Source organism: Zingiber officinale, chromosome 4A (assembly GCF_018446385.1).
Source record: "Zingiber officinale cultivar Zhangliang chromosome 4A, Zo_v1.1, whole genome shotgun sequence".
NCBI lineage: Eukaryota > Viridiplantae > Streptophyta > Magnoliopsida > Zingiberales > Zingiberaceae > Zingiber > Zingiber officinale.
Window position 1 is genome coordinate 150,904,865 of NC_055992.1, and position 72,089 is coordinate 150,976,953.

The 72,089-nt window shown below is 39.0% G+C and overlaps 2 protein-coding genes across 5 annotated transcripts; both read right to left on the reverse strand.

The window, feature by feature from the left end:
• Window positions 1-4,100: 4,100 nt before the first annotated feature.
• Window positions 4,101-12,648, reverse strand: LOC121971688. 4 transcript variants are annotated; one of them, XM_042523071.1, is made up of 13 exons: window positions 12,307-12,648; window positions 10,301-11,749; window positions 9,409-9,519; window positions 9,293-9,325; window positions 8,821-8,865; window positions 8,491-8,671; window positions 8,231-8,412; window positions 7,586-7,722; window positions 7,406-7,483; window positions 4,789-4,858; window positions 4,604-4,678; window positions 4,475-4,520; window positions 4,101-4,346 (listed from the first exon to the last, which is right to left on the reverse strand). In XM_042523071.1, the coding sequence occupies exons 2-13, from the start codon at window positions 11,702-11,704 to the stop codon at window positions 4,285-4,287; spliced, it is 2,424 nt and encodes an 807-aa protein (XP_042379005.1). In that variant the 5' UTR covers window positions 11,705-11,749; window positions 12,307-12,648; the 3' UTR covers window positions 4,101-4,284. The 4 variants fall into 4 exon arrangements, with proteins under 4 accessions (XP_042379005.1, XP_042379004.1, XP_042379007.1 ...); XM_042523070.1 differs by having other exon boundaries at window positions 7,406-7,501; XM_042523073.1 differs by lacking the exon at window positions 8,821-8,865.
• Window positions 12,649-24,147: 11,499 nt separating this feature from the next.
• Window positions 24,148-24,915, reverse strand: LOC121973793. Its single transcript, XM_042525146.1, has 3 exons — window positions 24,794-24,915; window positions 24,528-24,717; window positions 24,148-24,437 (listed from the first exon to the last, which is right to left on the reverse strand). Exons 1-3 carry the CDS (start codon window positions 24,843-24,845, stop codon window positions 24,335-24,337), a joined length of 345 nt encoding a protein of 114 aa, XP_042381080.1. The 5' UTR covers window positions 24,846-24,915; the 3' UTR covers window positions 24,148-24,334.
• Between the last annotated feature and the right edge of the window lie 47,174 nt (window positions 24,916-72,089).

Sequence of the window (72,089 nt, forward strand, 5' to 3'; positions counted from 1 at the left end):
AACTTCTTCTAACTTCTCACCATTTCTCTTCAGTTGATTGGAAATGGTAGAAACTCTAGGAAAATAATCTGATACTAATTCACCTTCCTTCACACCAAGAGCATCAAATTAACTTCTTAACGTTTAAAGGTGTACTTTTTTCACCTTTTCTTCTCCTTGATATGAGACTTGGATCTTTTCCCATACTTGCTTGGCCAAAATAGCACTTGAGATTTTCTCAAAATCATCCTCATCTAAAGCTTGATAAATGAGGAACATAGCCTTCTTGTCTCTCTTTCTTAAATTTCTCAGACTGTCTTTAGAGTCAAGTCATCACGCGGCTCAACATAGTCTTGTCCATAACCTGCCAAACATCATGAGCTCTAAGAAACACCTTCTTCTTAATACTCCAATCATCGTAATTATTCACCTTGAGCACCAAAACTTGGAAGGGAGTCATACCTATATTAGTCACGACTCTGATACCACTTTGTTGGAAGAAGAAGGGAAAGAATATTATGGAAGAAAAATTACACTTTTTGCGGAAGATGAAAATAAAGAAATGAGAGCTTCAAAAATCTTATTTTCTATCTCCCCACTAACTCCATTTACATATATACTATTACCACTAATACCTCATCTATCTACTTGCCACCTCATCACCCACTAACTCCATCTCTATAAAAAAAACAAAGTTTAATTTTCAACATAATGATGCTGATCAGATGAAGTTGATCATGGTCATCGAAGAAGATGCGATAATTAGGAGTAAATCTGGAAGCGGTGACAACGATGATGGCGACAGAGTGGAGAAGGAGGTGATGAGCCTCTTGCGAAGTCTCTGCCTCTCTCTAGCCTTGTGGTTTTGAAACCAACAGAAGACATTCTTACCCTCGTCCTGCCATAGCAGGAGAGGTGGATGGTGATCTACTGTATCTATTACACAATCTATCAGAGATATTTGAGAAATTAACTGAATTGAAAGTACAACTTCAACTTATCTATGAGAGTGACATGAGCGGATAATCTCATACTGCCTAGCAGAGTGCTGCTTGGGATGACTCGATTGTCTTGTATGGTTGACTATTGAGTCCAAGTGTAGAGCGGCCGAGTCCGAGGGTTGAGCGACCGAGTTCAAGGGTTGAGTGGCAGAGTGCAGAACAATAGAGTGGTCAAGTGCAGAGCAGCTGAGGGGCAAAGCGGCCGAGCGGCAAACCAACCGAGCGACAAAGCGGCAAAGCAGTCGAGCGGCAGAGTGCAGAACGACAGAGTGCAAAGCAGTAGAGGGGCAGAGCGGTCGAGGCCTGCTTTCTACCAGTGTCCTTAAAGTAGATTCGTCCTCCTCCAGCTGTGCTTCGAGGTTATGATGGACATCCGTTTCCCAGTATACAACGACAAAACCACAAATACAACTAAGCACTAGTTGTTTGTGACGAACCGAAAAAGTACCCCATTGTTTTCATTGACAACCCACTGAGCGAAAAATGCACAACGGAGAGAAAGTTTGAGGTATGAACGTAGATGGAGAGTTTTCACTTCTACGTTCTGTGTCACGTCCGCTAAAGATTATGGTCTCTCTTTATATAGTAACACTATTATCCGGGAGATTATGAAATCATCATTAATAATGATTAATGCTTCAATTATTTTCTTGAGCGGTAAGTAAAAAGAATTCATATGATAAAATATTGATTATTCTATTTAGACAAATTTTATCCCAACTGATTTGATATTCAATATATATAAATTGTGTTTGTACATAAGTCAATTGGTTCAATCGCATGGCTCAGACAGTGTGACGGGCACTGGAATGGAAAATTGGCATCTTCTCCGTTTGAAATTTAGGTTGACTTTTGACTTGTATTTTTGGATGTCTAAGTGTGATTTGACCGTTTGATTTCAGAATATTTATGTTTATTGAAATTCAAATTCTGATCATTTAGTGCTTTACTATGATATTATTTGTTGATGGAGAGTGCTCTTGCATATGTAAGTTTTTTTTTCAAAAAAAATAAAATAATGTCAACAGTGTTGAAACCTCAAGGTTATTTTGATATGATTAACAAGTTAAGTTAGGTCCTGTATGTTTTTAATCTTGTGTCTAAGTGTGCAGGAGCTTAGGAACATAGGTACTCGAGTGGAAGACGCAGCTAACGAGAAGAACGACACGCAGTGCGTCCGAGGGACGAGGCTCTGCGGAAGAGTACACCGGCGAACGAGAAGGAAACGTGCGGTGGTTCCGAGGGACGAAAGCCGGAGCGGAAGACTGCTCGAGGAGCAAGAGACGCAGCTAGCGAGAAGGACGACACACGGTGCGTCCGAGGGACGAAGACTGTGGATGAGTACGCTGGCGGACGAGAAGGAAACACGCGGCGATTCCGAGGGACGAGAAGCCGGAGGGAAGGCCACTCGAGAAGACCGGAAATTGGGTTCGGGTGAGTCCTTTTCCGGATGGCAGAGATCACCCAAGCAAGCGAAATCCGGAGTAGAAGACCCGAACCGAGACGAACTGAACCGGAGCAGTGGTCCTCGGATGAAAAAGTCAACACTGGTTGACTTTAGGGTCCAGGGCGCCCGGAATAGTCCGGGGCGCTCGGACCAGGCTAGGGTGCCCGTACCCTTCCGAACGCCCGGACCGTGAAGTTTGACCAGATCGAGCTTTGACTCGATCTGAACGTTGGGGGATAAAATTTATCCCCCCTAGGGCGCCCGGAACCCTCCAGGCGCCCCGACCAAGACTATAAATATAACCTTGGTCCAGAAGCTTTTCAATCAGTTCAGAAATTGTAACAACGCTTGTGCGCTTCTACTGTTTAGATTAGTTTCTTTCTTTCTGTGCCTACATTGCTGTAAAAGAGGCTTCTCCGCCTGAAAGAGATAGTAGTGCGATCACTTTCCTTAGATTAACAACCTCTCTGGTTGTAACCAAGACTATTCAACCCCCCTTCTAGCCGACCGTAACGGTCCTACAAAGAGTACATCAATAAAAATGCATTCTTAACTTTATTATTATTTTTTTAAATTAAGTTATTCAACTTAATAGATTATATAATTCTAGACATGATCGATCCGATCCTATAATTTTTTTTTATCAAATTATCAAAATAAATTTAAAAGTACGAATAACTTGTCGCTTTACACTACGAAAGAAATTAATTCCATAATACACTAGAGCTAGGAATTGACCCGCTTCTCAACTCTAATTTTAGTCATGTCCTATCCTATGAACATTTATTCAAGGCCAATTACTGCCAAATGTGAGTAGATGGTCAGGGCTTTAAAAATATAAATTTGTATCTTTTTGAACATTCCATCTATTATCTATATGTTCATTCTCAAAAAGATTTCTCGACATCCTTTTTGAATGAGCAAGTGCATTGAAGAGCAAAAATTGATACGAATGGATGATAATAAAATATCAAAAACTGTCTCATGAGTAGTGAAGAACTCTTCGATGGTGAAAGATGTAACACAATTTAAGGTTAAATAAAAGTTCTATTATGATAGGAGAGGGTGCTTAAGGATGTTTTTGTACATTTGGAAAGGTTGAATAAGACATTTTTTGCAACTTAGGTCATTGCCCCATCTAGAGCCATTGAGTAAAGGTGAAGATGAAAATAAACTCAAATTGCTTATGTATTATAATATTTTTAAATATTTACCAGGAGGCCAATGTAGTGATATACAGCGTCTAATTATTGTCAACTCTTTAGTCCTTCAAATTCTAAAATAATGTTAGCAGCCAGTGTATGTGTATGATTGGTTAGAATGTCAGAAACACAGTAGCAATAAAACAATAGAAAAAACACACAATCCTAACAGGAGAATTGGAATATAGGGTCAGACTAATAGAAGAATAATAAAAGGTTTATTTGTCTATGGAGTTCAATAATTTGTTTGTTAGCATTTTTATGATGCAAAAGATTAGGGAAATCCACAAAGCAGTATGACCCTTGCCTCCTTGGTACCAACCAGTCCTTAAAACAGCCCAACTTCTTGTTACTATAGTCACTGTTAAAAGAACAAAGCAGGGTTTCAAAACTTTCATTTGCTGATGTGATTAAGAAAGTGTCAGAATTCAGCAAAATCATAATGAAAAGTTTAGAGGGATTACTAATCCATTGTAACAAGTTATAGCTAGAAAGACATGCGAGATGAAAAGTAAAATCATACTAAATTTACAGGATTCTACTTAGAAGGATAATTCGGTCACAATATCATGATAAAAATATGGATTCTGGATATTGCTTTGGTAAAACAGGTGTTCAGAATTAAGTCTTGTACACAAATTGTTTATTCGAGATTTTATACTTCGAACTGTGTTGCTAAACTCTTCCTGTGAATGCTCATAAACTTGGCTACGAATTCTGCAACGACATGAAACAAGTATTGGTTGAGTGAAAATAAACCTTAAAGATAGATTGGATCAACTTCAAAGCTTATTTATCAACAAAGTTATGCAGTAATTAGATATTGCTTCAAATGACAAACTTACCGTCTAATTTCATCAGTGCACTTGTTCCAGCAGGCAACCTCTTGTTCTACAAATTATGATAAAAAGTTACTGAGGCCTTGCTTTCTCTTCCACTAAAATCTTGCATAATATAATTAATGAGGAACTCACGTAGTACGCATGCCAATAAAAGATCTCCCTTTTCCTACTGCGTTCTACTCCCTTGAGCAATTCTTCCACAAGTTTCTGCATGCATGTTGAAAATGATCTTTAATTTTGCATTTCCAGGTCAAAATTATCACTACAGATGGACATAAACTTTGTAACCAACTTCTAACAAGGGTAAATACACTTACTTGGAGAATCAACTTCGGGTGAACAAATTCCACAAGCAACTTCTGAAACTTCCCTCGAGCCAAAACTAACCTATACAAATAATCTATTGATCATTAACAAATATAACATTGAGCACTAAAGGTAGTGGCATTGCTATAGTTAATAACCTTAATATAAGTTTTTCTAGATCATCAATTTGTGCTATAAAAAGACTTGGCAACATTGGTCCATATATTTTGGTTTGCAAGGCTATCTTTTTTTCCCACCTCTTCACATACCAAAAAATCATGGGGTTTAAAACTTGAAACTCTTAATACCATTACTAATACAAGATGTAATGGATAATACTGGGTTTGAAAACTTGAACTCTCAATATGGCTACTAATGGAAGAAGTATTGGGCATGCAATTGTTTCAAGTAATATCACTTTGAATTTATAGCTAGAAAGCTAGAAAGCAAGAAAGCAAAAATAAAGTAATATTTAAGTAAAAGTTCCATTATAGATACAGTTCAAGATATTAATTCAATTTTTTTAAAATAAAGAATCTTCATCTGTAGGCCGAGTTTACTAAGATGGGTAACAAGTAGTTTTTTGTATAATATTTAATCTCTTGTTGTAGTATTTTAGACTAGTTAAGTTCCTCTGCTAAATATGAAGTGGGGAGAAAGAAGAGCCTTTATGGTAAGAATATACATAGAAGAATTAGAATCGAGTAATGCTCTCGCATTGTTTTCTTGGAGGAAAGAAAGAGAGAGATTTTGTAAAATTAATTTTAGCATCAATATAACAAATTAGTTTTTAATTTTAAAGAGACAACAACAACTGACTTTCAACCTTTCTACCCGATTTGAACAGAAGAGTTATAAGGGAAAGAATAAGAACCATTCTCTTCCTCAATTATCTTTTTTTCCCAAAGAAATGAAGGAAAAAATTTTCCCTCCTTACTTTTTCCTACTCTTATTTCTTTCTCTCACCTTGTCTCAAAGTAACACAACCTATGGGGCACAAAGAAAATCACAAATGACTCCAAAAGCTTCCCTCCATTTTAGTCATTTAGCCTTTAATTTATAATTAATGAAACTCCTAAAGTATGGCTTAGGAATGCTCTTGTTCAGTTCAAGGTGACAAAAGTGTTTTAGCTTGTTCAGCACTTCATGTTAGCTCTCCATTTAAGAAGATACCTCCTTCCTTTCTATGTCAATGCTAGTGATGATTCTATAGGAATCATAAAGTAAAAAGCCTACCTTCAATGGCAAAGAGAGATACATTTAAGTATGTAGAGTAGATTACTTAGATGCATTTTCACATGTGACTAAGATTTCTTGATTATTCCTTACCTTGACACTTTCATTTAAGTTTCATAGTCACATATCAAAAATGCTTTCCTCCATCGTGGTCTCACACGAGTACACACGCAGAGTGGTTCGTTGCTCAAGGGGAGAGTGGTTTAGTGTGCAAATACTTTGAAAGGTTTAAAGTAATCTTCTAAAGTACGGTTTAGAACTGCTCTTGTCAGTTCAAGTTGATCAAAAGTGTTTCAGTTCATTTAGCACTTCATGTTACCTCTCCATTTAAGAAGATATTCTCCTTACTTTCTATGTGGATGTCAGTGATGATTCTATATGAATCATAAGGTAAAAAACCTACTTCATTAGCATTCTCTAACCAAGGATATAAATTATTTAAGATATTTCCTTGGTATATAGATGGCATTGTAATTTGCAACAAAAATACATAGTTGATATGCTTAAAGAAGCTATTATAGTGGGGTTAATCCAGTCGATTGCCAAGATTGAAGAAGCGATTGTGTTATCCAAGAAAATATAGAAGCCTTGTTAGAGAACTCAACTAACTATAGTTAAAAGACTAGATATATCATTCCTAGTGAGTATGATCAGTTAGTTCCTTGAATCTAAATGTTATGATCATCTAGAGAGCACGGAGAATTCTATGCTATCTGAAAAAAGTACTAGGAAAAGACCTATCTAGATCACCGTTAGATTGCAAGCTATGTTGATGCTAACTGAATAACTTCCCCACGGACAGGAGATTTACATCAGGTTAGTATGTCTTTATGGGAGGTAATTTGATTTCTTAGAAAAGTAAGAAACAAAATATTGTAGCCAGATCAAGTAAAAAGATAGAGTTTATAGCTATGACACTAGCTATATGTGATTTATCTAGGTTAAGGAGTTAATGACTGAATTGAGATAATGCTCCTAATGAACCAATAATGTTGTATTGTGATACTCAAGTTGTGATGCATGCAGCACACCCCAAAATGTTAAGACAAAAATTGATACACAATGATGATTAACTATTGTTGAAAGATGAAGTTCTGTATAGGAAAGTGTTAAAAAAAAAATCAAATATATTGATAACAATATAACATTAATAATCATTTAACAAGTTTAAAATATGAAGAAGATTTGGCAATTATCAAGGTATGAAAGTAACTATATATATGTGCCTAACTCTTATGGAAAAATTGGCTCAAATGAATTTGCAGAGAGTAAAAGCAAGAAATAATAGCAATAAACAAATAAATTAACACTGCATAACATTATTTCTCTAAAATCTCTAACTTTCATAGTTATGATTAAAAAAAAACTATTAAGCCAGCATTATTGTTCAACCTTCTTGGTGATGGATCATCTAAAATCTCTGCTGCAATTTCAACTAAAATCTCCTCCCAGCTAGTATGTATTAGTTGCCTATCCATGAAGGGATAACTGTAATTATGATGCAAAATCAACATATCATTATAATGTTGTGTTTGAACAATTGTCTAAGCCATTGACAGAGTATATCCATACTTGTGTTCTTTACATGCTTCAAGGGCCATTATTGACTTCCTTATGTTGTGTTTGCATTTAGTTGCAATTCTGGCAGCAAATGTTGTTGACAACTCAAAGCTCTCCCTCACTGCAATCTGAGTTAAAACCTCCACTATCTGGGAAAAAAAGTTGAAATATAGTTTTAACCATTCATTAATATGCAATCCTCAAATGTGGTGCATCAAGAAAATGCTCAACATCAGTCTATTATTTCAATCATCTTAGAGAGGAGTGGAGGAGTATAAAAACTATTATTGCAGTCTCTCAGATAGACCATGGCATCTATAAATCTTAGTTAACAAGAGAACATCTCAAAAAAACAAAAAAACAAAAAGGGCAGCCCGATGCACGAAGCTCCTGTCACGCGGGATCCCAGAGAAGGATCCATTATACGCAACCTTACCCTGCTTTTTACAAGAGAACATCTCAAATTCAACAAAATTATATGCTACTTAACGATGACAAAAAAAACATGGTGAATAGTTACTAAAGGCAAAAACAGGAAATTTGATGATCAAACTAAGAACCCTTGTTACATTTCAGAATAAATATTGAAAAAGAGCTCAGATGGAAATTAATTGGAAGTTTTGATATCTATCATCAAAGTAGGAAGAACAAGCTTACCTCATGCGTAACTGGGGCATCAATGCTAATAATTTTGCATCTGCTCTTAATGGAATCAGTAATAGCAAAGTCATCTTGACAACATATGAAGATCTTGCATACATGAGCATAACAATCCATTATCCATTTTACTAAGTGCTGAACATTTTCTGTTACTTTGTCGACCTCATAAAGAACAATCACTGTAAAAAAGAAAAGACATGCATTAATACCATATGAGTATGGTATGTATCAAAAGAAAGCATGAGGAAGTTATGGACCTTTAATGTCCATCTTAAAACTTGCATCGCTAATTTCAGGTACAAGCACGTGATTTTCAGCTATCTCCTTCACAACAGCCATTAAAGCATGGTTAGCATTCTTCCCTAGCAACCTCAAATTAAGTTCCAAATGATGAGCACTTGATGCTAATGGGACTGTAATTTGCAATGGATTTGACTCCTGCAAAGAGGATTAGTAGATTACTTATTTGAGGGAATAGCAAAACCCTTTTTGCATTATGATTAGAAAAGTTTATTCCTTCCTGTGCAAATACTCCTAGTTACGAAATTAATTTGGAAAAAAACAAAGGTAAACAAATGTGTTCATACAAGAACAAGGAAGCTGACTTTCATGGCTTCAGCAATGGTATGCCACTGAAACAGACAACCAAATGATCCTCTGGTAAGTATATATCATGCAGAATATTGGGACAAGCAGAAAAGTTCACAATAGTATCATAGGTGCATCAGGGTGGAGCTTTTCATTAAGGCAGTGTTCTTCTTGCAATATGTAGCAGGTGGTTTAGCAATGTAGAAGGTGATATGAAGCCTGTAGATTGTGGTGATTGAAGATTATTGGATGATTATGAACTTCAGAGGGATCTCAATTTTCATGAACTGAAACAACAAATATGCAGAAGAAGAGGTCATATGTTTAGTAGTTGTCAGGTCAAGGACTTCATTTCTTCAGTAAGTGTATTCTAGGACTGAGGACTTGTTCATCTCTTTTTTTTTTTTTACTTGGAATGGCATTTTGAACCAATAAATTACTGAAATGTTATGGTACTATCAGAAAAGTTACCTGGACTTTGTAATGTTTTAACTCAAAAGTGACCTACAAAATTGATAAAGATTAGTCAGCAAGCTCAGTACAAGTCCCAAATGAGAATTTTCTGGTTATATACACTTGCTACATACTCTTGAAGATGAATCACCAAACAGTCCGTGTAGCAAAGCCAAACACACAGATTTCTTTCCAGAGCCAGTTGGTCCTTTGAGAAGAATATGAGGACAGTTGCTTGGAGAGACCTTACAAAAGGACAAGAACTTAATTACGTTAACATGGAAAGTGAAAACATATTATGAACTGGAACTGGTAAGATAAAAAGTGGAACATTTAAAATATTTCATATGATACTCTTACATGTGGTTAAAAAAGGACAGCTTTCTATTAATATTTTCCATCTTTAGAAAACAATACAGTAGTCTTGTATAAGAATGGTTCATAGATTCTCTACTAGTTAAAATGATCAAACAGACATTTATTTACTAGAAACCTAAAAAGGAAGCTTCATAAGACTGATTCAAGTGATTGAAAAGTACTATGTTTAAACTTTGAAATGGAAAACAAGGAATTTATGATGATGAGAATGAAGGATAGCACATGGATCAGCCAGAACATGATTTGTGTGTTTGTTAGCTCTTATGCAGTTCAAACTCAGTCAGTCTGTTAAGCAAGAAATAGTTGCGTGTATTTTTTTTTTATGCTACTCGAAAAGGACAGTTCGGCGCACAAAGTTCCCGCTATGTAGGATCCCGAGGAAGGATCCATTGTACACAGCCTTACCTGCTTTTTGCAAAAGGCTGTTTCCAGAATTCAAACCCATGACCTTTTGGTCACAAAGCAACAACACCGTTGCGCCAAGGCTCCCCTTCAACAACTTTTTTTATGCTACTCAATTCCAAATAATTTGCTTTATATAATTGCCCAAACAACTGTATGAAGGATTTCAGAGCTTTTTCATCAACCACTAATGAAGAGCACTTCAAGATCAAGAAAAGAAAAAGATGCAAATCAGATATAACGTACAAGTTGTTTAAGCTGCTGCACTTTCTGTCTATGACAGATGAACTCATCCAGTGATCTTGGACGATGCTTATCAGCCCAAAATTGCCTCAATTCTTCTACCACAATTGCCTTCTCAATGTAAGAAGCTTCATCAATTGTCCTATGTTTTGGTGACTTTGACTTCCCACATGAAGCTCCCTTAACACAGGAAAACCATAAATCTGTTTGGTTTTTCTGTCGGTTAATTGCAAACTTAATAAAACCTCCAGAAACTTTTCCACCATCATCACTAAACTTGGTACTTTCATTACTGACCCTGCTCTTGCTCAGCCGAGTATTAGAAGAGAAAAAATTAGTGCTTGTTCCACCATTACTACGCTGACTAATAGAACTGGAGTTATTGCTTGTTTGTGACACAACACCACGAACTGAAATGCTCTGAGAAGTTTGACCACAATAATTTGTCCCTCTAGAGAACTGATGGCTAGGTATATTACTTTCTGAAACCATCTGCGTTTTCTGACTAAAAGTTTGGTCTTTTTTGCCCACACCAGTATCAGAATTTTTCTGAGCCAAAGCTACTTGATCTAGTGAAAAGAAGATATCACCAGGTGAAATTGAGTCGATGCTCTTTAGATCATACGCATTGTATGAGGGAACTCGAGAGAGATTTTTATCAGCAATCACATCACTTCCTGTAGTAATTGGAGGATCTCTTGGGTATGCATGGCCTATCTGACCATGAATCGTGGTATTGACCAATGGTGAGCATCTTTGTCTTGTAGGTGCTGCAGGACCAGTGATAACCTGAAATTCTTCCATTCCCTTTGATTTTGGTGCAGATACTGACCTATTTGCATTGTAACTTGATCTGCCACTTGCCACTGAAAGTTCATGAAATTGTGTATGGGGATTAATATCACTCAACTTGTGAGACCTGGTTGGTGTTCTATGGCTCCTCTTTCCGACTGAGTGGTGAAGCCCATGATTTTGATGAATAGGTTCCTCATACCTGGACCTGTATGGAGAAATGTGTCTTTGATGATCTGAGGCCTTCAGGGGACTGGTATTCTTCCTTAAGCTGGAACCTACTGATGGAAAATTAAGTTCTTCACCGCCTTTGAGTGGATTATAAGGAAACCTATTTTGTCTTCTAGGGGTTGAACTGGTTCTAGGAACATATGTCGTCCTATTATTGTTGCCTTCATCAAAATATTTCTGATTATAATGTAAGGGACTAACGGTTATAGTGTGCTGATGATGTTGAGGAGCTATTTGCCTGCCTGAAGTCAAGAGCCCATCATGCCAGGGGCTTTCCTGCCATTCTGATTCAGTGTCAGATGGTTCATAACCACTTCTCACGAGTCCAAATGAAGACTGATGATGAGATTTGTTGATTCTTGAGACATTTTCCATTGCAAGCATCTGGGCAAACGTGAGCTTCTCGGTAATTTAAAACTCGAATGAGCTCTGTTCCAAGCACATATATCACCAAGTCAGTAATATGATTCCTTAAATAATCACTCCTTATCAAATTTAAACTTGACGAAAGTTTAAATTATGCTAAAATTTGAAGAGAAAAAAATAGTTCAGTATGCCATGGATCATCTTGAGCATAGTCTCATGCTCTCATAGTTAAGTGGAATTTCACTATGGTCAGAGCATTGGTTTTTTCAATTAAATGAGCTAGTATTATCATCTATTTACCTTTGCTAAGTTACAATGACCAAAGGAGATACGTCTACAGTCACCAAAATAATCTCAGTTTGTCAGCTAACAAAGAGCGTGGGGATTTCTTAAGCCTCTCCGTTATGTTACAAAGGAAAAAAAAGGTGTTTTACAACAAAACCTTGGAGCGTATTTTGATAAAACAAAACCTTGGTATATTATTCAAAATCCAACCTATGATCATTCACGACAAAGTTTACACATCCATCGAGACCTACAATCAGAAACCATTCAAGTCCGAAATTGCAATAAAAAATATATAGAATGTATGAACGCATCAATGGAGGAAAGGATCGCACCTCAACGACAGAAGACGCCTTGGTATCGTCTAGCTTTTCGCCTGAGCGGTGTTTAGTGGCCGCAAACCCAACGCTTTGCCAGAAAAGCATACCCAAATACCGGCGGGCGAGACGAGCACACGAGGGTGGGGGACTCGAGAAGGGATACGGAACAAGGTTTGCATTGCGGACCATCTCTGCAGACAGGGACGAACTATAAAAGATGGAGGGAGATCGGGTCGATGATGACGATAAAGATGAGACAAAAATTGATAAACAACAATTGAAACAAGGGAAGAAGATGCTTCGATTTCGTCCCCGCTCGCAAGCACATTCTGGTTCCAGTTTTTATTTTAAACGAATTGCTACACAGCGTAGAGGACACTCTTCCTGTAATCCCTAGGATTTGGTTCCGACGATATTTTCAATTTCAACCTTGTAAGTTTATCAAATTCTCAAAACTGAATTATTATTAAAACATTACCCAGGATAGTAAAAACGTGATTATGTTATGTGCCTATAAGTCTGTTTCCAAATTAGGAGATAAGAACATCCACATTAATTTAATAAAGTAGATAATTTACTTAGGGCTAGGGCTATAAATGAACTAAATATTCGTAAATAAATTTAGTATTCAGTTTGATAAGCTTATTTATGGTTATTCAATATAGATAAGATTAATTAAACAATCTTGAACAATTTGTTAAGCTAAACAAACAAGCTTGAGCACAGAACAACGTTCATGAACAATGTTCACGGATATTCATTAATAAAACTCTTTTCAATATGCTAAATAAATAATAAAATAAATTTAAATTTTCGAGCTCAATAACTAATCAAACAACTAAAAGTTTCAAACGATCTTAAATTGAGAGCTCGATAATATCTAAACGAATCAAACTCGAACCAAGTTCAAGTCAAGCTTGAACCAAGCTCAAGCCAAGCTTAAATTGAGAGCTCGATAACATCTAAATGAACCAAACTCAAGTCAAGCTTCAAACAAGCTCAAACTCATTAAAAATAAATCAAACCAAGTGTGAACAATCATTTCAGAAGCTTGATTCATTTTAAGTTCGGCTCGGCTTGGTTACCTTATCAAACAAGCTTGAACACTCCAAAGCTTGGCTCGACTCGACTTATTTACAGTCCTAAGTTTACCTTGAATTTAAGAGATATTATAGAAAAACTGATATGAATATTCTAAATAATGGGGTCAACTTATAATTGATCGTTGAATTAACTAAGGGTAAAAGGAATTTTTTTTCGCGTTCGTCGGAAAGGGATCCCTTGCGCTAATAAGTGAAGTCTAATCATGCTAGACGATATATATTTAACGTGTCCATAGGATTGATCAACGGTGCTACTTGCAATTTATTCCTAGGTTCATAAATTACACACAAAAAAATACGATTCTTATTTATCCATTATGAAATGTTCATAAATTATTTTTTGATCCTGTCTAGAAATGGGAGGGTGAAAAGTTGAAAATATAATTGCTATATTGACTAGCTATAGAACGCACTCTGCTTTGCAAAACAAGTAACGTTAGTTCCGAGCTAGGGAAAGGGTCCCCGGCGTTAGCCCTCTGACGTTCAAGTCAATCACCGGAAATGTAAAAGAAAGCGGAGCAACAATAATGCAAGCGCAAACAGTAATCACGCGTACCTCAACCGGTACTTAGACCCCCCCCCCCCCCCCCCATTTATATAGAGTCTGGTGGGCAACGTGCACGCTCCTCAAGGTATGGACATGTTCTCCAATGTGTCCTATGAAAGAACTTGTCAAGGAAGTGTCTCTGACATCATACCTTAACAAGCATGCATATCCTTGCCAAGACAGTAGAAGTTTTCGCCGTACGATTCGCCTGTTAACCATGCCTCATGTCAGCGGCACTGTCTCCCAAAAGGATACCGAGAGATATAAAGAGATATGACACTGGCCCCACTGGTTGCCCGAGCGGGTAGCCGCTCAGCCGGGACTCCTCCGCTCTGTCGGCCTCAACTGCTCTTCCTTGCGGTGACTGGGAGCAGTAGCTTGTCTCTCCCGATCGGGTAAGCTCTTCGGTCTCCTCCGTGTCCTGCCCTTCTGCACTAAGCGTATGGGTGTCTTGCCAATCGGACACTGATTACCCACTCAGACACTAATTGACCGATCGACCATTGTAGTCTCTTGCCAATCAGACACTGATTGCCCCAACCGACCGCTGTAGCCATCCTCCGCTCGACCACCATAGACGAGCCTTTTGACACCTTGGTGTTGACCACCTTAACTTTGACCACCACCTCAACAGTTGACCTGTGTCGGGTGGGCCCCCCCTCTATCGTCGCATCACAAGCCTTCCCGTCGAGTCTAGTCGAAGGAGACTGCAAGTCCGACTGACTAGACTAGTAGAGTCTTCGGTGGTTTCCACGTCTAATCGGACCATATACGCTCCCCAATTTCTGATCGGAGCAAATGTCTACTCCGTTCGACTTTATTTCGATGGTTGGGTTTGTAGCTGCCGTTCGGATCATACCGCCTAAGGTAGATGGTGTTTCGGCTGCTCAGCAGTGTGATCACCAACTCTCTGTGCTGATCGGGACGACACTTGGCAAAAATTTTCCTTTCCTTGCGCTCCCTTGGATAAGCGTCCTTTCATAGTAGCCGACGTCATTCAAATTTCTTGAAGACCATGTAAATCTCTGATCATTATGGCTGAGCATGTGGTCATACCTTTTAATTAAGCCTCATTAATGTCTCCCACTAGTTGAACGCCATGTGTCCCACTTTTTGCTACCGCACTTTTGACGTGACAGGCGGATATCCACTGGCGATGTGACAGACACCTTTTCAAATTCTACGGTCGGATCTTCTCTTGGTTTTTCGAACCTTGGATCAGATGGCTTAGGGTGATCGGCCGCGAGGTTTATAAACCTCTCTTGTGTCGTCGTCTTCTTCACTTTGTGTGCCTTCGTTTTTGAGCCTTCTGTGACGCTTCATCCTTTCTTCTTCTCCGGCGATCTTTTCTATAAGCTTCTTCACTTTTTCCTTATCTGAATCTGTTCGCTGCTCCTTCTTGCATCTTTTATTCTCGATTGCCAATTCTTCGCAACCCCTCGTTCCTGTCTCTGGTCTCTGGTATACTTCCACCGAGTCCAGGTTCGATGGGGACGACATTGAAGGGATGAAATCCGCCTACCACTTCCCATCTGACTACAAAGTTGTCATTCCATCTGCGTACGACCAGCCACATGAGCCACCAGCGGGCTTTCTGTGTTTCTTTAAGGACCAATTCACCGCCGGCCTTCGGTTCCCCGTTCATCCGTTCTTCTCCGCTGTTTGTAAATATTTTCATATTTCTCTTAACCAATTAGTGTCGAAATCCTTTAGACTGTTGTGCGGGGTCGTTGTGTTATTCCACCTGCACGGCATTCACTCAACTCCTCGGGATTTTCATTATTTTTATTATCCTAAATTGTCTGAGTCGGGGACCTTCTTGTTTCAAGCTCGAGTGTGCTCGATCGTTTTTGATAAAATGTCATCCTCCAATAAGCATTGGAGGGAACAATACTTCTATCTTCATTTTCCCGAGTAGCCAGACTTCCTGACCGACTAGCAAATGGAAGTGATGAATCTCCCATCGCTCGGGAAGTACAGAAGTTGATCGAACTTTCTCCAGGCAGCTTCCTGTTTGGCTAGTCAGAAATATCATATTCACTGGTTACTGTTGGAGGGCATCCTTTATGTGTTCGGAGCATGAAGTCCAGTAGCCATGTGCTAGAGGCTTGCATTTTTGGAGCATGAAGTCCAGCAGTTGTGCACTCCGAGCGGCCAGTCAGTGACTTCTGAGGCGCTCTTGGAGCAGCTGAGTGCCGAGGCCGCTCAACTAAAGGTCAATCTGCAAAAGAGCACCGAGCTGCTGGAGACAGAGAGGGGCAAAAGCACCGAGCAGGCTTTGCAACTAGCGAGGCTCAATAAGCAAGCCAGCTCCTTCGAGGCGAAGATCCTTTCGACCAATACCAGGAAGATTCGAGCCATTGACAACCTAGAGATCAAGAACAAGGAGGCTCGGATCCTAGCTCAAAACCTGAAGAAGGTGCTTGCAGCTCTGAATGACGAGCGGGAGAACCGAACGGTTGAGCAAGCAGAGACACAAGTACAGCTAGCCGCTAAGGATGCCGAGCTGTCTACTTTGACGGACGAGCTGGAGGCTTCCTGGACAGCCTTGGTGGAATATCAAGGCGGAGAGTCTAGCTGATTCGAGACTCTGAAGCGGGATTACCTCCGCTCGGACCCTTTCAACGACAGACTCACCTACCGGGTGCTCTGCCTCTTCAACCTCACCATTGATGGGACGCTCGACCAGCTAAAGGGTGGCGGCTATATCCCAACCGCATCGACCAACAAAGTCATCAGTCATGACAAGTTGACCGAGTCGTTGTCCGATGATGTGCTGGATTACCTTGAATGACCCTGCCCCCTGCGAAGCTCACCTTCTTTTGTACTTCCCCTTGCAAACTTGTAAAAATTTTCTAAGTCTTAAAGCATGATCACCCGTTCGGCGTATCTTTGTTTATTTGATTCTGTATTTCATCATACATCACCATTCGGTATTTCTTTGCTTTGTTGTTGTCACACTTGGCTCGGATCGAGTAGGACTACGAACCACTTACCATTTTATGAAAAATTTCTAAGTGTGGTGTTATGTCCTCCCGATCGTCCATATAACCAACCGCTGAGATGTCCGAGCGATCAATTCAACGTTGCCGAATGGCCTTATTTTAGTGAAAAATGCTTCTTGGAGCAGTACGCTTCCTAGTCAGCCTTACTCTCGGCTTATATATTAGTCGATCCTCTTCATTTATCGTAGACTTTATTTTTAGAGCTACCGCTCAGCCGTTATTCATTGTATACTCGAGTTTATAGTCTCCACTCGACTGTTAACGAATACTTGGGTTTAAAGTCACCGCTCGACTGTTGACGACCGTAGGGGTTTAAGGTCGCCGCTCAACTGTTGATGAAAACAAGGGTTTAAAGTTGTCGCTCGATCATTGACGACGATAGGGATTTAAGGTCGTCGCTCGATCGTTGACAACGATAGGGGTTTAAGGTCGTCGCTCGACTATTGACGACGACAAGGGTTTAAGGTCGCTGCTTCATCGTTGACAATGACAGGGATTTAAGGTACTGCTCGACCATTGACGATGACAGGGGTTTAAGGTTGTCGCTCGACCGTTGATGAAGACAAGGATTTAAGGTCGCCGCTTGATCGTTGATGACGATAAGGGTTTAAGGTCACCGCTCGACCGTTGGTGTAAACTAGAGTTTATAATCGTCGCTCAACTTTTAACTTTACGATCGGCATAAGAGTCTAGGATACTTGTGAATTTTATTCATCATTCACCTGTATTTGCAGGACATACTCTATTACAATATTAATCGTATTTAACCACTTACCTCTCAACCAACCCTATAGGTTGGAGATGGTTCGCGTTCCAATGTCGATCGATCTTTCTTCCTTCCTCGTCCTGCGGGTATTAGACTCCCGAGTGGAGCTTCTGTACGATCTTGTAAGGTCCCACCCACGGGGCTTTGAGCTTGGTGACGTCGCCGACCAACTTTATTCTTTTCCATACCAAATTGCGACCTGGAAGGACCTCAGGATCACCTTCCAGTTGTAGTTTTGCTTCATTCGCTGCCTGTACGTTGTGAGTCGGACAACCTTATCCCGAGCTTCATCCACTAAATCGAGCTCTATGAGTCTCTGCTCGACGTTCTCCTCATTATAGAGTTACACCTGGTCGGATTCTACCCCGGCCTCAACAGGGACCACCGCCTCACCGCCATACACCAGCTGGAATGGTGTGACACCAGTCGTCTCTTTTGGTGTCGTACGAAGAGCCCAAAGGGCACTGGGGTTTATCGACCCAGCTACCTCCTGTGTGGCCGAGCCGAGTCCGTAAGCCTCTGAAGATCTCCCAGTTGGTGACTTCTGCTTGGACGTTGCTCTAGGGGTAGGCTACTGAGGTGAAGGCTTAATGAATGTCATACCCTTCGCACCACTCCCTGAGCCTCTATCTGGTGAACTACCTCCCATTGTCTGAGACGAGCTGACGAGGGATGCCAAATCAGCACAAGATGTTCTGCCAGATAAACTTGATGACCATTTGTTTGATTATCATTGCTAACGGCTCGACCTCCACCAATTTTGAAAAATAATCCACCATGACAAGTAGGAATCTTCGCTGACTAATCGTCATTAGAAACGGTCTAACGATGTCCATGCCCCATTGGTCGAACGGGCAAGACACCGTGGATGTCTTTATCTCCTCGGTCGATTGATGTGGGATATTGTGATATTTTTGGCATGACAGACAGGTGACTACTGTCCAAATGGCATCATCTTGAAGCATGGGCCAGAAATATTCGGCGAGGAGGATCTTTTGAGCCAGCGATCGACCGTTCGAATGACTTTCACAGGAACCTTAGTGCACCTCCTGAAGAATGTATTCCGCATCCTCCGGTCCAACACACTTGAGCAGGGGCCTGAGAAGGCTCTTTTATACTGCTGATCCCCAATCAGGGTGAACCGTCCGACCTTCTTTTTCAGTAAGCGGCTTCCTCCTGACCGGTAGGTGTGATGCCCGATCGGAGGAACTCTATTAGAGTTGTCCTCCAATCGCTCGAGAAAGTTATTCCTTCCATCCTGTTAATGTGTGCCACCAATGAGACTTATTCGAACGGTTGCTTTACTACGACCGACGACAATGAACTGGCTAACTTAACCAATTCATCTGTAGTCTAATTTTCTAACCGAGGAGTCTTTTGAATCATCACCTCTTGAAAACCGATTTTCAACTTCTCAAAAGCTTGTACATACAACCTGAGTCGGGAGCTACTTATCTCAAATGCCCCTAATAGCTGCTGAGCGGCCAACTGAGAGTCCGTGTGGATGAAGACTCTTGTAGCTCTGACATGTCGAGCTGCCTGTAAGCCAACTATCAAGGCTTCATATTCAGTTTCATTATCCATTCAGCTTCATTATCCATCGCCCGATAATCCAACCGAACGGACAGTTGTATCCTGTCCTCCCGCGGCGAAACCAAAAGAATATCGATCCCGCTGCCTTGACAAGTGGAGGAGCCATCCACAAATACATTCCACGTTGTGACAGGCTTAGCGTTCTGGATCTCTGTGACTAAATCAGCTAAGGCCTAGGCATTGATTGCCATTTGGGGTTGATACTGTATGCCAAATTCGTTCAGCTTGATTGTCTATTTGATTAGCCGCCTGGATGCTTCTGAGTTGAGAAGGACCCTTCCCAAGGCGCTATTGGTCATCACAATAAAGGGATGCGAAAGAAAGTAAGGACGGAGTCTCCGAGCGGCAAGTACTAGTGCATAAGCCAACTTTTCCAGACAGGTGTAGCGGGACTCTGCATCTTTTAATATATGGCTTAGAAAATACACAGGTTATTGTTCATGGTCATTCTACCTTACCAATGATAAGTCAACCGCATACTCGGTGGACGACAAGTAGATCCAGAGTGATTCACCAGCGCTCGGCTTGGCCAATACATACAAAGTGTTAAGGTACTCCTTGAGCTCCTCCAGCGCCTTGTCGCACTCCACGTCCTATTGAAATTTTGTCGCTCTACGCAGCACCTTGAAGAACGGATAACTCCGATCGGATGACTTGGAGATGAATCTTGACAGCGCAGTGATCCACCCGGTCAGCCGTTGGGTCTCCTTCAAGTTGTGGGGCAAGGGGCGTGTCCTGTAGCACCTTCATCTTGTTCAGATTCGCCTCGATACCCTGTTCGGTGATGATGTATCCAAGGAAGCAGCCACTCCTTGCGCCAAACAAGTACTTATTCAGGTTCAGCTTTATTATGTAAGCCCTTAAGGTTCAGCAAGTTTCCTTGATGTCTGCATAAAGTTCAACAGCTCAGAGGGATTTTATTAATATGTCATCGACATGTGCCTCCATGTTGCGGTTGATCTTTCATAAGAACACCTTGTTCATTAGCCTCTGGTAGGTGGCGCCGATGTTCTTCAATCTGAACGGCATGACATTGCAGCAATAGGTTCCGTCGGCTATTATGAAGCTGACCTTCTCTTGATCCTTCCGGGCGAGCGACACTTGGTGGTATCCTTGGTATATGTCGAGCATGCAGATCAGCTCGCAGCCTGCCGTAGAATCCACCATCTGATCTATCCTTGGCAACGGAAAAAAATCCTTAGAGCACGCCTTATTCAGATCACAAAACTTGATGCAGACCCATCACTTATTGCCCTTCTTGGAGACCAGCACGACATTTACGAGTTAGCTCAGGAATTGAACTTCTCGGATATGACCTGCCTCCAATAATTTTTCTATCTCCGCCTGGATGATCTAATTTTGCTTAGTGCTGAAGTCTCTCTTCTTCTGCTTCACAGGCCGAGCGTCTAGTCGGACATGAAGCTCGTGCTGAGCCACTCTAGCGAGATGCCTGGGAGCTCGTGCGTCTACCAAGCGAACACATCATAATTTCGCCTAAGGCAGGCAACCAGCTCTGCCTTCTTCTCGCTTTCCAAGTTGGCGGCAATAAACGTAGTTGCCTCCGACTGTCTAGGGTGGATCTAGACCTCCTCCTTTTCTTCATAGACCAGTGAAGGAGGTTTCTCCCTGATAGCATTCACCTCTAGGCGTGGATTCTTCCGAGCGGCCCTTGCTTCGGACTTGACCATCTCGACGTAGCATCGCTGAGAGGCCAGTTGGTCTCCCTTGGCTTCACCCACCTCGTTGTCCACCGGAAACTTAATCTTCTAGCAGAAGGTGGACACCACCGGTCCGAACTCATTGAGGGTCGGTCGGCCCAGTATGAAGGTGTAGGCAGATGGTGAATCCACCACAATGAAGTTCATCGTCCTCATCCTCTTCAACGGCTCCTCTTCGAGCGAATGGCCAGTTGTGCCTGGCCGATCGGCAATACTTCATTGCCTGTGAAGCTGTAGAGTGGGGTCGTTATTGGCTGCAACTCGTTCCTGTCGATTTACAGCTGGTTAAACGCCTTCTTGAATATAATATTCACCGAGCTCCCTGTATCAACAAAGCTCTGGTGAATAGTATAATTAGCGATTACCGCTCGGATAATCAGAGTGTCGTCATGAGGGATCTTCACTCCCTCTAACTCTCGGGAGCTGAAGCTTATTTCAGATCCTTCGGCTTTCTCCTTGCTGCATCTAACAGTGTGGATCTCCAGTTGCCTAGCATGTGATTTTCTCACTTAGTTGGAATCACCTTCGATCTGCCCATAGGCGATCATTTCAATTTCTCCCCAAGCAACGTTGCTTTTGTTCTCCTCCTCTCGAGCCGAGGCTCTGTTTTGCTCGGCAGGAGCTCGAGTGGGGCTCGTGTTGTTCCTTTGCTAGGACTGACGATGTCGGCACTCGGACGCCCCTCTCTCTTCCACTCTCTGGCCAATTAACCGCGTCTATGATGTCGATCGGGTGATGGTGGCCGACGACGATATCCTCGTGGAACCGGTCGGCTTGCAATCGACGTCAAATCATAGTAGTCGCGCGTGTTATGCGTCATCGACTGATGGAAGGAGCAGAATAGTGGCATCCATGTCACCGACCACTACATGTTGCACGGCATGTGTCCTCAGCTCCTGGTGTTGCTAGGCTCCTCCTGATCGAGGCTCCTTTGGGGGTTGATGACTACTTGATAGTCACCGTTCGGGCGCTACTGGGGGCTCGGCAGGCACCTCCTTTCTTCTGGTCGCTTGGCCTTCTTCTACATTTATGTACTCCGTGGCCCTCCTGAGCAGATGGTCAAAGTCCCTTAGCGGCTTCCTAATGAGTGATCGGAAGAACTCCCCTTCGGTGAGGCCCTGTGCGAAGGTGTTTACCAATACTTCTACGGAGATCGAGGGAATGTCCATGGCCACCTGGTTGAAGCGCTGGATATGGGCCCTCAGTACCTCACTAGGCCCTTGCTTCAAGGAGAACAAATTGACGCTTATCTTCTGGTGGCGGTTACTACTGGCGAAGTGGTGTAGAAACGCCGCTCGGAAGTCCTTGAAGTTGAAGTTGTGGATTGATTCGTTCGACAATCTCTTAAACCAACGTTGTGCTAATCCGGAGAGGGTGGTGAGGAAGATCCGACACTTTACCCCATTAGTCTATTGATGAAGTGTGGTCGCGTTGTCAAACTTAGCCAAGTGGTTGTTCGGATCAGTAGTTTCATTGTATTCCTCTATCGCCAGCAGGGTGTAGTGCCTCGACAGAGGGTCGTCTAGAATCCCCTGCGAGAATTGTTGATTGATCCGCTCAGGCGAATCGTCGTCCCTTGGTGCCTTCCCTTTTCACTCATCTAGAACGGGTGCGTCATCTGAGGAATACCCCTGGTCCTTGTCCGCTCAGCCTCATTCCTCTAATGGAGTCCAGAACAACGCTCGATGAAAAGGGATCGACGCATTAGGTACCTTCCCATATGTGCTAGTCGGCTTCTTGTTTTGTCCTCGAACGGATACATGATCCGCTCGGTCTCCATATCCTGCTTGATGCCCCACCACTGATACCGCGAGCTCATGCGCTTGGCGCTCGCCCAACGCTTGTTGTTGTTATTGCTCCACTATCCTTGCCGCTCGGACTTGTATAAGCATATCGAGCTCCTCCTTTGTCAGCGTCACCGTGGTGAGTCATCTAACGTCTTCCATCTTCTCATTTCGGATGCAGGCTACATTCCCACAAACGACGCCAAAATGATTTTGTCCGAAAACGGGAGGGTGGAAAGCTGGGGATGTGGTTGCTGCATTGACTGGCTGTAGAACACGCTCTGCTCTACAAAACAAGTAACGCCAGCGCCAAATCAAGGAAGGAGTCTCCGATGTTGGCCTTCCGACGCTCAAGTCAGTCACCGAAAATGTAGAGGAAAGCGGAGCAACAGTAACGCAAGCGTAAATAGTAATCACGCGTACCTCCGCCCGATGCTTGGCCCCCCTTTTATATAGAACTCTGGTGGGCAACATGCACGGTCCTCGAGGTGTGGACACATTCTCCAATGTGCCCTATGAAAGGACATGTCAAAGAAAGTGCTTCTGACGCCATACCTTAATAGGGTATGCATATCCCTGATAAGACAGTAGAAGCTTCCGTCGTATGATTCGCCTGTTAACCATGCCTCGTGTCAGCGACACTGTCTCCCAACAGGATATCGAGAGATATGACACTGGTCCTGCTACTTGGTCTAGCGGGCTAGCTGCTCGATCGGGACTCCTCCGCTTTGTCGGCCTCAGCTGCTCTTCCTTGCGGTGACTAGGCGCAGTAGTTTGTCCCTCCTGATCGGACAAGCTCTTCGATCTCCTCCGCGCCCTGCCGTTCCACATTGAGCATCTGGCTATCTTACCGTATTATCCGAGCTAGATGATTGGCCCGCTCGAACACTGATTGCCTGATCGGCCATTGTAGTCTCTTGTCGATCGGATATTGATTGCCTCAATCGGTCATTCTAGCTATCCTCCGCTCGGCCACCGTAGACGAGCCTTTTGACACTTTGACGTTGATTATTTTAACTTTGACCTCCATCTTGACAGTTGATTCGTGTCGGATGAGCCTCCTCTATCATTACATCAATTTTTAAATACTTTTCATCCGTCGTAAACTAGAATGAACTTTTTTTTTTCTTTTATTAATGGTAAGGAGGAAACAAATTCTCGATTAAATCTAAATAATTGATTGAATGAAAAACAAGTTTGATTTAGTTAATTTAGGAATTTAATCAATTTTTTAAAATGATTATTTTTATTGGATCTCGATTTTAAAATTTTAAATTCGATTAAACTGATTAAATACAATTAATATCTGTCGATTATTATATTATGAGCAATTAAGTGTTATAAACAACCAGCATGGTCACTGAGCAACAACAGCATGATTACTATTACATACAAACACAAACCCAAGTTGTTCGACAACTACTTGCTCACACTTCTCTACTTGCACAGCAGATACGTTCTTCCCAGCCAAACCAACTAAACTACTGAAAAGCTTCTTAAACTGTGCCTCCATACAACTTAATAGCCTCATTTGGTCCTCTGAAGCCACTGCGCTGCATACTTGCAAGACGGTCCTTCCATGGCCGTGACTGGAGCCTCATTAAGGAACGCCGAAGCACTCCGCGTCCACCTTCGAAGAAGAAGAAGAAGAAGAAAATGAAGTTCTTGTGAATTTCCCAAGCTGTAAACTACATAAAGAGGAAGGTAATTAAAGTCATACCAGCAGAGAGGTCGATAACTACTTGATTCTCCCTTCCCCTGCACTCGCAACAGGTCAGCTAACGTCCCTAGATGCTGATTGTCGTTGGAAACATCATCACCAATCAGTCGTTCTTCCTCGTTCTTGCTCGTTGATCTCCAGTAGGCATCAATTTCCCCTCTGGTGAGCGACTTATTCCTCTGAAACTTAGCTGCGCTAACACAGATGACAAAGTGTTTGTAAAAATGCCGGACAGGCGGTATGAATGTAAAATAAGTCCGGCATACCATGCTCAGGATCTCGGAATGGAGAACTCCATCCTGCCATTAGAGAGCCCATGGTTCTGTAGTTTGCCTGAAGGCAGTGGGCAGTGAGCAGTGGATGAGGAACTTATAGCTGAGATTGGGAGGTTTGGTTGTCGTTCTTATCTGACGATGGAAGAGCTTTTTTAATTACTTCAGCAATGGAGGAGCGAGGTGGCGCGCGTTTGGTGTTTGACCTGATGCTCCATTTGTTGCTTCTGGTGGCTCGCAGCCACGCTACCTCTCGTAATTTGTGGCACTATTCAGTGGTTTTGCTGCTCTGAAATCGGGAAAGACAACGGGCTGAGTAGGTGGGGTCGAGGTTGACCACGAGAAGTTTTGGAACATGAGAGGTCTAGTGTCATGATAAGCATGCATGCCAAGGAGAAGAGCTGCGTATATAGGTGGAGATTCTTAATATATATATATTTTTTAATATAAATATCAAAATATTTTTAAAATAAGATCAATCAATCTATCACATTGTAGTTTTTCTTAAACGAGGCCCACCATCTCATCGTTTATAGGATGAAAATTTCTATCCTATAGATTACATAAAGAATATTTTTTTTATTGTCCGACAACGATTATATAAAATATTAAAAAAGAATATTAAGTTATTGGACTGAGAAGCTATTAATCATAACACTTCAATGGTAGGTTGGCCGAGTCTTATCTGTTGTCCAGTCAGACATTGCTCTTGGACAGGTTAGATCAGCTGAGGAAGATTGGCCATCTTGGGGACTCAACATCCGATTAGACAAGAGTCCGATCAGACCGTATGTCTAAAAGCTTCAATTAGGTTGAGAAGACTTGGCTCTCCATTGAGTCAGGAGGAGTTGGTTCTCTATCAAGTTAGGAGGAGTCAGGCATCAATCGAGCCAGGAGGACTGGGGATTCAATCAGGTCAGGCGTGTTGGAACTCTAAGGTTGTTTTTTGTGTGATCAACTAAGTTAGGTTAGGTCCTGTTATGTGTTTGATCCCTATATCTAAGTGTGCAGAAGCTTAGGAGCACAGAAAGTCGAGCGGAAGACGCAGCTAGCGAGAAGAACGACACGGGAGAGAGCCGACGGGCTCGGTGCGTCTGAGGGACGAGGTGCTGCAGAAGAGTACACCGGTGGACGAGAAGGGTGCGTGCAGCGGTCCAAGGGACGAGAAACCGAGGAGGAAGACTGCTCGAGGTGAAGGCCGAAATTGGGTTCGGGTGAGTCTTATTTCGATTGGCCGAAATCACCCAAGCAGAAGAGCGAGAGGAAGAGAAAGAAAAACTGAAGCCTTCTGCTGGAAGGCACCTTCAAGCCTTCATGGAAGACACCTTCAAGCCTTCATGGAAGACACCTTTAACTCATCATGCAAGGCGCCTTCGACCAGGCTAGTTCGAGTCGTTACAGTGGATAAAACTTTATCCACCGACGCCTTGCTGGAGGCGCCTTCCAACCCTATGGAAGGCGCCTTCAGCCTGCGGGTAAATTTTTCCAAGGGCTATTAAAAGACCCCTGGACCTAGGAAAGAAGTAAAAAACTTGAGTATTCATTTCCTAGCAATAGTCTGAGTTGTTAGTGTGTGTAAGAGACTTCTCCATCTTTATCGAAGGAGATTTATAGTGAGCTTTCATCTATATTGGATTGACAACCACCCAGGGTGTAACTAAGTAAATTCCGAGTCTCTTTCTTTTAGTTCCACATTGTTAATTTTTATGTTATTGCTGCTAATCTAAGTTGAAAGAGGAGAAAAGTGTTTTATTTTAGTGTTTCAGGCAACTCAACCCTCTCCAGCCGGTCTACCCGGACCAACAAGTGGTATCAGAGCCTAACAGCTTCAGAAGGACTAACCGCCGAATAAAGCACACGAGATGGCCTGACCGAGCATATGCTCACTAAAGTTCGAGGGGGAGTTCATGAGTTGGAAAAAGAGAATGGAGGTATTTTTCAAAACAGACTTCGATTTAATATTAATAATGGAATTTGGTTTTGAAGCACCCAAGGGCAAGGAAAAGTTTCAATGGACAAAGAAGGAACAAACCGACTTCGTGGCAAATGGCAAAGCAGAGTTTCATCTGCTGAGCGTTTTACCGTCACAAGGAATCAACCGGATCGGAGCCTACGAGTCCGCAAAATAACTCTGGGAGAAATTTCTGGAACTACACGAAGGAACCTTGAAGGCGAAACTTGCGAGACGGGACTTACTTCGCAACCAACTCACCAACCTTCGATTTGAAGAAGACGAAACCATTGCACACCTTCACTCTAGGGTTAACGAGCCCATCACCGAACTTTCAAATCTCGGAAAAAAGATAAGCAACTTAGATTCGCTAAGGTACACTCTTAATGCATTCCCTGGAAATACGAAATGGGCATTATTAGTAGATGTCTACTATATCTCTAAGGATTTAGAATCTGTTATCTTAGAAGAGTTATTTTCAACTTTTGAAGTCCATGAATCGAGATGTGCAGATACGAAGAAGGAGCTGAAGCACAACATTGCTCTTATGGCAAATATGGACGAACAAGATTAAGAGTCCTCTCTTGACGATGACAAAATGGTAATGATGGTAAGACAATTTAAAAAATTACTTAAATTTAGAAAATCTAACCATCCGCAGGGTAGAAAGAGAAAAATAATCAGATGCTACCACTGCAATGAAGAAGGGCACGTTAAGACAACTGCCCTAAGTTAAAGATCAACGAGAAGGATAAAGGCAAGAATAAGAAGCTCGTCCAAAAGAACAAATACAAGACCCTAAAGGCGACGTGGGACAAAACTTCGTCTGAATCAGAGGTCAAAGCTTTCTCCGGACTTGCGTTATTGGTAAGTCATCAAGAAGAAGAACACGAAGCAAACTCGTCTGAAATGAGCATCGATGAAGGGAGAGCGTTAACAGAAGAAAGCAATAGTTCAGGGGGAGCTACGGACAACGAGATCGACAAGGTAAGTCAGGTACGATCTCTTCCACCTGATAAGTTGTTTAAATTTGTTAAATTATTAACTAAAGTCTGTTGCAAACTTGAAAAAGAAAATAAAGAATTAAAAATAATTTTTGCCAAATCTTGTTTGTTAGAAGATTTTGAAAAATTAAAAATGATAAATTGAGGGCATAAGTAAAAAACTTAGAAAATCATACATGTTTAACTATTCAAGCTCAAAATTTTAAAAGACTAAGCTGATATCTTAGATTTCACAGGGGTCAAATTAGAAAAAATTTCTAAAAGTTATGTGCCCCCAACATTCTTGATTAATCCTATAGGAAGAAACCTATACTGGGTTCTAAAAATTTGTTTAAATTAAAGTAAAATTGGACTTAGGGCTTTCAGAGAGTAGATTAAATGTTTGATTTCCTTAAGAGACTTTGTTTAGAAAGTGGTTGTTGCTCTAATAACCAAGAAGATCTAGTGCTTCGTCACAGCTTGGAAATCGATTAATGAAATAAAATGTTTAATTGACTAACTGATAAAATATTTAATTCTAATTAATGGTTTAAATAGTTACTCAAACTTTTTTAACATTTTTTTTACTTAGAATTTTTAAAAAAAACTTAAAGTTTCTAAAAATATTGAAATTGTATTTTTTTTATTATTTTTTCAAAAACTTCAAAATTATTTTCAAAATTTTATCCAAAACTTGATAATTTTTTTTTAAAAAAGTTACCCTTAGATTTTTTTTGTACCCCAATTTTTTATGTAATCAAACAGGGAGAAGGGAAGATTACGTCTAGAGGGAGGTAGTAGTTCAATTCAAAATTTAAATTAAATTTAAATTTGAAAATCTTTTTATACTTTATTGCATAATTGTAATTTTATTATCTTTACTTGGTATTGCAATTTTATTATCTTTACTTTATGGTTAGTTATCCTAACTTAACTTAGATTGCTCACATAAAAAAAGAGGAAGATTGTTAGAACTCCAAGGTTATTTTTGGTGTGATCAACCAAGTTAGGTTAGATCTTGTTATGTTTTGATACTTGTATCTAAGTGTGCAGGAGCTTAGGAGCACAAGAAGTCGCGGAAGACGCAGCTAGCGAGAAGGACGACACGGGAGAGAGTCGACAAGCTCGGTGAGTTTGAGGGATGAGGTGTTACGAAAGAGTACACCGGTGGACGAGAAGAACACGCGTAGCGGTTCGAGGGATGAGAAGCCGGGGAGGAAGGTTGCTCGAGGAGAAGGCCAAAATTGGATTCGGGTGAGCCTTATTTTGGTTGGCCGAAATCACCCAAGTGGAAGAGCAAGAGGAAGAGAAAAAGAAGCTGAAGCCTTCTGCTGGAAGGTGCCTTCAAGCCTTCATGGAAGGCGCCTTCCTTACTCATAGAAGGCACCTTCAACTCATCATGGAAGGCACCTTCCATGGCTATGGAAGGCGCCTTTGACCAGGCTGGTTCAAACTGTTGTAGTGGATAAAACTTTATCCACCGGTGCCTTGCTGGAGGCGCCTTCTAGCCCTATGGAAGGCGCCTTCAGCCTGCGAATAAATTTTTTCATGGGCTATAAAAAGATCCCTGGACCTAGGAAAGAAGTAACAACTTGAGTATTCATTTCCTAACAATAGTCTGAGCTGTTAGTGTGTGTAAGAGGCTTCTCCGCCTTCACCGAAGGAGATTCTTAGTGAGCTTTCATCTGCCTTGGATTAACAACCACTCCGGTTGTAACCAAATAGATTCCAAGTCTCTTTCTTTTAGTTTCGTATTGTTTATTTTTATAGTATTGCTGCTAATCTAAGTTGAAAGAGGAGAAAAGTGTTTTATTTTAGTTTTTCAAGCAACTCAACCCTCTCCAGCCGACCTACCCGGACCAATAGGGAGGACTCAGAATTAGATCAGATAAAAGATTCGATCGGTTGGAGTGCTTGATTGGTCATATTAGCCCCGAGTGCCGACCCCTCTTTGACTTTGACTGCCACATCAGTGGCCTTCTTGACTTTGGCCCCAACATCGGGGGCCCTACCTTATGTTGGTAGTTTTGAGAGCATGAAACAGAAACAAAATAATGCGGTAACCACTCACAGTGCTTTCCCGAAGAAATAGCCGAAGAATCGTCGGAGACGTCGCTGCCGCTGTCGCTGAGAAGATCACCTCACGGAACCTCCTCGAACTCTTTCACGAACCAAATCTTGGCCTCTAAGTGTTCTCCTCTGCTCGCTGATCACCTCCCAAAACTCTCTGGTCACCTCCGCTTCACTCACACACCTCTTTTCATCCCGGATCTGTGCTTGGACGCACCTTAAATAGGAAGGCTGAGGAAGACGAAGGGGAAAGGGCACCCCTTCGTCTCCCTTGCGTTTGCAGCAAACTACCATTTGCAGCAGCGAAAGAGACGAAGCCTTTCATCTCTTGTAACGCCCAACATCTCCCACTCGTCCAAGTCAATCCACAAGGTTATATGGTCACATAGACCATGTCAGTCACATAGACTACAAGGTGATCATGTCACGAAGACTAGAGCGAAATTAGTCACAAAGACTAAATAAGTCACGTAGACTTTATGAGGATTAAGTCACGAAGAATAGAGCAAAATTTAGTCACAAAGACCAAATAAGTCACGAAGACCAGAGTAAAATTTAGTCACAAAGACCAAATAAGTCACGAAGACTTTATGAGGATCAAGTCACGAAGACCAGAGCAAAATTTAGTCACAAAGACCAAATAAGAACATCCAGGGAAAATGGTTCGTGAGATAACAAGCACAGTGAGCATTCAATTGCTAAGAAGATTGTCACACCTTACTTAGCTACTCCATATAATGAATCAGAGACATTAATGTCCATAGAACGAATCAAAGACATAAATGACTTGCTTTTACCCCAGATTAAATTATTTACATCATTATGAACATCTCTAATCCCTCATATTGACTATATGTCAAGAGCATGTTCAACATCTCCAATCAAACAAATTATTCACAATTACATTTTATATACTGAACTAAAAATGTAACTGGTACCAGTGAATAAATGTCACAGATGTAAATCAATTTTAATCTTCCTTTTTAGCTAGAATCTATTCATTCTAATCAGTCGCTTTCCTAGTTATGCTCCATAGACCGAATCATCCATAGCCAATAGGAAACATGCTAAAGTAGCAGACTCTGATCAGAACTTCAAATAGACATCTAAATAGTCACTTAGGGTAAAATCGAGATAAACTTATAATCTCAAGGGTCTCACATAGTAGAGAAGCAAGGATTCATTCTTCTACTACCCTTCTTGTCGCCATAGCACATGTGGTATGAATCACATGCTACGATGTTATTCTCTTTACCAAAAAGAGCGCATGTTTTTCCCAAAATTTAACATCGTATACATTTCAATCTAGACATTCCCAATGTCTAATCCTAAATTCAACATATGAATTCTAATATGGCCTCAAGCAGATTCAATAAATGGTGGGTGTATTTACTCCAATCATTACACAAATGATCTCATCTTGATACAAATATCAAGGCGACCTTAACTTGTGGGTATGTCTCTATTCACAGCTACATAAGCTGTCCCATAAGCAACGAGCTTACCTCTATTTGTACTTAACAAATAGAGATGATTGTCCATGTGAGTGGACCAATCTCAATCTGCCAACATGCTTATCGAGACTTTTATTCGAATGTAACAAAGACATATACACTGAATAAATCATGGTATTTTTCATTTATCACAATGTCTTTACAATTAGTTACATTCTTCGAAGTCCCAAAGACTTCACATGTCCATAAAATGACTCTTTAGTAAATGGATTAGTAAAAGGATCAGCAAGCATATTCCGTGTAGGGATGTACTCAAGAATAATCTTTTTCTTGTCAATAATATCTCTTACAAAATTATACTTAATTTCTATATGCTTGCCTTTGCTGTGATATTTGGGATCCTTGGAAAAAGATATCGCAACTTGGCTGTCACAATACACAGTAACAGGACTCCCATTATCCTCAGCAATCTTCATATGCTTCAGGAACCTTCTTAGCCAGACATCCTCTTGCACAGCCGCTGCACAAGCCACATACTCAGCTTCCATTGTCGACAAGGCTACACAAGCCTGCTTTTTGTTGTTCCATGAGATGGCACCACTATTTAGCAAGAAGACATAGCCGAATGTGGATTTTCTGTCATCAAGGTCCCCTGCCCAATCTGCATCTGAGTAGCCACTTAGGCTTATATATGATCCTTGGAAATAGAGGTAATAATTAGTTGTTCCTTTAAGATATCTGAATATCCTCTTCACTGCTTTCCAGTGTCTCGATCCTGGGTTTGACTGGAAACGACTAACTAAGCCAACATCATAGCTTATATGATGGGTACACAACATAGTGTACATCAAACTACCAATGACACTGACATATGGTTTCTTCTTCATTTCGACTATTTCCTCAGGAGTCTTGGGATATATACTTTTACTCAAGATAGTACCTTCGCTATAGGCATCTGTTTAATGTTGCAATCTAACATACTGAAGTGTTGTAGCATCTTAGTGATATAAACTTCTTGAGACAAACCCAAAATCTTCTTTGATCGGTCTCTAACGATCTTCACTCCTAAAATGTACTCTGTTTCTCCCATATCTATTATGTCAAATTGTGATGAAAGCTAACTTTTGACTTCTATCACACACTTTATGTTACTTCCATCTATTAACATATCATCAACATATAATGATAAAATGACAAACTTTCCTTTTTCCTTTCTTAGGTAAATACAATGATCCTCATTGACCATTTCGAAACCATAAGATAATATTACTTCATTAAATCTTATGTTCCATTGTCTTGACGCTTGCTTTAGCCCATATATAGACTTCCGAAGTCTACATACTCTTTTCTCTTGGCCTTCAGCAACATAACCTTCTGGTTGTACCATATAGATTTCTTCATCAAGATTACCATTAAGGAAAGCCGTTTTTACATCCATTTGATGTAATTCCATGTCATATTGTGCTACTAGCTAGGATGACATGTATTGACATAAACTTCATAACTGGGGAGAATATCTCTTCAAAGTCAATACCCTCCATTTGGGTATATCCTTTTGCAACTAATCGAGCTTTGTATCGATTAATCGATCCATCTGCTTTTCTCTTTACTTTGAGAATCCACTTATTCCCAATAGCCCTTCGGCCTGGAGGAAGATCGACTAAATCCCAAACTTGATTCTTTCTCATTGACTCCATTTTTTCATCCATTGCAATTTTTCATTCTTTTCTAACTGAGTTTCTCAAAGCTTCCTCAACTGTTCGAAGTTCCTCATCATCAACTGGGAGAACCATCAATGTCTCATTCTCAATATCAAACCTTCTCCGAGGAATAATCTGACGACTACTTCTTCGAAGGTTAGACTGTTGAGAAACTGACTCATTCAGTGGAAAATTACTCCCACTCGGTTGACTAGATTCAGGCATCTCCTGATCTGTTGATAAAGGAACATTATCCTCCTCCTCTATCTTATATAGAGGAATTGTCTTATCAACTTCACCTCGTGTTGAGAACTCAATTTCTAGAAAAGTACCATCTCTTGACTCTATTTCAAAGATGGTTCCATCTTGTCGCTCACCAATAAAAACACAACCCTTAGAAGTCTCAGAGTACCTTATAAAGATATACTTCTTACCTCTGGGTCATAATTTTTCATGTTCGTGAGTCTTATCATGAACGTAGGCAGCTGACCCCCAAGGTCTCAAATTACTTAAATCCAGCTTTCTGCCTGTCCAACGTTCATGTGGGGCAGATTGAACTGACTTTGAAGGTACTTTATTAAGTATATAGGTCGCAACTAATAATGCATCTCCCCAATAGGAGATTGACAAATTAGCCTGCGCCATCATAGACCTAACCATTTCAAGAAGAGTCCTATTTCTTCTTTCAGTAACCCCGTTTTGTTGTGGAGTTCCAAGGATAGTTAGCTGTCTAATAATCCCTTTCTCATTACACATTGTCTTGAACTAATCAGACAAATATTCTCCTCCACGGTCAGTGCGCAAGGTTTTAACTTTACGTTCCAATTGATTCTCAACTTCGTTCAAGTAACGAATAAAGCAATCCAATGCTTCATATTTGTGAGAAATCAAATACACATGACCAAAACGTGTGAAGTCATCGATAAATGTAATGAAATAAGAACTCTCATTTCTAGCCTTCATATTCATTGGACCACAAATATCCAAATGAATTAAATGCAATGGTGATTCAACCCTAATAGTCTTACCAAATGGTTTTCTAATCGTCTTTCCAGCAAGACAATACTCACATATAGACAAGTTAATCTTAGCATGAGTGTCTAATGTTAGAGTGTATACTAAAAGTCTAGCTTTTGTATAAATATTTATTTAGAAATAAAAGAATCACATTGGTCAAATGTCTACATTTATGATAAATGTAGTTGTTCAATTAATTTATATTGTAGATAACATGGTGTGTGGTGTCACACACAGAAGATCATGTTATCAGCACCTTATAAATTATAAACAGTAGCTCACGACCAAGATGGAAAGGAACAAACCATTGGAAGGTCGTAGTGTAATTAGCTATTAGTTTATCTTAACTATATAATTACACTAGTACACTTAGAGTGTATTGAGTATGAACATTTGAGGTCGTTTCTTTTATACTGACTTCATAAAGGAACAAAGACCTCAGTTATTATGGAAGTGTGTGCTCTTAATCCTAATATAATAACAAGCACATATATTTGATATTTATTTCTTTAATTTATCAATGGGTGAGATTTAGTTCGATAAATCAATAAGCCCGATAAGTTGGGAAATGATATCACTTATAGTGTGTGTTGTTGATTATAGAAGGAAACTGTGTCCTAGTGATCTAGGTTGATAATGTCCCCAAGAGGAGCTCATAAGGATTGTCATGTTAAACCCTGTAGGTGGACTTAGTCCGACATGACTATAAGGTTGAGTGGTACTACTCTTGGACTAAGATATTAATTAAATGAGTTGTCAGTAACTCACTTAATTAATGGACATTCGACATCTTAAACACAGGGAGACTAACACACTCATAATAAGAAGGAGCCCAAAAATGTAATTTCGGATTGGTGCGGTAGTTCAATAATAGTTCTCTAGTGGAATGAATTATTATTGATAAAATTAAGTTGCGTGTTCGGGGCGAACACGGGATGCTTAATTTTATCGGGAGACCAAAACCAATTCCTCCTCTCGGTCTTTATCGTAGCCTCTTAGTTATAGAGTACTATACCCACCTTCATACCCATGTTGTAGGGGTCGGCCAAGCTAGCTTGAGAACCAAACTAGGGCCGGCCAAGCCTTGGTCCATGGGTGGCCGGCCCTAGCTTGAACTCAAGCTTAGGTGGCCAACCCTATTAAAATAAAAAGGAATTTTAATTTTAAATTTTTCTTATGTGGATAACATGATTTAAAAGAGAGTTTAAAAATTTAAATCTTTCCTTTTATAAGATTCTACAAAAGATTAAGAGAAGAGTTAAATCTCTTTCCTTATTTGTAGATTAAAAGGTTGATTTTAATTTTGGTAAAAAATTTCCTTTTAATCATGTTCATGATTTAAAAGAAAGTTTAAAAAATTAAAAATTCTCTTAGTTTCTACAAAAGATTAAGAAAAGATTTAATATCTTTCCTTATTTGTAGATTGAAAGGAGTTTTTAATTTTTTAGAGATAACTTTCCTTTTTAGAAATTATCCACATGTTTAAAAGAAATATTTTAATTTATAAAATTTCCTTTTTATTAACCAATCATGAAGGGATAAAAATTATTGGAGAAATTTTTATAAATTTCCGGAAACAAATTAGGAAGTTTTAATTCTTGTTTTAATTAAAACTTTCCTTGATTTGGGGATTGTAGGTGGTCGGCTATTGATATTAAGAAAAGAAAATTATTTTAATTAAATAATTTTTTCTTTTTCATGGCAAAGGAATTAAGGAAGTTTTTATTAAAATTTTCTTATTTGCCAAGACCAAGGATTATAAAAGAGGGGGTAGAGGTGTCTTGATGGCTAACGACTCTTTTCTTTTTCTTCCTCTCTTTTCTTCCTAGGTGTGGCCGACCCCTATAGTTTTCCCTTCCCCTTCTCTCTTCTCCTTCTTGTGGCCAAGACTTCATCACCTCTTGGAGACATAGAAGTGGCCGGATCTAGCTTGGAGAAAAAGAGAGAAAGGAGGCTTGTTTCTTGCATCCCTTGGAGCTTGGTTGGTGGAAAAAGTTCTTCATCCTTTGGAAGTTTTTGCTTGGCCGAAACTTGAAGGAAAGAAGAAGAAGGTGCCTTGGTGGTTCTCATCTCGGAAGATCATTGCCCACACAATGTTCAAGGTTAGAAGAGGAATACGATAGAAGATCAAGAGGTCATTGAAAGTTCACAAAGAAAGGTATAACTAGTAATTATTTTCCACATCATACTAGTTTTATTTCTTTGTAAAAATACCAAATACAAGAGGCATGTGATTCTAGGTTTCGAATTAGTTTTTCGATGTTGTGTTCTTTTGTTTTCTTTTCGAACTTGTGCTTTGATTGTTCTTTTTGGTTAACCTAGAGTTATTTAAGGAAATTAAATATTAACTTTCCTTAAGAGGCTTTGTCTAGGCGGTGGTGGTTGCTCCCATATCCAAGAAGGCCATGTGCCTCGCCATGCAGTCCTGGAAGCCAAATTTAGAAATTAATATTTAATCAACTTTGTGACCTAGGTGATTTGGATCGAACGTGTTAAGTTCCGCAGGAGATCCAAATCTAAACCTAAAAGAACATATAAGTTAAACTTGGGATCAAACGTGTTAAGTTCCGCAGACGATCCAAGTTTAATTTAAAAGAACACATGGTATCTAGGAAAAGGTTCAGACCTTTGTACAAAATTTTTGTACAGTGGAACCGTTAGGCTTTCCGAGTAGCAACCAACAATTGGTATCAGAGCTAGGGTTTTGCCTCTGTGTATTTGGTATTAGTTTAATTATGCACATGTCATACATAATTTAGGCAGGATAATAGTAGGATGTGCTAACTTTGTGGATGTAGGATCCAACTATTATGGCTTATAGATATTGTGTGTGTGATTGGACCCTTGGACATGTCAAGGGCATTTTATTGTATGTGTATAAATGTATTATAAAATACAGCAGGAGCTGTATTTAGTTTTATTGGGATTTTATTTTTTGATCTAGTTACATGTACATTCCTTTTATGGAATATAGGATCGATGGATGTAAATTTTATTTTATGTTCGATCTAGTTTACATGTACATTCCTTCGAGGAATATAGGATCGAAAAATGTAAAATTCTATTTATGTCGCTGATCGAATCTTGCAAGGCGTGGAACCTTTTGAGGACCAGAGGCGCAGCGGAACAAGGAGCAAGATGGATGCAACAACTAGACCCGGTGGCGGTGGCCAAAGATGGCAGCAGCTAGGGTTGGCGACACATGGAGGACAGCAATAGATAAAAGCCATAATAGTTGAAAATTAATTTTTTTATTTACTGCTTTTTATGCTGTGTTGTGTGTGCTTATTAGTATGCATGTTAAGTAGGCTAGCATAGTCAAAATTCCTCACTTTAAATAACTAAGTGGGAGAGGGATTTATTTTAAATAAATTCCACGGTCTCCATTACTGGTTTATAAGTGATGCAACAAGCTTGCGCGTTGGCTCTGAGTGCCTTCCTCCTTATCGGATGAGCTTGTTTGCGGATCACTAGATTAAACTTCCATTTTGGATGACTATATGAAGTTAATTAAGTGCGTGTGATCTTCCCCATCGGAAGGGCACAATCTTATTAATGGACTTAGTGTCAAGTAATGGTATACACTTAGGCATGTCTAATAGTATCCTCTCCATCGGAGTCACTGCTATTATTTGTGTGACCGAAGAAAACCAACTATTAATTTATCAAATAAATAGGTTGACTAGATAATAAAATTAAAAACCCCTCTTACAAATGTTTGATTTTGTATACGTCCACACTATCGTGGCATACAAAATTCATGGTGTTTGAGGTAATTTTATTTGTCATAAAGATTTATTGACAAGATAATTAATGGGTAAACCCCTCCTCTTACAAATGTTTAATTTTGTATACGTCCATACTATCGTGGCATGCAAAATTCACGGTGTTTGAGGTGTTGGTGAATTTAAATAATATTGTTTGAGGAATCAATGTTATTTTAAATTCAAAAGTTTTGACCAAATATTTGATCAAAGATAGATCAACTATTAATTTTATTCGTCATAAAGTAAAGTTGACGAGATAATAAAATTAATGGATAAAATCTCCTCTTTGATTTTGTATACGTCCACACTATCATGGCATGGGGATTTTAAGAAGTTGATCTTGACCAAATATTTTTGTGATTCTTAGGATTTAAAATGTTTGTCAATTCCCTAGTTGTTATACTATAGAAAAGACTTAGTAGTCCCAATTGTAATGATTGGAAATAGGACTTGGACATTAAGGTAGACTGTCTTCTTAGAACTAAGAACAATATAGGTGTATTTAATTCATTAGTTGAAATATGTTTAGTGGTGTTATCTACCAGAACCTGGAGTGTAGATACAGATGCCATTAATCATGTCCGCAATTCATTGCAGGGTTCCAGGAAACCCGACAACTAAATGAAAATAAAAACACCGTCCACATGGGCACTGCTGTAAAAGTGGCAGCTGTTGCAGTGGGAGATGTTTATCCTTTGATAAGAATGAAATATGGATTTTAAGTAATTGTCTTTATGTACCAAGTTTAGAAAGAACTAGTTTTCAGTTTCTAAACTATTCAAAGAACTTGATATTCTGCCTCTTTTAATAACAAAGTTGTTATTAAGAAAAAGAGGGAAGTTATCTGTTCTGGTACGTTGGTTGACAATTTATAAATCCAATAACTCCCACGATGCAACAAATGAAAATTAGTAACACATCTTCTAACTTTAAGAGAAAGCAACCTTCAGAAATGAACCAATTATATCTTTGGCATCTAAGGCTAGGTTATAATAACTTGAGTAGGATTCATTGGTAGCTGATGAACTTTTGGGTTCATTAGTAGTGGAAATCTTTCCAACCTGTGAGTCTTACTTGGAAGGAAAAATAACCAAGAAACTTTTAAGTCTAAGGGGTATGGAGCCAAAGATATGTTGGAATTGGTTCATTCTGATTTGTGTGATCCTATGACTATCTAGAAAAAAGGTAGTATCGAATATTTCGTCTATTTTATAGACAACTATTCAAGATACAAATACATTTACTTGATGTGCCGCAAGACTAAGTGTTTTGATTAGTTCAAAGAGTACAAGGCTGATGCGGAGAAATGTTAAAGTAAAAGTATCAAGTCACTATGGTAAGATTGTAGTGGCAAGTACCTCTTGGGACAATTTAGGAGTCACTTATCAAAAGTAAGGATTCAATCCCAACTAACTGCACCTGGTACACCCTAACAGAATGGTGTAGTGGAAAGAAGGTATATGACTCTTATGGAAATAATTAGATGAGTTATTCAGAAAATTACCAAATTCGTTTAAGGATATACTTTGAAAATGGAAGTGAACATAGTACATTCCAAAGTCAGAACTCTCTACTCATATAGAATTGTTGAATAGGCGTAAGCCTATTTTAAAGCATATTCGAATTCGGGTAATCCAGCACATATGCTGAAGAGAGACAATGATAAGTTGGATAGGAATTCACTAGTTTGTGAGTTATCCTAGAGAAACGAAAGTGGGTTTATAGTCTTAAAAATCAAAAGGTCATTATTAGCATCAATGACTGTTTTTTAGAAGAGGACTATATAATGAACCACAAGCCCATAAGTAAATTTGTTCTTAATAAAGGACATGTCTAATCTAGTACCAACTGTACAAGATAAAATATCACAAGAAACTGCAGCACGTATCACAATTGATACACAATTATAGATAGTGCCTAATCGTAGTGGGAGGGTTGTCAAACAACCTAAAAGATTCATGTTTTGGGAGAGTCTTTTGGACTTAATCCCAAATGAACATGAGCCTGATCCCGGACATATGATGAAGCACTCCAAGATAGAGATGCAACATCTTGGCAAAGAGTAATGAATAATAGAATTAGAATATATGTATTCTAATAAAATCTGGAAGCTTGTAGAACCACCAGATGGTGTAAAAATCATTGGGGTGTAAAAAGGTCTATAATAGGAAAAGAGGGATAGACAGGAAGGTAGAAACTTTCAAAGCAAGGCTTGTTGAAAAAATGAAACCTTTTCACCGGTAGTCATGCTTAAGTCTATCTGAATTCTTTTATCTATTTGGCAAGTGGATGTCAAGACAACATTCCTTAATGGAAGTCTTGAAGAAAGCATCCATATAAAGCAACCAGAAGGGTTCATTGCAAAGGGCAAAGAGCATCTTGTGTGCAAGCTCAATCAGTCTATGGACTGAGGTAAAGCTTCAAGGTCTTGGAACATCCGGTTCATCAAAGTAATCCAGACCTATGGATTTATTTAGTAACCAGATAAGTCTTGTGTATACAAAAAGTGTGATGGAAACGTGGTGGTACTTCTTGTACTATACGTAGATAACATTTTTGGTAGTTGGAAACAATATCAAAGTGTTATCAGAAGTAAGGGTATGGTTGTCAAAATAATTTGATATGAAGGACTTGGGAGAATGTATATATTCTTGGGATCAAAGTAATAAGGGATTGCAAGAAAAGAATATTTTACTTATCCCAAGCTTCATATATCGAAAAAATCCTTGCGCGTTTTAAGCATGCAAAACTCCAAGAAAGGTTTCTTACCTTTTTAGCATGGAGTAACTTTATCTAAAGAAATGTCTCCGTAGACATCAAAGGAGATAAAGGAAATTAAGGCAGTTCTTTATGCTTCGATTGTCAGAAGCCTAATGTATACTATGCACGAGATCAGAAATCTGTTTTGCCAAGGGCATAATTAGCAAATATCAAAGTAACCCTGGACAAGGACATTGGACTGCAGTAAAGCATATATTGAAGTACCTTAGAGGCACTACAGATTATATGCTAGCCTACAAGGCAGTTAATTTGGTCCCTGTGGATTGCACAGATTTTGACTTCTAATCAGATAGGGACAATAATAAGTCAACCTCTGGGTTTTGTGTTTACTTTAGGAGGTAAAGTCATAACTATGGAAGAGTGATAAGCATAGATATTTTTCTAGACTCCACCATAGAAGCTGAGTATATGGCAAACCTCTGAGATAGTCATAAAAGTTGAATGACTCAATAACCTCAAGATGAACTTAGATATGATTTCTGGTTTGTCCAAAAGATTATTACAATTTATTGTAATAATAGTGGTGCAGTAGCAAACTCGAAGAAACCATGAGTCTATAAGGCAAGTAAACATAATAGAGTGCAAGTACCACCCAATACGAGAAATCGTATAAACGAGGAGAAGTTGTTGCCGCCTAGATTGCATCAGATGATGACCTATAGATTTGTTCACTAAGGCCCTTAAGGCAAGAGCTTTTGATGGGCATGTTGAAGGGTTGGGCATCAAATGTATGGCAGCAGATATGACAGCTTAGTCTTTTAGTATAAGTGGGAGATTGTTAGAGTGTATACTAAAAGTCTAGCTTTTGTATAAACATTTATTTAGAAATAAAAGAATCACATTGGTCAAATGTCTATATTTATGATAAATGTAGTTGTTCAATTAATTTATATTATAGATAACATGGTGTGTGGTGTCACACACAGAAGATCATGTTATCAGCACCTTATAAATTATAAACAATAGCTCACGACCAAGATGGAAAGGAACAAACCATTGGAAGGTCGTAGTGTAATTAGGTATTAGTTTATCTTAACTATATAATTACACTAGTACATTTAGAGTGTATTGAGTAGGACCATTTGAGGTCGTTTCTTTTATACTGACTTCATAAAGGAACAAAGATCTCAGTTATTATGGAAGTGTGTGCTCTTAATCCTAATATAATAACAAGCACATATATTTGATATTTATTTCTTTAATTTATCAATGGGTGAGATTTAGTTCGATAAATCAATAAGCCCGATAAGTTGGGAAATGATATCACTTATAGTGTGTGTTATTGATTATAGAAGGAAACTGTGTCCTAGTGATCTAGGTTGATAATGTCCCCAAGAGGAGCTCATAAGGATTGTCATGTTAAACTCTGTAGGTGGACTTAGTCCGACATGACGATAAGGTTGAGTGGTACTACTCTTGGACTAAGATATTAATTAAATGAGTTGTCAGTAACTCACTTAATTAGTGGACATTCGACATCTTAAACACAGGGAGACTAACACACTCATAATAAGAAGGAGCCCAAAAATATAATTTGGGATTGGTGCGGTAGTTCAATAATAGTTCTCTAGTGGAATGAATTATTATTGATAAAATTAAGTTGTGTGTTCGGGGCGAACACGGGATGCTTAATTTTATCGGGAGACCAAAACTAATTCCTCCTCTCGGTCCCTATCGTAGCCTCTTAGTTATAGAGTACTATACCCACCTTCATACCCATGTTGTAGGGGTCGGCCAAGCTAGCTTGAGAACCAAGCTAGGGCCGGCCAAGCCTTGGTCCATGGGTGGCCGGCCCTAGCTTGAACTCAAGCTTAGGTGGCCGACCCTATTAAAATAAAAAGGAATTTTAATTTTTAATTTTTCTTATGTGGATAACATGATTTAAAAGAGAGTTTAAAAATTTAAATCTTTCCTTTTATAAGATTCTACAAAAGATTAAGAGAAGAGCTAAATCCCTTTCCTTATTGTAGATTAAAAGGTTGATTTTAATTTTGGTACAAGCTTTCCTTTTAATCATGTTCATGATTTAAAAGAAAGTTTAAAAAATTAAAAATTCTCTTAGTTTCTACAAAAGATTAAGAAAAGATTTAATATTTTTTCTTATTTGTAAATTGAAAGGAGGTTTTAATTTTTTAAAGATAACTTTCCTTTTTAGAAATTATCCACATGTTTAAAAGAAATATTTTAATTTATAAAATTTCCTTTTTATTAACCAATCATGAAGGGATAAAAATTATTGGAGAAATTTTTATAAATTTCCGGAAACAAATTAGGAAGTTTTAATTCTTATTTTAATTAAAACTTTCCTTGATTTGGGGATTGTAGGTGCCCAGCCATTGATATTAAGCAAAGAAAATTATTTTAATTAAATAATTTTTTCTTTTTCATGGCAAAGGAATTAAGGAAGTTTTTATTAAAATTTCCTTATTTGCCAAGACCAAGGATTATAAAAGAGGGGGTAGAGGTGCCTTGATGGCTAACGACTCTATTCTTTTTCTTTCTCTCTTTTCTTCCTAGGTGTGGCCGGCCCCTAGAGTTTTCCCTTCCCCTTCTCTCTTCTCCTTCTTGTGGCCGAGACTTCATCACCTCTTGGAGACATAGAAGTGGCCGGATCTAGCTTGGAGAAAAAGAGAGAAAGGAGGCTTGTTTCTTGCATCCCTTGGAGCTTGGTTGGTGGAAAAAGTTCTTCATCCTTTAGAAGTTTTTGCTTGGCCGAAACTTGAAGGAAAGAAGAAGAAGATGCCTTGGTGGTTCTCATCTCGGAAGATCATTGCCCACACAATGTTCGAGGTTAGAAGAGGAATACGGTAGAAGATCAAGAGGTCATTGAAAGTTCACAAAGAAAGGTATAACTAGTAATTATTTTCCACATCATATTAGTTTTATTTCTTTGTAAAAATACCAAATACAAGAGGCATATGATTCTAGGTTTCGAATTAGTTTTTCGATGTTGTGTTCTTTTATTTTCTTTTCGAACTTGTGCTTCGATTGTTCTTTTTGGTTAACCTAGAGTTATTTAAGGAAATTAAATATTAACTTTCCTTAAGAGGCTTTGTCTAGGCGGTGGTGATTGCTCCCATATTCAAGAAGGTCATGTGCCTCGCCATGCAGTCCTGGAAGCCAAATTTGGAAATTAATATTTAATCAACTTTTTGACCTAGGTGATTTGGATCGAACGTGTTAAGTTCCGCAGGAGATCCAAATCTAAACCTAAAAGAATGTATAAGTTAAACTTGGGATCAAACGTGTTAAGTTCCACAGGCGATCCGAGTTTAATTTAAAAGAACACATGGTAGCTAGGAAAAGGTTCAGACCTTTGTACAAAATTTTTGTACAGTGGAATCGTTAGGCTTTCCAAGTAGCAACCAACACCTAATAGGCCCTCCTTAACTAATCTATTCATTCATTCTTGTCCTATATGTCCCAATCTAGCATGCCAAATTTTATCATTAACATCAGCATTACTAGTAAGAGCAATGTTTGAAAAACAACCATCATTATTATTTGGTTCTACATCAAGAACCATAAAACCATTTGTTACAAAACCATGCCCAATTAACACAGAGTTAGTTCGAAGTTCCACACAATGACTATAAAAATTTACATTGTAACCTAAATCAAGAAGACAAATAACGAAAATCAGATTCTGTCGAATCTCAAGAGCGTACATGACATCATGTAGAAACAAGGTGCCTTCACCACGTAGGTTGAGCTTGCAAGTGCTAATTCCTTTAACTTCAATTCTTGCATTGTTTCCTACATATATCCATTTGTTGCCAGCTGGTACCCGACGATACTCCACATATGTAGCTCGATCACAAGCTACGTGGTTCGTTGCTCCTGAATCTACAATCCATAAAGGATATGAATTAGCTAACAACACTGTACTTGCAACATATTGCTCATGGAAAGAAGACAAAAATGAATCTACCTTTTTAGGCTCAGTACAATCTCGAGCAAAATGACCCTTCTTGCCATAGTTGAAGCAAGTCAACTTGCTCCTAGGTTTTTGTCTATTTTTCTTTCCTTTCTTCTTGATTTGGTTTTTCGCAGCAACAACATTAGCCTCCTTTCCTTTCCCCTTTCCTTTCCTGAACCATTTGTTCTTATTCTTGGAACCAAAACCTTCAGCTACAAAAGCTTGACCAGAAATCCTTGCGGATTCAATCCTCTCCGCCTCAAGTTCCACATGGCATGAGACATCAGTGAAAGTCTTGATACTCTCACTATGAGTCAGATTCTATTTCATCGTTTCCCAAGAATCAGGAAGAGAACGAATAACTGCCTGAACCTGTTGTTCATCGGTCAACACATAACTTGCAGTCTTAAACTCTCGAATCATGTTACCCATCTCCCTGAGATGTTGGGCCATGGTAACATTCGAGCGCTTTTTACAGCTATCAAACTTGATAGTTAGCTGACGGAGCTTACTCAGACTGACTCCACTGTACTTCTCTCTAAGGGCTACCCAGACAACATGAGCCGATGGTAATGGCTCATATTCAAACACCAGGTCATCCACCATTGAACTAATCAATATGCCCTTAGCAATGGAGTCCTTCCTTTTCCATGTCTTATAGGCATCAAGGTCACGTCTGTGCTGTGCTGTAGAACCACCAATCGGTTCCTCCATGATTTGATTTACAGCTTCTAGAACTTTTTGTTCCTCAAGAACGTATTGTATCTTGAGGTGCCGGATTTTGTAGTTATCCCCATATAATTTCTCACCCTTATTAAGTTCAACTATGATGTTTTTAGTTACCATGATCTACATAAATAAACACATTATTTATTATTTCAGTGTAATTCATATATGTGTAATTATTTATTGACTCAATGTAAATTAGAGTTAGTTTACAAAATCAAGTGATAACAATGTTTCCACTCATCATTTGTATGTTCTAATCTAATCAACACTGATCAATCATATTACACATATCCCATCTAATGAACGAACCATTATTAAAATGAACTAATCATTTTTCATATGAACTAATCATATGGATATATGAACAAATCATATTCACATGAACTAATCATGTCATAAAATGAACTAATCATTTCCAAGTTTGTTAACATATAACATAACTTTTCATTATTTAATTCTGTTCATCCATAATGACAGAAATTATTACATGACTCAAAAACTAGATGAGCTTACACTGTTCGTACATAATGACAGTAAACAGAACACTAGTAAACTAGATAAACCAGCACTACTCCCACTAGGACAAACACTAGTATGGCAGCCAACATTATCCCTATTAACCTGGACTTATTTGGGATAATTTCAGATGGGGCAACTTCAGGATTCTTCATCAGATCCATTTCTGAATCTTCCTCGAGCATTTCCTGGTCCTCTTCGGACTCTTCAGGCTCTTCTTCACCCATATGGTGAAGTAGTTCCTCATATAGTACTGAATATGTGACTCGTCCTTCATGACACCCCCATACATAGTCTACTATTATCCTAGGATACTCTGGCAATAAATGCATCAATGCCCAGATCCTATAACTGTCCAGGACAGGAAACTCTTCTTGCTCAAGTTTCCAAAATAGTCTATCCAGTCGTCTAATATGTCCGTCGACTCCATAAGCAGACCTATACTCTATCTCCTGAATCTCCTCTCGGAGCTGGTTTCGTCGCACTTCGCGACGAGTCAATGTGGTAATTGTCCGTGCCATCTGAAAAATTACATTTAAATAAGTCAGTACAAAACCGACTAACCAGTACAAAACTAGTTTAATTCAATTTATACAAGCATACCATCATTATAAATCAAGAAAAACAAATCTTCTCAATTTTAAGGAGTTTAAGTCGACTGACCCATTAGACCGGTCAATCAGGAGTCCGAATGTTAAACTTAGTCTATTGTCCTCATTAGAACTAATATAATTGGACCTATGTTCTGTTATTGTTTAAGCTCATTTGAGTCAATCTCAAACTTATTGATCAAACTCAGGTTTGTTTGATTCGTCCAATTGTTCATTGGATTAAGTCTGACCCATTAGAACAAATCTAATCTTTTTGATCAAATCCGACACAACGGAACTAATCCGGTCATATTTGATTAGCCCAACTTCTGTAATCAAACTCACCCCGATTAGTTCAAATATAAACGAACTGGTTAAACTAACAAATAATTTAAACCAGATCTAGATATCATTGAATCAATTTGGTCTGCTTAAATCAATTAATAATTTAAACCAGACCTACGTTTGATCGACCAAGTTGGTCTGGTTCCATTTATAGTAAATTGAATCATAAATTAATTAAATATTTATTTATTAATTAATAATACATCTCAGTATGTATTTAATTAATTAATAAACATATTTAATTAAATTTGAACACATGCACTATTCAATGTGTGAAGAAAAAAATAAATAAAGCTTTTTTTTTTCTCTTCATTGTGCTTCGTCAAAATTACTGTGCATTTTCTCTCAATTGATTCAAGAATCAATTCAGTACTAAGAAAAAAGGTACTGTGCGCGATTTTTGAATCGATTGAAACTAAAATTCAACCGATTCAATTGAATAATGTTACTGTTCATCTTCTTCTTCGCGACAGAAGAAGAAAAACGCGAGCTTTTTCTCGTCGATTTCCATGATTTCAAAACCATGCATGCTCTGATATCATTGTTGGTAGTTTTGAGAGTATGAAACAGAAACAAAATAATGAGGCAACCACTCACAGTGCTTTCCCGAAGAAATCGCCGAAGAACCACTGGAGACGTCGCTGCTGCTGTCACCGAGAAGATCACCTTACGAAACCTCCTCGAACTCTTTCACGAACCAAATCCCGGCCTCTAGGTGTTCTCCTTTGCTCGCTGATCACCTCCCAAAACTCTTTGGTCACCTCCGCTTCACTCACACACCTCTTTTCATCCCGGATCTGTGCTTGGACGCACCTTAAATAGGAAGGCTGAGGAAGACGAAGGGGAAAGGACGCCCCTTCATCTCCCTGGCGTTTGCAGCAAACCGCCATTTGCATCAGCGAAAGAGACGAAGCCTTTCGTCTCCTGTAACGCCCAACACCTTATTCATTATATCATAAGCATCTCTTTAAAGTTTAATCGAAGGAGGTTGCAAGCTCGACTGACTAGACCCATGTGTTCCTCCCTGATCAAACGCTCGACCCAAACTGACATCATTTTTCCACCGCCATACTTGCCCCTTGAAAATACAGTACATCACTAATTAATGCTTAGTGCGATAAGTACGTCTTTTAACCATAATAATGATTGTCCATTCTCATCCCTAATAAATATGGGCTTTACTTTTATGCCACATGGCATATGTATGTAAAAAGAAATATGAAAAGACAGGTTACAATTGGGATATGATGTAATAGGCAGTCATTCGAATTCAACGGTCTTAATTCTCCCTCTCTCTCCTACTCCCATGATCAGATAATCCCCATAAGGTTTTATTAGGGGTTTTAAGATTTGTAACGCTAGATGCAAATCCTATTTTTTTTTCTCATTCTCGCCTTCGTCTTCTTCCTCGACTTTCATTGTCGTTGCCTTCACGCCTTTTGGGTTTTCATCTTCTCTTGTAAGTTCCATTCTCCCTCACCTCCTTTGCTCCCCCTTCACCTCCATCATGGCCAATGTTCCTCTTGCTACCATCCTCGGACTGTGGCACACTTCCATCGCCTTGGATTTTAACGGCGGGGAAGTGGACCAAATTCATCTTGCCTACGTTCTCCCCAACGACCACCACATCATCATACCCTCAGTCCACGATCGTCCTAACCTTCCTCTGACGGGCTACATTACTCTTTTCAAAGACCAATTTTTGGTCTACCATTTTCGGTTGCACCCCTTCTTCTCCGATGTTTGTAGATATTTTCATATTCCCCTCTAACAACTAGCTCTCAACTCCATTAGATTACTATACGGAGTCATTATCCTTTTTCATTTGTATCGTGTCCCCTTACATTCCCATGTCTTCCATTATTTTTATTACCCTAAGAAGTTTGACTTGGGCATTTTTCTCCTCCAGCCCGAACGGGCTCTGTCTTCTTTGATAAAATATCCTTTCCAACAAAAATTGGGAATGTCACTACTTTTATCTCCATTTCATTCCTTCTCCATCTTTTCTGATTGGCTGGCAGATAGAACTGCCCCTTGTGCTCGCACTGGGTGACTTTCCACTACAACAAATTTGTTAAAAGACAACACTATAAAGACAACGGTTTTTGAGGGAACTATTATTAATTTGACAAAAGACAACGATTTTTGACAAAACTGTTGTCTTTTAGCTCTAAAGAAAAACAAAAGACAACGATTTTTGTAAAAACCGTTGTCGTTGAGCGAATTGTTTTCTAATCAACAACGCATTTTACAACGGTTTTCTAAAACCGTTGTTTTTAAGCGCATTTTTTAGAGGATACGACTACAGTTTTGTAAACCGTTGTAAACCTAATTCTTTTGTTCCATTGCCCTGGTTTAATGTCTTCCCCTCTCCGAAATATATTTTGGCGCGTGTTTTCCCTCCCCTTAGTCTTCGGGAACCCTAGGCAACTGTGTCTTTCTCCTCTCCTCATCCCGCGATCTCTTCACGTTCCCTCTCCTCACACAATCTCCTCTTTCCGATCTCCTCACACAATCTTCTCCACTCCTCACACGTTTTTGCCTTCCACCCCTTTGCACCAACCCCTCTCCTCAAAACTCCTCTCTAGCTAAACATCTCTCGCTGAACATCTCCGACGAACCCCTCTCCTTGAACCTCTCCTTCAAACTCCTCTCAGACTAACCCTCTTCCGCTGAACATCTGAACAAGCCGCCTTCGTTCCCTTTCCAAATGGGGTGAATCCACAGTTACACTGATATAACTCAGGTATGGCTGGAAAAACTCTTTCATCTTTTTAGAAGGGTTTATAGTATTTTTTTCATCTTCTTAGAAGGGTTTAGAAAAAGGCCATTGTGATGCATTGTTATATGGAGTTTGTAAACAACATACCAAAAAGGTTTTTTCCCCCTACTTTGGTAAAGTATATCATAGTAGTTGTTTCACTTATGTGAATTGAACAAATTATCTTGATACCAATCAATGGAGATGGACCTTGTAAAGTCTCCATGAATGTCTTCAAAATTTTATAGGCAAGTCTGCATTTTCAGTTTCAGGGGCAGATCAGGAACTCCTGTGAGTCCCTTGATTTGGTTAGCTGTGGACCATGTGCAGCAACTAAAACAGGGAGACATTTGGTACCTGTAGTGATAATGGAAATTAAAAGCTAAAAGACACAATTTGGAAATCAAAATATATCAGAAACATCATGCTACCAGGAGCAATATTGGAACACAAGTTATTTTTTTTAAAACAAGAGAAGCTCAATTAAAAAGGAGATGAGGAAAACGAATATACTAGTGATGCATTTAAACACGCTACTTCTGGTTTTAAATTTCCCAATTTAAAACAAGAGCTTGCACTACTTCTTGTTCAAGTTTTCCTTAGGTAAGAAGTTGTCCGACAATTAATAAGAAATCACAATACGTTTGATATGATGCCAATAAAGAAGGAAAACATGGTTCCATATAACTTGTCAATCCATACAAGCATGATCTACAACTAGAAGTTTTTTTTGCTAAATCATGTTATCCTGGTCTCTTCTTTTACAATTCTTCTAGCTTGTCTCTCTTCAAAGTATACTTCTCTTATCTCTACTACATGCTTAATGTTTAAAATAATTGATTCATAGTTGTCACATTTAATATTAATTTAGCTGTATTTACCTTAATAATTAAATGAAATTTAATATATATATTCCAGCATAATTCACTAGATTAATTTTGTGTTGTTTGTAGCATTGCTAATTTAATGTTATTCTTACAATTGTTTTGAAGGATTTGACTCATTATTAGCTGCTTAGTTGTACGAGTAATGGATAAAGATTGGATGTCAAAGAATAGGCTATCACATGAATATGAGGTTGGGGTAGAGTCTTTCTTGCACTTTGAAACGCAAAACGCTATAGATTCGAATGCAATACCTTGCCCATGTGCAAGATGTGGTAATCTAAAGACGAAAGATGTTGACACTATAAGAGCACATTTGTGTTGTAATGGTATGGATTTAACATATCATACATGGATTTGGCATGGGGAAAGATCTAAGATCGGGAACTCAATGAATGATCCAGTAGGCCAAGATGAACACAAATCTTTTGCCGAGGAACCTATTGATATGGTACATGCTGCATATGATAGTTATGCTGAGAATCCAAAACAATTCCATAAGCTACTTGAAGATGCTGAGAAACCTTTATATCCAGGATGTACTAAATTTACAAAGTTATCTTCACTTGTCAAATTATATAACTTGAAGGCAAAATATAGTTGGAGTGATAAAACTTTCACTGACATACTTAGTTTGATCAGGGAAATGCTTCCAGATAACAATGAATTACCTTTATCTTTGTATGATGCAAAGAAAAGCTTATTTGCATTAGGGATGGATTACGTGAAAATTCATGCTTGCCCTAATGATTATATCTTATACCGAAAGGAGTATGAGGATTTTACCAGTTGCCCTATTTACGGGATGTCAAGGTGGAAGTTGGGAAAAAACATACAATAAATGAAGGAGTTCCAGCAAAAGTCCATTGGTACTTCCCACCTATTCCAAGATTTCAAAGATGGTTTAAGAACAAGGAGATATCTAAGGAGTTAACTTGGCATGCTGATAAAAGAATTCGTGATGGATACTTGCGTCATCTGGCTGATTCACCCTCTTGGAAATTGGTGGATCACAACTGGCCTGATTTTGCTTCTGAGCCAAGAAATCTAAGATTGGTCATATCAGCAGATGGGATTAATCCCCATAGTACGATGAGTTCTGCATATAGTTGTTGGCCAATTGTTATGATCACTTACAACTTTCCTCCAATGTTATGTATGAAGAGAAAATTTATGATGCTCACTATGATGATTTCTGGTCCCAAATAACCGGGGAATGATATTGATATCTACTTAGCATCTTTAATTGATGACCTAAAATGCTTATAGGATATAGGTGTTGATACATATGATGCATATCGAGAGGAAAATTTCTTGCTTAGAGCTGTTTTACTATGGACAATCAATGATTTTCCTGCATATGGGAACATGTCAGGTTGTGTTGTGAAAGGATATCATGCATGCCCAATATGCGATGAAGAAACATATTCAACAAGGTTAAAGCATAGTAAAAAAATGTCATATACTGGCCATAGAAGGTTTCTTCCTAGAAGTCATCCTTATCGAAGGCAAAAGAAAGCATTTAACGGGAATCAAGAGTTTAACCTTGCACTAAAACCATTAACTGGCTATGAAGTATTAAAAAGAGTTGAAATTATTAATTATTGTTTGGGAAAAATGAGTGGGAAGCTTCAGTTAAAGGATGTTGATGAAAAATCATGCTGGAAAAAGAAATCTATATTCTCTGAACTTGAGTATTGGAAACATCTACATGTCCGACATGTTCTTGATGTGATGCACATTGAAAAAAATGTTTATGAAAGTCTCATTGGTACGTTACTTGACATTCCAGGAAAAACAAAGGATGGAGTAGCAGCAAGACTAGACCTTATGGAGATGAATGTAAGAACTGATTTGGCACCAAAGATGGGGGAGAATAAAACATATTTGCCAGTAGCGTGTTTTACACTAAGTAAGACTGAGAAAAAAAAATTTGCAATTCTTTGTTAGGAATAAAGGTCCCAACAGGTTACTCATCCAATGTTAAAAACCTTGTGTCAATGAAGGACTTGAAACTTGTTGGCCTTAAGTCACATGACTATCACACTTTGATGCAACAATTGCTTCCAGTGGCTATCTGTGGTGTCTTGCCTAAACATGTTAGAGATACTATCATTCGGTTGTGTGGATTTTTCAATGTGGTATATAATAAAGTGATAGATGTCTCAAAGTTGGATGATTTGCAAAGAGAGATTGTGATGCTATTGTGTTTACTTGAAAAATATTTTCCCCCATCTTTTTTTGATATAATGATTCATTTAACTGTCCATCTTGTGCGGGAGGTGAAATTATGTGGACTGGTATGGTATAGGCATATGTACCCATTTGAAAGATTCATGAAGATCTTGAAAGGCTATGTGCGAAATCGCAATCGACCTGAAGGGTGTATAGCCGAAAGTTATATTGCTGAAGAGGCTGTGGAATTTTGCTCAGACTACTTATCTAGTGTGCATACAATTGGGATCCCATCAAGGCATCGAAGAGTACAACTCATAAAGCCTCTATCTGGTTCAGTAATTCACTCCCCTAGTCATGATGAGTTGCATCAAGCACATCGTTATATATTAGAAAATGATGATGATGTTGATCCTTATATCGAGTAATTTCTCTAACTTATTAATACTTTCTTGAACTTTTCTTATATTCAAATGGTTAACTTATCCCTAATCATTTCATCAGGGAGCACATGACATTTTTGAATGCAAAATTTCCTCATAAGGCTAAGTCCAAAAGGTGGCTACAAGATGAGCATAACCGATCATTTATTAACTGGTTACGTGATCGTGTAAGTTTCATAAGTTTTGAAATATAGGTTTTTTCAAAGCTAAGTTCAAATTTTATCACATTGTGAAATATAGGTTGCAAGTGCAGTTTGCCATTCCACTAGTCAAATATCATAAAGATTGAAGTGGATAGCACGCGGACCTAGCAATCAAGTGTTAAAGTACTCTAGTTATTTGATTGATGGGGTTACTTATCATACAAAAGAGCGTGATGATATACGAGTTGTTCAAAACTCCGGAGTAAGCTTAATTGCAAAGACAATGCAAGTTGCTAGTTCAAAGGACAAAAATCCAGTTGTGTCAGACGTGATTTTTTATGGAGTCATTCAAGAAATATGGGAACTTGATTATCAAAAGTTTCAAGTTCCAATGTTTAAATGTAATTGGGTTGAGAATAATAATGGTATTAAATTTGATGATCTTGGTTTCACGCTGGTAAATCTCAAGAGAATTGGATTCAAATATGACCCTTTTATATTGGCCAGTCAAGCAAAGCAAGTATTTTACATTGAAGATCCTCAAGAGCCTACATGGCATGTTGTACTTGCAACACCTACTAGGGAGAACATTGAATATATAAATGATGATGAGTTGGAAAATGATGTAATCCACTACCAATGTTTTACAAGAGGGTTTCTATCAATGGATGTTGATGGAATAGATGAGAAAGAACCACCATGTAGCCGTGAAGATTGTGATGGGACTTGGGTTATCAATAAATAAGTGATGGAACATATTCCTTTTTTTTATTATGGTTCTTGTATGAGTAGCATTTTGAATGACATTGATGTATGATGCTAATGGAAAACTACTGTACTTTATTTACCAATGCATTGCATAGTGTAATTTTATGAATGGCTAACAAGTTGTCAATGCATAATGTAGGAATTGCATCATTGAAGAACTTAACAAGATTCTGGAATTGTATCTCTTCATTGCTTTGTGGAAACTATGACATCTCGTGGAAAAAAGAGTACAAGAAAGGGAATTCAGGTAGACGGAAATATTGTAGGAACCAAAGAAGGTAATATGGCAAATTCTGCAAATTCTGAAAATTCTGGAAATTTTTGTACAGTAATGGAATCTCAAGAGACTGAAACAACAAGAACTTCAAGAGGTCGCACTCGTTTGGATAACCTGGTTAGGCAAAGGGTCCACGGAATTAGAAAGGATATAAAATTCAATAAATTTGGACAGCCAATAGGAGACTTTGCTAGTGAAATGCCAAGTTATATCGGCATTCTCACTCGGGAAAAGGTTAGGATAAGTTACAAGTCATGGAAGCAAGTTCCAAGTGGTGTTAAGGATTTAATATGGGAATCAATTAATGTAAGTTAAATTTCTTTTGAAAATTTTAATTACCTTATATATGTTTATGATCTATTTAATGTAATGGGTTAATATTTTTTATAGTTGAGTTACAATGTTGACCCCAGCTGGAAAAAGGGGTGTTTGAATTTGGCAAATAGTAAGTGGCGGCAATATAAAGCTCTCCTCACTCATAAGTTTATTTTTAGCAAGCTTGCTAAACCGGAAGAGTTGAAAGAACCACCAATTGGGTATGGTATTACACGAGATGATTGGAGTGCGTTTGTAATTAGTCGCATGTCGGACGACTTCAAGGTAAGGATTAAATTTGCTATTTTCAATTAAGTTGATCACAAGCCACTGTTTTAGTTTTAAAGCTAGTATATATGAGGAATGTTCAATTAACTAGAAAGTAAGTGATGAGCAAAAGAAGAGAAGAAAGCAGAATGTATACCCACATCGGCTTGCCCGTAAAGGTTATGCACGTTTTGCTGACGAAATAGTAAGTATTTCTGCTTAATTCGGTAAATATGATCTAGAATCTGCCTATATTTTATTCTTACTAAATCTATTAATGTGATTTATAAAGTTGTATATATTATACATTTTGATTGTAGGGAAATGAATTATGTGATGATGAAGAGATTAATCGAGCGATTATTTGGAAGAAAGGACGGATGAATAAGAAGGGGCAATTTGAAGGCGATGATTTGAAAATGGCAATAGAAATGATTGTAAGCAAGCTCATTATGTGTCTTTCCTACTAAATCTATTATGCCTTTATGGTTTTTATTATGCCTCTGTCCTTTATTGTCGCAACAATAATATATTGTTATATTTATGTACACTACAGCATTACAGAAAAAAATCAAAATCTGCATCCAAATCTGCATCTGCTTCTGCATCAAAATCTTCCTCTGCATCAAAATTGTTTCATCAAAATCTGCATCTGCTTCTGCATCTGCATCTGCATCAAAATCATTTCATCAAAATCTGCATCTGTGCTACAGAATAAGGTGTGGCAGTAGTGTTCTCATGCTGATCATCTGTGCTTTCCCCTTTTCTTTTTCAGAAAACTCTACATAATCAGTAAAATTGTATTTGTATGCATACACAACCAGTTAAATAATTAGCAAATCACCATTGGCAATTTTAAAACAAATGTATATCCATATTAGTGTTAGTACTTAATAGGGAGTTATTTACCAGTAATTAATTTTGTACCAGTAATTATTTTGTTTTCTTTTGCATGACAGGATGATTATGTGCAACAAAAACGGGAGGGTAAGTTGCACTTAGAAGAGGTAAACACGGATATCCTTTCAAAAGCACTTTCATCTGAGGAGCATTCTAGGCGTGTGAGGGGTGTTGGAGGCCATGTCACTCCAACATTCTATTTTAATGTTGGCAGCATAGTGCAGAAACACCTTGTTGATGAGCAGTTTATCCTTCAACAAAAGGAGTTAATGGAGGCAAAGATATTAATCTCACAACAAAATGCACGCATATAAAATCAAGATGAACGCATACATAAACTTGAAGCAATGTTCAGAAAGGGTGCATGCGACTTAGATACGGATGAAAAAGGTAGTTGCTCAGTAAAGTTGCATCCCATGAGTGACGAAAATATCAAAATTGAAAAGTGTGTCCCAAATATTAAAACTTTGGATGATGATGACATGCAAATTTTGAACAATGATGATTTCTTCCAGGTATATATTTAGTTGTCATTATATTACTTAGTATTATTGAAACTATGAGTTGCATCAATTTATTACATGATTACTTATCTTCTAGGGTAAACAGGTTGCATTGACATTGAGTTCTAAGAGCAATATTGTTGCCTATGGTACAATTGTTCATGTCAATGCGGTTGGTAAATTACTTCATGGTGTTCCATTACCCATTAATTGTATGCGTGTCTCCATTGATAAGGCTGTGGATGAATTAGCACAATTGCCATGCCCAATTCCAAATCAATGTGATACAATTGGTGATGCTATTGGAACACATGTGGGATGGTCGCCTAACTTGGTAGTTATGCAAGATGAGGTAAATGTCATATTATATTTATAGTTAAATTGTCCAACAAAGATTAGTGTTGCACCTAACATGTGTACATTTGTAATTTTTAGAATCCTCAAAGGAAAAGAAGTGTTGTCCAAAGAAATAACCCAATTATTTCATCAAGTGTGCCAAGGTCATTGCATCTACTGTATTGTTATTGTAACCATGCTCTAAATGATGAAACAAATATATCAATGATTTGTGAGGAGGGTTTCTTTGACGATCAATATGAAATCCTTGTGCACCTTGAAGATATCATTCCTTTTTATCATTTGGATCTCATAACTGCAAATTGTATAGTAATTTACATGTGGTAAGTCTTCTTATTCTATTTGTTTACCATATAAATTGTATAAACTTTATTAATTTAGCATTGTAACATTCTTCATTTTGAAATGGTAGGCATCTTTATAAAAAGCTGAAAACATATAACAATGTCCACAAAATCAGATTTGTGAATCCACACATTATCCCATATGTGCCATGTGTGACTCGACTGGACAAAAACAGCAAAATCAAGCACTTGAATGAAAGAGCTAGTGTTTTGGTAGATAAGCTGAGTCAAGCATCAAGAAATCAACTTGTTTTGGTGCCACATAATGTTGGGTAAGTAAGACTTATAATATTAGTTTTAATTTATTGTTTCGAGAAATATGCATGCAATAATTATGTGATTTGTGCATAGTTATCATTGGATTCTCACTGTCATTGATCCATATAAGGAGACAGTCTATTTGTTGGATTCGCTTAGTCATCGCATTTGTGACGAGGATTGGAAATACGTAGTAGATATGTGAGTACATTTTTTAATTTTATTAAACATTTTTTTAATCAGTAAAACTCTCATATGTCCATTCTTATTGATGTAAAAGGAGCATAAGATTGTTTAATTCAAACAAGGCAAAAAAAGGGAAAAAACATGTTACATGGAAAGTAGTAAAGGTATGCATGTCTACTTATGATTAAATTATAAACAATTAAACATGTATATTAGACATTTACAATTTATTTTTAACATAGGGTCCTCACCAACCAGATGCGAAACAGTGTGGTTATGTGATGAGATATATGAGAGATATTATTGAAGAATTGAAAACTATCGAGAGAGATTCACTTCGATCAATAGTAATATTTGGCATTCAATTCTCAATCTTCTCAAATATTTGTGTGTTTATCATTTTGCACTTATCATATTTTGATTATTTTTTACTAATCTAATCTATGTCTTTGTTCACATTTCATCAAACCCCAGTACTCTAGAGAAGAAATTGATGAAGTGTGTTCCGAGTGGGCAGAATGCATACAAGACTATATTTATGATTAGGTATTTAAAATCATACAATGACTTGATCTATTCGGAAAGTATTTGCATATAATGCAAATTACATAATCTGATCCTAACAGATATGCCCCTGAAAACATCATGATTATTAAAACTTTAGTGTGTAGGACATCCAGGTAGAACATCTCTATTTTATTATTATTCTTATACTGGAATGCATGAAATGTTTTTCAGCATCTTAAGATTTTGAGATGTTCAAACATATATATCATTTGCTGGTAAACACATTTCTGTAGGACTAACACACTTGTCAAATTATGATGAACTGATTAACTTTGAGCATCATGAATTGTTTCCTTTCTTAATGGACAGTTTTCTGCAGACTAGGATTTACACGTAAAGGAGGTGAGCTAGATAAATATTTTGAGCAGTTACCTAATTTACGAACATGATAATACATGGGGAAAATGCAGGAGCAAGACCAATTTAATTAATAGTATTGAGATTCTTGTTTTCTTTGGGAATGAAAATGGTTTCTCAATCAAACAAAATTGAAAATATTTGGAATTTACAATTTGTTGGATATGATGAATGGTCGGAATGGGTTAAAGTTGGATGGAAATAACTTACACTTTGTTGAGAATCACAATGACCAAGTTCATTCACATAGTTGTTTGGACTTACTTATGGCAAACCAAACCAAACCAATTTAGCAATCACTATATGCAAGATACACCAACTATCTAGACTTACCTAGAGTTTCTCTGATCTGACTGTTTTTTGCTTCCCAATGTATTATGCCCTCCTTTATTTGTTGTTACTAGCTACAGGGATTGTTGGTTTATTCCGTGTAAGGCTTCACCTTGACTTAAGCAGGGTGGTGTTATCATATTAGATTATGTATAGCTCATGCGTACTTGGTATGTGTTGGATTCAACTTCATCTGCTTGCTAAAACGTTTTTGCCAATCCTGGTTTCAGTCCTTGTCCACTGCACACTTTTGCTCTATTTCATGCACAGGACGATTTAATTCAATTACCTTATTTCTTTAACTTATCTGCTGTACTATTTGTCCAACTTTGTACAATTAACCTTGAACTAACAAAAGAAATGAATTTGAAGGGTTGGAACAACCATGTGAACCAGTTTCATAAACTTTTTTCGTGCTCACTTGCTTGACTACTCATGAAATTGTGAAGCGGCAACGTTTCTCGTGCTTATTTGGCCATTCTTTTTTTCTATGGCTTTAACTATATTTTATTTTCATAACAGGGAGAAATTGCTGGGTTTGCAAGCTGGGTATGTAGAAAAAGAACCAGTACGTGAAGATTGTTGCACATCCAATCCTGACTTGATTTATTCAGAAAAAGGACAAATTAATTTGCATGGTTGTGGTCTTATAAACTTAATTTTGTGGTTTCATCTTTTGTGGTTGTCATGATTGGATACTACTTGTGGTCATGTTTGGATAGCTTGTAGTAATTGTATAGAATTGTTTATAAACTTAAGTGAATGTACACATGTACCGGTTTTTGGTTGAGACAGGATGTATATATAAATTAAAGACAACTGATCGAATGTATATATGTTGAAAACTATTTTTGTGAATGTATAAATGTTGTACCAGTTTGTGTGCAATGGCCATGGTTTTAACCGTTGTGAAAAGTACATATATATATAGACATGCAACTGAATGTACAAAGACAACGATTTTTTAACCGTTGTGAAAAGTATTCTAAGACAATGGTTTTAAACTAAATTTTGAAGAAAGACAACAGTGTAGATGTTGTTAAAAGTATATCTGCGATCAAATTTTTGCAAAACTGGCAATTACAACGGTTTTATACTGTTGCAGAACTGTTGTCTTTGGTATTAAAAGACAACACTTTAAATCCGTTGCATGACTGTTGTCTAATGTGGTGAAAGACAACGGTTTTAAACCATTGTCTTTTACCGCACATTTAACAACAGTGTCAATTACAACGGGTTTAAAGGGCCTATGACAATGGTTTTTAACCGTTGTCTTTTAATGTTTTTATTGTAGTGTTCATTGGGAATCACTGCATCCAATCTCCTGTCTGGCCTGAAATTCAATATCCACAAGCTACTCTTGGAAGGCGTCTTGTACATTTTGGGACTTAGCCCCATTCGAGTCAAACTGCCATACAATTTTGGTAAGAAATTCAACACCCTTCTAATGCTATATCTAACTGATTTCCCTTTCTTGTCTTACAGCCACAACCATGTGGAAAGCTTACGTGACTGAGTCTACCAAATTGGACGATAAAGAAATGAACCAGCATGCTGAAGCTGAGCTGGCCAGCCATGAGTTTTTGTCGATCGACTCGAATGGAGGACAGCCTGGCAAGGAGGATGCTAGTAGGGTCACAGGAGCGATGCAACATCTAACACTAAAGAGTTGTCATCTCCTTGGTCCTCCATGGTGTTTGTCTCAATTCCTTCCCATTCTTCCACCTCCAATGAAAACGCCTGCTCCCCCTGAACATAATGTCAATCCTCAGGACCTCACCCCCTTCAATCGGACATTGACAAATCCTCCAACGCTGATCGACCCCATGCAGCGTTGTCAATCTCCTCTCTACCTCCTCCACCAACAGAGCCAATCGAGCCTCATGAGAAGATCCCCTACTCCAAAATCAAATCTACCCCTAAATCAAAATCCAAGTCAATCTCGCAAGGGTTTGAGCCTGTTAAAGTCAATGTTATACTCAGGTTGCTTTCTCACAAATGGATCTACACCGATCCTTCTGAACCACCCCTCCCTCCCAGCACATGAAAAGATGAAGGCCCCTTGGCCCAGACTTAGTCAACTACGTGGCATGCATAGCCGAGCACTCTTCAGAGGAGTTGGTCGATTGCTTCTTTCAGGATGTCACCGGGGTAAGCTCTTTCTATTAGTAAATTTTTTTTCCTTTTTTTTACTTTGCCTTAACCTTCTCTTTTCTTCAATTTTGGGGTGGCCAGGTTAGCCCTATTCCAAAAAGTGGCAGAGATGAGTCACGCCTATCGGACCCAGGGCATCCACTTGATAGAGGCTGGGACTTCCTCTACCTCCCTTGATCAACTTTGCGTAGAGCTGGCCCATGGATCTAGAGGTCCAGGGCGGACTACTACTAAGGGTCAAGAAGGTCCTCACTAAAGAGAAGAAGAGAGGACTCAAGCAGGATGCCAAATGGAGAAGCTCCAGAGACAAGTACATACCACCAAGTCCCGCCTTAAGTTCGAGATCGCCCGTAAAATAAAGGTCATATCCGATCTGGATGAGAAGACTGTTGAGGCCAGGGCAGACTATTACTAAGAGCTGAGAAGGTCCAAGGCAAACTACTACTAACGACCAAGAAGGTCCTCACTGAGGAGAAGGAGAGAGGACTCGCAGGTGGCCAAAATGGAGAAGCTCTAGAAAAACAAGTACAGACCGCCAAGTCTCGCCTTAAGTTAGAGACTACTCATAAAATAAGGGCCATATCTGATTTAGACAAGAAGAATGCCGAGGTTAGGGCACTTGCCGAGAAGCTAGAAAAAATAGTGACCACTCACGCTTCTAAACTGGTCGACAAGGCAACCAAACTGACTGCAAAGGAGTTGCAATAGCAAGGACGTTAAGCTAGAGGTATTGAAGGCCGAGTTGGCCAACTATAAGTCAAGAGAAGTCGATCGGCTCAAAGCCCATAGAGTAGGCTATCTCCGTTCCCGTGAATTTAATCTCCTCCTCAACAAATAGACTTCAAACATATTCACCTTCGGCGTAGAAGGCGAATTAAAGTAGCTCAGGGAGGCTGGCCACCTTACAGTGAACCTCCCAGTCAACTTCAGCAGCTGAAAAAAGATCTTAGAAGATGTTCTGGATGATGCCTTCCCAGACTTTGATTAAGGCTCTGCTTAGTGCTTTTTTAGAAGAACTTTGCCTCTCGGGGTTGTATCCCCCAAGCATTGTAAACATATATGCTATTCTGTCGTAAATATTCTCTTACTACCTTTTAACCCCTACATTCGTTCTTTTATGTTATGTCAAGTTGTGTGTATGAATTTGTGCTAGTAGGGCTCAAACAAATGTCACATGATTAAGCATCGTCCCCACCGATCAACAAACTTTTGCTTTAGCTAGCAAGTGCAACCCTTGGCTAGGCGGCCTTTTGAGCGGCAAGACTTTTACGAGGGCTTATCTTGAAAACACTGAATAAGTGAACAAAAAGCAGCTAACACTTGGTCGCCTCCACTTCATCATAAATGTGAGGTGCTCGACCCCTTAGGCAATTTTCAAGGAGCAAGAGACAATAGGATTTTAGGATAAACCCTTAGCCACAACTCGACTTCCCTCCCACTGAGTGAGTGGCAATGTGTCGTTAAGCATACAATTAAGCAATGGAGAAGCTATGCTAGTAATCTACCTCTTTAATGGGTGAGCTTCTGGTGTAGTTGAACCTCCAATCAAATGGTCGAAGGGTATAGAGAAATCATCTTATAACTCAGAACAGAGCCACGAGAGTCTAGTAATTTAACCTCCGACCGGATGGTCGAAGGGCATGAGGAAACCTGCTTATAACTCGACACTAAGGCAGAAGAGTCTGGAATTGAACCTCCGATCGGATGGTCGAAAGGTATGGGAAAATCCACTTATAACTCGACACTAAGACTCGAAAGTCTAGAATTGAACGTCCGACCAGATAGTCGAAGGGCACAGGAAAACCTTCTTATAACTCAACACGAAGGCACCAGCATCTAGAATTAAATCTCAGACTAGATGGTCGAAGGGTATGAGGAAACTCACTTATAACTCCGTGTTAAGGCTTAAGAGTCTAGAATTGAATCTCCAACCAGATGGTCAAAGGCACAGGGAAAGCCGCTTATAACTCGACATGGAGGCACGATAATTTGGAATTAAACCTTCGACCAGATGGTCAAAGGGAACGGGGAAACCCACTTATAACTCAGTACAGAGGCATGAGAGTCTAGAATTAAATCTCTAACCGGATAGTCAAAGGACACGGGGAACCCCGCTTACAACTCGGCACGGAGGCATGAGAGTTTGAAATTGAACCTCCACGGATGGTCGAAGGGCACGGGACAACCCGCTTATAAATCAGCACAGAGGCACGAGAGTCTGGAATTAAACCTTCAATTGGATGGTGGAAGGGTACGAGGAACCCCGCTTATAACTTGGTGCTAAGGCACGAAAGTATGGAATTGAACCTCCGACCGGATGGTCGAAGGGCACGGGGAAATATATTATAATTCGACACTAAAGCTCGAGAGTCTGGAATTAAACCTCTGATCGGATGGTTGAAGGGCATGAGGAAATCCACTTATAACTCAACGATAAGGCACGAGAGTCTAGAATTGAATCTTCGACGGAATAGTTGAAAGGAACGGGGAAACCCACTTACAACTTGGCGCTAAGGCTCGAGTGTCAGGAATTAAACATCTAACCGGATGGTTGAAGGGCAGGAGGAACCCGCGTATATCTTTGCACTAAGGCGCAAGAGTCTGGAATTGAACCTCTGACCGGATGGTCGAAGGGCACGAGGAAACTCGCTAATAACTCAGTACTAAGGCTCTCGAGTCTGGAATTAAACCTCTGCCCAGATGGTCGAAGGGTATGGAGAAATCCGCTTATAACTCGACATGGAGACACGAGAGTCTAGAATTAAACCTCCTACCAGATGGTCGAAGGGCACGGGGAAACCCGCTTATAATTCTATACGGAAGCATGAGAGTCTAGAATTAAACTTCTGACCGGATGGTCGAAGGACACGGGAAAACCAACTTATAACTCGATGCTAAGACTCAAGAGTCTGGAATTTTTATCTTTTGAACTGAGTTTACCTGCATTTTCATTAAGCGTGAATACTCAAAAGGGATATATAAACATGTTACAAGCACATGCTTGAGCTAGATAGGGTTGCAGATAATTTGTGCTGCACGACCTATCTAAATTCCTTCCTTCGACATCTTAGAGATAGTATGAACATGAGACGAGCTTTTGTACCACCTTGTAAGGTCCACCACATTGCGGCTCTAGATTACAAATGTCTCCCACTGGCTTGATCCACTTCCAAACTAGGTCGCCCATCTGAAAACATCTTAGAATGACCCTCCCTCCTATTGTAATTTTGCTTCATCCGTTGACTGCACGTCATCAGCTGAGTGGCTGCTTTGTCTCTAACCTCGTCCACCAGATCGAGCTCCATGAGGTGTTGACTAAAATTTTCTTCGTCATACAATTATCTCTGATCAGACTCCCAGCTGTAGGTCCAGGTAGGCCACAGCTAGAGGAGAGGTGAATAACCCTGAAAAGAAGGTTAGAATTTCTCTTGCTTTTTGAACTAGCAAGGATAGACAATTAATTAAAATAAATAAACAACATAAAAGAAAATAGACACAGTAGTTTACTCGGTTACAACCTAGGTAGTTGTTAATTCAAGGTAATGAAAAACTCAATAAAAACTCCTTCGTTGAAGATGAAGAAGTCTCTTACTAAGTTTGACAGCTCAGAAAGAAATATAGAATGTGAATACAATTGTTGTACTTAATTCCTAGCTCCAGGAGGCTTTTTATAGCCTCCTTAGAGAATGTTACTGTTGGTTCATGTCGATTGGAGGTGCCTCCAAGAGGAGAAGAGATTATCATCTTCTCGATGATAGCTTAATGACTACTGTTCATTGGAGACGCCTCTATGGAAGCTCTAGAGTGCCTCCAAGAGAGGTGTGAGGATGCCTCCAGCCTCCATCAGGGTGCCTCCATCAAGAGGCGCGGGGGCGCTCCAACCATCTTAGAGGCGTGAGGGTGCCTCCAACCATCTTAGAGGTGCATGGAGTCCTTGCTTGGCAACATCAATAGATGATCATCTGAGACACCTCAAAACAGCTGAGTCAACCTTTGAGTTGGCCTTTTTCGCACTCCAGCTCGATTGGGTGATGTTCCGATCGACTAGAGTTAAGCTCACCTAAACTCAACTCCTTTCTTCTCCTCGAGTAGGCTTCCTCCCGGCTTCTCATCCCTCGAACGCTTCATGCGAGTCCTTTTCGTCCAACGATATACTCTTCCGCAGCTTTTCATCCCTTGGATATACCGAGCTCATCAACTCGTTTCTCATGTCATCCTTCTCGCTTGTCACATCTTTTGCTCGACTTCTTATGCTTCTATTTTCCTGCACACTTAAACACAAGACATCAAAAGATACAGAACCTAACTTAACTCGGTTGATCATATCAAAACCAACCTGGGGTACTTACAATCTCCATATTTTTTTATGTGCATCAACCAGAGTTAAGATTAGGATTAAACAAACAACTAAAAAATAATTATAACTTAAATATGACAATTAAATAAATTTATTTTAATTACAAATAAATATGGTAATTTAAAACAAATCTCTCCTAAACTTAATATTTAATTAGAATCCGCTTTTGATGACATCAAAAATAATTAAGAAAAATAGAAAATAGTAGCATAAAAATACATTAAAAAAAATTGAGGGTATGGTTGCAAAATGCCTAAATTCCTGTATTTTTATCGAAATTAATGTTTAAAAAGAAAATTTTTTATCAATTAATCCATAGTAATGAAAAAATGATTTAATAATTATTTTAAAATTTCAAAAAATATTTAAAATTTTTGTTAATAACAATCATAAGCATTTAAAACATGATAAACATTTTCATTCACAAAATATTTTTATGTTAACCGTAATAAATATATTTGAACAACAATAATCAATTTCAAAATTAAATGATGAAAAATAGATTTTATCATCTAAAAATATTGTTGATTTTTCTAAACATTCAAAATATAACGATCTTCTGTCAAAAAATTAGATTTTTCAAAATTAATCTCTAAAAAAATTTAAAATTTACATTTCCAATAAAAAATTCATAAAATATTATTTTATTGGTCAAAAAATTTTGGATTTTTTTTACTAATAGATAATCTATTTGTGCTTTACAAGAAAAAAATTCAATAGAAAACATGAATAGAATATTTATGAAATAATTAATTTTTCTAATAAAATTAAATTAATATTTAAACATGCAAATAAAATCAATTTAATAGTTTAGGATAGATTTTGGATCCCAAAATAAATTTCTACCTACTATATTTATTAAGTATTTTTTAGGAATATAATTTTGCTACTTTTATAATTTGGCTCCTATGATTCTTAATATACCAATTTAGCCTTTTATTATTTTTAAAATTTAAAATTGATGAAAAATTCATGCATGCATCATTCTTTTCAATAAATTTATTTGCTCTTTTAGTTTTGCATTTTCATTTTTAATTTTGTCAAAATTTGCTATTAAGGTGGCAAGGTTTTTCTTTGTTGCTAAATATTTTGTCCTAATTTTATAAAGTGATCTACTTGGCATTTTTATAGCTTCATATAATTGGTCGGAGGGTAGTAATCGTACTTCACTTACCATGTCAAACTCGTAGGTAGATGCTCCCCTTCATCATTGCTTGCTTCCGAAGTAGTTTTGTTGTCTTCTTCTTGGTAACTCGTCGTTAATGCTAGTCCGGCGTATTGCTCCATCTCAAATTCGGATGATAACATTTCATCCTAAGTTGCCTTAAGGTTCTTATGTCTTGACCTCTATCTTTCTCCTTTCCTTTGCTTTTCAATTTTGGCCAGTTATCCTTGATATGTCCTTCTTCTTAACAGTTATAGCATTGAATTATATTTTTGCTTTAGATTAGCTTCATTGCTTCTTTCTTATCAAATTTGTTAATTTTTAAAAATTTACTAAACTTTCTTACCATGTAAGCTTCTTCGTTTTCGTCAAGCGATGATTCTAAGTCTAGATTGATCTTCTTAGTGTTGATACAGTCTGACCTGGATGTTGTTTTGCTGTTAACACTGATTTAAGTTTGTATCAGATATTTAACTCAGATTGATTACTAATCTAGGTTGATTTGGTTGACCTGATTGAAAAAGTCCTAACTGGGATGTTAGGCAGTTGGAAAGTCCTGGTGAGTGAAGCCAGGCAGATTGGAAATCCTGGTGAGTGAAGCCAGGTGAAAACCCTAGTGAGTGAAGCTAGGTGCAAGTCCTGGTGAGTGAAGTCAGGCAAGGGAAAATCCAGATGGATCAAGGGTGATCGGACATCTGGTGTTGAAAAGTCCAAGAAGGAAACTTGGCATGCGAAGTCAGAGAGGGCTCGGTAGCTCGTTCTCTGGACCTGATGGAGTCAGAGAGGGTACGGTAGCTCGTTCTCCGGATTAGGTCAGAGAGGGACCTAAGTGGACATTCCATGGCACATTGGATCGGTCGGTAGACCGATCCAGTGGCTTATGAAGGTGGATCGGTCGGACCGATCCAAAGCTCAGTTCCACATGATCGGTATAGCGATGGATCTCAGTAGCACACTGAGTGAAATCTGATCGGTCTGCAGACCGATCGAAAACACCGCAGTGCTATCGATCGGTCGAGACCGATCGGGAGAAGAGTCTGCGAAGAGAAAGGGTGGATCGGTGCGTGGACCGATCCACACTCAATCTGATCGGTCCTGCGACCGATCGAATGGTCTCAGACATCAGAGTATTTCTGTGGGCTATCGTGATCGGTCCGGTGACCGATCTACACTCTGATATCAGCGATTCCTTCACTGCTTTTGATATACCTCATTCATTTATGTGATATAATCCTCTGTGCTGTTAGCTTTTGAGTTTGCAGGTTAACAGGTATCATTCCAAGTCTAATTTCAAATTAAGTTCATAAGAAGAATGCGACAAATGGTCTTTCTGCTGGCTTCAGCGGCGCATGGTGCATTTCAGGCATCAACGGATACTGCTGGGATCTGCTTGACTCCTGGGGATTGGTTCGAGCTCAGAAGACGCCAGTGATGACTGCGATATCATTGGTGTGAGTTCAGAGAACCAGGTAAGGAGGAAGAGGGATTGGCTGCAGCGCTGATTTGCGCAGTTTTGGACCAGATCGGTGACAGCAGAGATCAGGTTTGAGAAGCAATAGAAAACAACGAGAGGAGAGAACAGAACAACAACAAGAAAGCTTGAAAGAAAAGAGTGTGCTATTGTGTGAAGTTCTTGAGCTCTCGGGTGAACTGCGATCTCTGTTTTCTGCTACTGATCCTCGCGTGGTTGTAAGCATTTCAATTCTCCTTTGCCACCGAGTTTCTGTAAGTCTCGTGCTTTAACTTAGATCTTTCTTGAGACGTTGTGGGGAGGTTACTCCACCGAGAAGGAGGATTTGTAGCCGGAAGTTATCCGGGGTGCGATCTACCGAAGATCAAGGAGTCGTCCACCTTACGGACACGCCGAGGAGTAGGGGCAAGTTATCCCCGAACCTCGTAAATCCTAGTGTTAGTGTGCTTGTGTTTTTCCTTTCTTTAGTTGTCTAATTCCGCTGTGCTAACAATTATCTGTGTAGAAGTTTTGCTTTAAGTTTTTCAAGGGGCTATTCACCCCCCTCTAGCCATCTAAGATCCCAACAAGTGGTATCAGAGCCTGGTGCTCTTCATTTCGGCTTAACAACCCAAAGAGCTAAACAATGGCCATGAAGGAGGGATTCAGCACCAACCGTCCACCCTATTTCGAGGGAGCAGATTTCCAATACTGGAAAAGCCGCATGGAGTATTACCTCAAGACCGATATCTCCATGTGGTTTTCCGTCAAGGAGGGTTTTACACCACCAAAAGATGAAGAAGGTAAGGAACTTGATTCGTCTAGGTGGTCTACCGAACAACTACGCAAAGCACAAGCCGATGCCAAGGCTATGGTCACCTTGCAATGTGGAATCGCCAAGGACCAACTCGTCAAGGTAGGTCCGTTCTCGAGTGCAAGAGACCTATGGAACAAACTCATCGAGCTCCAAGAGGGAACTCGAGATTCTCGGATTGCCAAGAGGGACCTATTCTTGAATCAGCTTCAAAATCTAACCATGAAGGACAGTGAAACGGTAAGTGAACTTCATGGGAGATTCAAGGAGATCATCGACGGTCTACACTCTGTGGACGAACTAGTGGAGAATCGCGATCTAGTAAGGTATGCTCTAAAAGCTTTTCCTAGGAATGCCTTGTGGTCATCTATGGTAGATGCCTACAAGGTATCCAAGGATCTTTCCATTGTTAAATTAGATGAATTTTTCTATGAGATGGAACTTCATGAGCTTGCTAACAAAGGTCAAAAAGAGAAGGGTATTTCTTTGTTTGCAGGACCAAAGAGCAAGGATGGAAGAAGGAAGAAGGAAAATAAGAAAGAAAAGGAGATTTCCTCATCCACCTCTTCCTCAGAATCCGATGATGAAAGTGGATCATCATCAAGTGAGATGCGAATTTCGTAAGAAGAATCATGAGAAGGAGCAGGAGATACAAAGGAAAAGGTAAACCTAGTGAACAAAATATTGACAAAACTAATGTTACATGTTATGAGTGCAGCAAAAAGGGACACTATCGAAGTGAGTGTCCAAAACTTAAGAAGAAGGAGGAACGAGCCAAAAAGAAGGAGGAAAGAGCCAAGAAGAAGAAGGCTCTCAAGGCCACTTGGGATGAGTCCTCATCAAGCTCATCGGAGGAAGAAGAGAAGATGGAAAAGAGCACACGACAATTAGCACTCATGGCAAGGGAGGTTTCGGACTCCGGAAGTGAGGAAGATTCGAGCGACGCCTCAACCGCGGCTTCATCATCGTCGGATGATGAAGAGGTAACCTCTTCTCATATAGAAAAGTGTTATAAGACTATCACTCATTTATCTACATTGCTTAAAAAGTCAAAAATAGAAAATAAATTGTTAAAAGAAGAAGTAAAAAACCTTAAGGACCCTTAGGGAAGATGAGGTCGATGACCTACATCTAGAAGTCCTTGAGGATGAGAACAAGGCTTTAAAGGGTGAGGTTGAGAAACTCAAGAAAATGCTTGAGAAGTTCTCAACTAGCTCTAAGACTCTAGACATGATTCTAAATGCCCAAAGGGCAGTCTACAACAAGGCCGGGCTAGGGTATCAACCCAAGGAGTCGAGTTTCATTTCTCTAATGTCTAGAACTCAAGATAGTAGATTACATGTTTCTAGGGCTCATGGAACTAGGAAAGGTATGACTAAGGCATGGGTTCCTAGGTCTTTCGTTGTAGAAGCATTAGGTCCCAAGATTTGGGTACCTAAAACCTCTATCTTCCGTGTCTTGTAGGCATTGGTCGAGGGGGAGCATCTATCAACTTGGTTTGTTGATAGTGGATGCTCCAAGCACATGACCGGGAACAAATCACTATTTACAACCATTCAAAACAAAAGTAGAGGTAATGTGTCTTTTGGTAATAATGGTAGCCTTAAGGTTGTAGGAGTTGGAGACATTCATATATCCGAATGTCTCCATATCAAGAATGTCCTTCTAGTCAAGGGGATGACTTTTAATCTCCTAAGTGTCAGTCAATTGTGTGATACGGGTTACACAATTGAATTTCATTCAAGTCAATGTTTGGTTAAACACATTGACACACTTGACACGGTACTAGTAGGCACAAGGGTTGATAATATTTATCAAGTATCGTTTAAAGTGCTACTAATGCTTTGATTAAGTGTTTCATGTCAAAAGAAGAAGAGTCTTGGCTTTGGCATAGAAGGTTGGCACATGTAAACATGAAGAACATTCGGAAGTTGGCCAACAAAGGACTAGTACGAGGCTTACCAAGCATCAAGTACCAAAAGAACAAACTATGTGATGCATGTCAAATGGGTAAGCAAACAAAAGCACCTCATAAAGGTAAAAGCACTGTGAGTACATCTACTGCCTTAGACTTATTACATATGGACTTGTTTGATTGTAACAATGTTATTTCATTGAATGGTAGTAGATATTGTTTAGTAATTATTGATGATTTTACTAGATACACATGGACTTTCTTTTTGAAAACTAAGGATCAAACCATAGATATTTTTATTTCTTTTTGTAGAAGAACTGAAAATGAAAAATCAACAACAATTAAAACCATTAGAAGTGATCATGGTGGTGAATTTCAAAACCATAGGTTCTTAGAATTTTGTCAAGCAAAAGGGTATAGACATGAGTTCTCAACTCCAAGGACCCCACAAAATGGGGTTGTGGAGAGAAAGAACCGAGTCTTGCAAGAGGTGCATGAAGCATGCTTAATGAGTACTCACTACCGAGTTACTTGTGGGTAAATACAGCGTGTTATGTGCAAAACCGAATATTGATACATAGGTTTTAGGAAAGACCCCCATGAACTTTGGTTTGGGAGACCCCTACAATTAAACATCTTAGGGTGTTTGGTTGTAAGGTGTTTATCTTGAACACAAAGGATCATCTTGGGAAGTTCACGGCTAAGGCTGATGAAGGGATACTGGTCGGGTACTCTCTCACCAGCAAAGCCTATCGAGTCTACAACAATAGGACTAAATTGATTGAAGAGTCCTCAGATGTAGTGTTTGAAGAAATCCCCAACTCAAATGATCAATCAAGGGATGTAGGAGAAATTCAATTTGAACTTAGAAATCTAAGTTTGAATGATCAAAATGAAGAAAGAGTCGAGGTTGACTCTGATGACGATGAGCAAAGGCAACAAAGGGCTCCGGTTGATCCCTTGCCTGATATTGAGTCCTTGCCTGTGCCTAGTGAGACCATTCATGAGGCACCACCAACACCAAGACAATCTAGGATAACCACTAGTCATCCCCGAGACCAAATTGTGGGAGATATCCAACAAGGGGTTAGGACTAGGTCATTCTTTAGAAATGAGTCTAATGAAGTCGCATTGATTTCAGAGATTGAACCAAAAATAGTTGATGAGGCATTGCACGATCCTGATTGGATCTTAGCTATGCAAGATGAGTTAGGTCAATTTGAAAGGAGCCAAGTGTGGGACTTAGTTCCTAGACCTAAGAAGACCACCATTATTGGAACTAAATGGGTCTTCAAAAATAAGTTAAATCAAAAGGGAGAAGTTGTAAGAAACAAGGCAAGACTTGTAGCCAAGGGCTATAGTCAAGTCGAAGGTCTCGATTATGATGAGACTTATGCTCCCGTGGCCCGATTAGAGTCCATTCGTTTGATGCTAGCTTTTGCTGCACATAGAGGTTTCAAGCTCTATCAAATGGACGTTAAATCAGCTTTCTTAAACGGTCTCATCAAAGAAGAGGTCTATGTTGAGCAACCACCGGGGTTTGTGAGTACCGAAGCTCCAAACCACGTATACAAGCTCAAGAAAGCTCTTTATGGGCTTAAACAAGCGCCTCGAGCTTGGTACGAAAGGCTGTCAACCTATTTACTAGAGAAGGGATTTGTAAGAGGTCAAATAGACCCAACACTATTTCTACGTAGAGATGGTGAAAACATTTTTGTAGCCCAAGTATATGTCGATGACATAATTTGTGGCTCAAATAACAAGGGCTATTTGAATGA

What these genes read in the sequence shown, in the direction of transcription:
- LOC121971688 (XM_042523070.1), bottom strand. Translation starts at nt 11,704, where the DNA reads ATGCTTGCAATGGAAAATGTCTCAAGAATCAACAAATCTCATCATCAG. An exon ending in TGCAGCAGCTTAAACAACTT is followed by an intron (nt 9,520 to 10,300) that starts GTACGTTATATC and finishes TCCTTTTGTAAG; the next exon opens with GTCTCTCCAAGCAACTGTCC. An exon ending in TGCACTGATGAAATTAGACG is followed by an intron (nt 4,347 to 4,474) that starts GTAAGTTTGTCA and finishes ATGTCGTTGCAG; the next exon opens with AATTCGTAGCCAAGTTTATG.
- LOC121973793 (XM_042525146.1), bottom strand. Translation starts at nt 24,845, where the DNA reads ATGGGCTCTCTAATGGCAGGATGGAGTTCTCCATTCCGAGATCCTGAG. An exon ending in ATTCCGAGATCCTGAGCATG is followed by an intron (nt 24,718 to 24,793) that starts GTATGCCGGACT and finishes GTGTTAGCGCAG; the next exon opens with CTAAGTTTCAGAGGAATAAG. An exon ending in AGTTATCGACCTCTCTGCTG is followed by an intron (nt 24,438 to 24,527) that starts GTATGACTTTAA and finishes TCTTCTTCGAAG; the next exon opens with GTGGACGCGGAGTGCTTCGG.